General features: G+C 39.9%; 1 protein-coding gene and 4 long non-coding RNA genes across 5 annotated transcripts; all 5 read left to right on the forward strand.

Moving 5' to 3' along the window:
- The first annotated feature begins 4,638 nt into the window (after window positions 1–4,638).
- Window positions 4,639–7,327, forward strand: LOC133727900 (uncharacterized). The gene is made up of 3 exons (XR_009855420.1): window positions 4,639–5,321; window positions 6,049–6,123; window positions 7,101–7,327. It is a non-coding gene; the product is annotated as an uncharacterized LOC133727900 (long non-coding RNA).
- A 4,654-nt stretch (window positions 7,328–11,981) lies between these two features.
- Window positions 11,982–14,670, forward strand: LOC133727886 (uncharacterized). Its single transcript, XR_009855414.1, has 3 exons — window positions 11,982–12,664; window positions 13,392–13,466; window positions 14,444–14,670. It is a non-coding gene; the product is annotated as an uncharacterized LOC133727886 (long non-coding RNA).
- Window positions 14,671–19,674: 5,004 nt separating this feature from the next.
- On the forward strand, window positions 19,675–21,987 carry LOC133728036 (uncharacterized). The gene is made up of 3 exons (XR_009855562.1): window positions 19,675–19,981; window positions 20,709–20,783; window positions 21,761–21,987. It is a non-coding gene; the product is annotated as an uncharacterized LOC133728036 (long non-coding RNA).
- A 4,626-nt stretch (window positions 21,988–26,613) lies between these two features.
- Window positions 26,614–29,302, forward strand: LOC133734750 (uncharacterized). The gene is made up of 3 exons (XR_009858550.1): window positions 26,614–27,296; window positions 28,024–28,098; window positions 29,076–29,302. It is a non-coding gene; the product is annotated as an uncharacterized LOC133734750 (long non-coding RNA).
- Window positions 29,303–57,160: 27,858 nt separating this feature from the next.
- LOC133730680 (non-specific lipid-transfer protein AP10-like) lies at window positions 57,161–57,603 on the forward strand. Its single transcript, XM_062158229.1, has 2 exons — window positions 57,161–57,471; window positions 57,588–57,603. Exons 1-2 carry the CDS (start codon window positions 57,161–57,163, stop codon window positions 57,601–57,603), a joined length of 327 nt encoding a protein of 108 aa, XP_062014213.1.
- Window positions 57,604–72,089: the final 14,486 nt, after the last annotated feature.

Raw genomic sequence — 72,089 nt, forward strand, 5'->3', positions numbered from 1 at the left:
ATACACAAGTAGGACTTGGTTGTAACAATGGTGATGGGTTTAAGCTTAGCATGCTTCAGACAAGTATGATTCAAATCTCACAAGTATATCCCTCTTTCTTCTCTCAGATTATGGCAATGCTTAAAAGCTTATTCACTCATGTATATGTGAAAGATAAACAAAGTGTATCACATATAAAGAAACGAAAGCACATAAATATTCTTTTAAAGATCTCATGAAGGATATCAACTACTTGCACGAATGGACTGCCATAGGTTCAACTCTTGTAACTCATCTCCACATCAAGGGCTGTCCCATCTTAAGGATCAAGAAGGTCCTCTCTCTCAAGGGTTGTAATGGGGCTCAGGCTCAAGGTTTAAAGAAACGAAAGGTAAGGATTTATCAAAGTGTCCTAAAAACCTAGTAGAGCTCATATGAATGTAGAGATCTCGAAAATTCCACCAAGGCATTTCAAAAACGTCACTTCCCCATATAGGTCACATAAAAGGGCCAAATGTCTTCATGTTGGGCCCAATCTTCAATGTAAACTTCCCTTGACTCTAGTGAAATGGACAAAGGCCAAATTTTTCTGTAGTGGGCCTTCAATTTAAAGTAGAACTCCAAAATCACTAAGTATAGGGGACTTAATCCATAAACATTTCTTTCTTTTTATTTCTTTTTAGCCGTATATATTTTTTTCTTTCTTTTCATTTTTCACGGCTTTCTCATATTTTTTTCTTTTCATGGACAAGTCTACCCCCACCCATGTAATATGTCTCAAAAGTTAGCTCCACTAAGTTCTTAGAACAAAGGGTAGAGTTGTAACTATACTAAGCTTCATGGTTAAGGATTTTAAGGGTGATGAACGAAAAGGCTTAATGTAGGCTCAAAGGGGCTTATCTAGGGGGGTCCCACGACGGGCACAAATGGGGACACAAGTTTATTTGGCAATGGTGGTAATTCCTAGAGAACCTCTATCCCTTCCAGAATCAGGGCCATGTATTGATATTACGTCTTAACAAGCACAAGAGCGAATTCTAGCATTCTCTAGTCCATTAAACTTAATCTATGGCAAGCAGTCAATCAAGATGAAAGAATAATGAGATCATCAAAACATTGCCAAGAAATTAAGAATATATTTTCATTTCACTCCAAGAAAAAGGGACATGGCTCAAATATCTCACATGGGCTTTATGAATCACAACTCATCTTAACATGCTCATATTCTGTACCAAGGTCATGCAATCCATATCCACTACAAGGCACATATTTTTCACACATCTCAATTAACCAAAGAATACCATGTTAAAATCATCTCAATGTTGTGATCCTCTTTTAGCCATAATTTCAGAGATATAGAATCATCCTAGACAGTTGAAAGGCATCCTAAGACTCAAAACAAAAACAAAAGCAACGAATTTTTTTTTTATTTTTCTGACACTTTTCGATTTTTTTTTTGTATTTTTTTTCAATATATATGACTCAATTAAAAGACTCAAAAATGTAAATCCCTTCCCCCACACTTAAATATTACATTGTCCTCAATGTAATCAATTAAAAGCATGCAATGAAACACTTAAGCATATAGAGATGGAATTTACGAAAATAACTACTAAAACAAAGAGAAAATGGAGAAGTGAAAGGGGAAGAGAAAGCAAATCTACGTTGATGACTCCTCCACAGCTACTTCTGAATTGGGTTGCCTCCCAAGCAGCGCTTAATGTTTATAGTCTTTCAGCCTAGACTTGTACCTCCATTTAATCCTCTGGTTGTGGGGCGTTTTGGAGGGGTACATCCTCCACTTCATGCTCCACAAACGCCTCATAGTAAGTTAGTAAATTGCAAAGTACAAGAGATACAAGTTAATATACAAGAAAACGTCACTATTCACAAGCAACAAAAGAAACTTACAAATTTTGTACAAGTAAGAGAAGTAAGAAAACAAACCAATTTACAAGTGAAGGGTATGTACAAGTATTTTATTTTTACATGGAAATGCTATAAACAAAGTTAATAACTCAATTGATTCCGAATTGTAAGTCGAGCCCAATAGAAACCACTACTATTGGTGAGCTACGATATAGGGATAGTCGCTTAGACATAAGTCACTTTCCTTTGTTTCAGAAGGCCAGATAGCCAGATTAAGAGGTAAGTGAGAGGGAGGACTCATTTTGGTGATACTACGGAGGCTACTTCCTCATTGAGGTTTACGCCCCTATTGGCTACTTCCACATTGTGGTTTACGCACAGTCTATAGTATCTCTGAGATCCAATTGAACCCATCACCCAGGGTGTCAACCTAAGACACCATCTGTAATGCCCCTTACTCAGCTTGGAAATTACTCATGTGTTAAACTGTTCTCCAAGTGCTAATAAAGGCCGCCCTCAACCTCATAAGACCTTAGAAAGGTACGAATGAAGGGTTAAGGCCAATATTAACAAAAGGGCCCTTGTCTACTCAGACGATTTTACACACTCGCAACAATTAAGTATTTAACAAAATTTATAACTCCAATTTTTATTTTCTTTAATTCTAACTCTTTACAAGTATAATTAGACACAAAACTTTCACACAAAACACATAAACAAAACGTCACTATTCAAATTTTTTTATTTTATTTTTTTATTATTATTATTATTATTTTTTTTTTTTTATTTACAATTACTTTCAACACTTAGGTACGGGAACAGGGAATCTTGTTGTGCAATGGGACGGAAACAGCTACCCTTCCAAGCGTATGTTTAATCCAATATACCTTAAGTGTCACAACATTTTCTTTACATTTTCTTTTGTTATAAATACTATTGATATCAATTTTAATTCCAAGCGGTAAATCAAGTGGACATGCGGCCCAAGTATAATCGTCTAGACACAAAGTCCCTCCTACATCCGTTGGGCAACCTTACTGAAATGGCCAGGTAGGGGAGGGCGAACACAAGAGGTAGGATCCATTTTGGCATAGGCTACTCCCTCATTGAGGTTTACGCCCATTTGTAAGCACTTCTGAATCCAGAACCCGTCATGAACGTTGTCCCCTTCCTAGACACCATCTCACATAGGATATTCTTACTAGGATGTAAAAGGTCCTAAGTGTGTTAGACAGTTCAATGAATGTTAATAGAGGCCGCCCTCAACCTTAAGGGACCTGAACTAGGTACCAATAAGGGGTTTAGGTCAATATTAATAAACACGACTTCACCTATTCCTTCTTTAATTTACAACTAACAATTAAACTCGTGTTCAACAATAAAAATAACAACCTAAGTAATTAATCTACTAATTTTCGACAATTACAAAATAATTAACAAGTAAATTTTTTTTTTTTTTTTTTTTTTCGGTCACAATATTTACAACACAATATATTCACAAAGTGACAAATGATTTTTCAATCCCCGGCAACGGCGCCAAAAATTGATGCGCTTAAAGCAAGCGCATAATTTAACCCTGAAATGTCATTAGTAGTATAAAGTAAATAGGGATCGTTCTATTCCGGGGATTGAGGGTACACCTGTCATTATCAAACAATTAAACAATTAAAATTAAAAAAAAGTATAGAATTCACAAAGATATTCACAAGTATAAACATTATTTACGAAAAGGGGGGATTTTGTTTTTTTTGGTTTTTCTAAAATAAAACTAAGTTAACAAAACAATTAAAATGCAAAAACATAAAAATACGAATGGAATGAGAGAACAAAGATCAAAATCGAAACTTATGATTAAAATTGATTCAAACCCTAATATTGTTCATCTAAGTCATGAGAAAGGAGTTGATCATGTGAAACGTTAAAAGCAAACAATTTCCCATATTTTACTTTTCAATGCTAATTAATCTAAGTGAAAGCACAAAGACTAATCCTATCAAACATGCATTCAAGCCCTAGAAAGCTAGTCAATCATGACATGTTCAACGCAATAAGCACCTAGAAAGGCTATCAACTCAAGTGTACAACTTAGTATGGAAAAGTCCACCTAATTGCAATTCTCTTTAATTAAATTCGGTTTTTGTACAAAACCTTTACTACTTTTCGATTCAAGAACACAAAACCAAAAAGTTGATTCATGTTCTTAAATTGTAGCACCATTCATATCAAAACCCTAAGTGTTTGCAACCACATAAGATTAAAATACAAAAGTTATCTATAACGCAAATTTAATTAAACAAACCCACATAAGCAACTTTCGAAGAACAATATATGAATCTGAAAATTTCTCAATTAATCATAAAATTCCAGAAATTAATAATTGTTCAAACACATATGTCAACTATGTAATAACCTCGATTTTCAATCGAGCAATACTTGGCGGCAGTTTTATTCAATGAAGTATTCATTTCGATTTGGTAGAAAATAAAATTACGTCAAATCTCAATTGTTAATTTCGTAGCAAGGATTAATCAAATTACACTACATTAATCATTGCTGTACCTCATTTTTTCTGGTTTTATCACAAATTATAGTGGCAAATACTTTGTTTAAAAAAAGATTGAGGTGCTCTCCGTGTTTCAAGCAATAAGAGAGGTAGTGCGACACTAGTTGTTTTATACTCTACATGTTGATAGATGGTGGTGTACCAGCTCCAGAAGAAAAGAAAGAAAATTCGTTTTTTTTCTCTCTCTCTCGGCCGAACCCAGGGAGCTGAAGATTTTTCTCCAAGCTTGTTCTCTCTCCACAAGCCATCAATCGATTCCAAGTCACGTCCCACGCCTTCGTCTCTTCCTTGCGCAGCTGTCTGTGGCAATCTTACGCCCTGGAACGACAGGCAGCGGCGGCGGAGAGCCGGTTTGTTTAAAACCCCGTTTTAGTTCCAATCGAGATATCTCACGCTACCGGCCACCGATCCTTGCAAAACTTTATCCTCGTGCTTGCCTCAACCCCCTGAAGCCCACAGAAGCAGCGTTGCACGGCGACGCATCCCGTAGCAGCAACTACAAGTCAACCCCGCCAAGAACGAAACCGGAGCTATCGATCCAAATATCTCGAGCTACAGACCATATTTTTCTGTGATTCTTGAACCAGTGAGTTATTCTTGAGTTTCTTAACAACTCTTCAGAAGGAATCGAAGCCTTAAATTGAAGTTTTGACGTCGAAATCGAGCCTTGCCGGATTCTGCAAAATTCTGGAATTTTTCCGACCACCGAAGCTTTCGATCGGTATATCTCGAGCTACAGAATATATTTTTCTGTGATTCTTGAACCAGTGTGTTCTTCTTGAGTTTCTTAACAACTCTTCAGAAGGAATCGAAGCCTTAAATTGACGTTTTTACGTCGAATTGGAGCTCGCCGTTTTCTGCAGTTTCTCGCCGGATTCTGGAAATTTTCCGGTCACCTCGACTGTTCTAGGTAATTTCCGACCACTTCCTTTCGTTTTAAGACTTCATGCTAGTTATGAAAGTGGATCAGCTCGTCATTTGGAACAAGTTTGTAGTTGACGACTTTTGCATCGGAGGTGGTTGACCGGCGTTGGCCGCCGCGTTGACCGCCCACTGACCGCCCCTTGTGGCGGCGCATTCGACCATATTTTGAATTTTTATTATCTAGGCTATGTTCTACGCATCCATATGAGCGTTTTGATATATTACAAGGTTATGTTAGAAAAAGTTGATAAATAGTGGATTTACGTTTTTACGTTACTATTTAACGTTTTTACGTTTTATCTTAAGTTTACGATCTGCGAAGATCTGACCATCGGTTTTACTTCAAATTTAGATATGTTGATCGTATGACTGTCCCGATGACTTTGTGTGGTCACGGGCGAAGATCCGACCGTTGGATCTTCGTATAAATGTGAAATAGTGATTTGGAGGGCGATTCGTGAGAATCTGACCGTCGGATTATAGTATAAATTTGTGGAGATGTTTGTAAGGACGATTCAGGAAGATCCGACCGTTGGATCTTCGTGATAATTTTGGAGGATGTTCCTAAGGGCAATCCGTGAGGATCTGACCGTTAGATCATCGCGTAATTTCGATCCGACCGTTGGATCATCATTAATTTAGAATCCGACCGTTGGATTGTTGTATATGTGTGGTTTATGAATGATTGCTAAGTTAAGATCGTATCTGACTAGGTGATTGACGGTTTAAGTTGGTGGACGATTGTGGATCGAATTTTGAGCTGTTAAGAAGACGCAGCTGGATTAGAGGTGAGTAAACCTCACATGGTTCATATTACGAACCGAATATAATTAATTGATTTTTGTCGTAATTGTGTGGAAATTGTTTATGAAATAAAGATTTGTTTTGAAATAATATGAACTTGATCAACTACGGTTCATAGGGCTGCGGCTCACAGGTAAGAAAATGAATTTAAGTATAAAATGAATTTATATTTTTAATGCGTGTGAACTATAGTTGGTATTAATAGACATTCCTGTGCGAATGTCTATGTATATATATTATTTACGTGAAATAATATGTATTGTTGGAGTTGTGAAATATTATGTATTGTTGGAGTTGTGTTGAGTTTATTGTTAAGAAACAATATATTGTGAGGGGTATTGAGTTTATTGTTGAGAAACAATATATTGTGAGGGGTATTGAGTTTATTGTTGAGAAACAATATATTGTGAGGGGTATTGAGTTTATTGTTGAGAAACAATATATTGAGAGAGATGTTGAGTTTTATTGTTGAGGAACAATAAATTGTTGTGATCTGTGGAGATCAATAGGTCACGGGGTGACCATGGCATACTATCAGCGACCCACGCTCTCGCGCCGGGTAGGTGGAACTGATAGTATTAAATCGTGAACCACGCTCTCGCGCCGGGTAGGTGGAAACGATCAGTTAGAGCTCTAGTCTGTCTGCCAATTGTTGAGTGGTGTTGTGAGGGAAATGTTGAGGTTACTTGAGACTGTGAGTGGTCATGTATGAGTGATGTTGAGGTTACTTGAGACTGTGAGGGGTCTTATGTGAGAAGTGTTGAGGATACTTGAGTCTTTTAAGAATGAGTTCTTAAAAGAGAGCCTCAAGAGTATCCTTCCTTTTATGGTGATTGTGTTGAGTTATATTAATTGTAAAGAAATAAATCAACAATTCTTTCTTGTTTACTCATACTGGCTGTAAAAAGCTTACCGGGTTTTGTGTTGTTGCAACTCCCGGTACACTATTCAAATTGTGTAGCGGGTAATCCTACAGGACAGGAGAACCAGGACGGTGATCGTGCGGTTAGAGCAATTGTTAGAGTTTTACAGCAATTGTAAGTTGTGAGGTGTGTTATGCTCATTTGAGCTTTACAATATATTGTGAGAGTGAATTGTAATAATGAACTCGAAGTTTCGAGATTTGGATTTTGTAATTGTAATTATTCAGGTTTCGGATTTGAATTTTATTATTCAAAATTCGGGGTGTGACAGTTTGGTATCAGAGCGTAAGGTACATATTTGGTGATAATCAGTACCTCCCGAGTGATGGCCCGTCTGCAGCGGATCCCCATCATATACTCTTCGGTACTGGTATAATCATTGGGTATGTCTTAGTATGGGGTCTAGACAACGTGTAAGTCCGTAGGACGGTAGAGTTGTCTACTAAGTTCGTATTAGAATAAGTTTAGTTTCCGCGAGTTGTGATCTTCGAGGAATAGGAACCTCTGGATTTAACTCTGATGAGTCGGTGAGGTAGAGGTCGAGTCTGATGTAGGGACAGGATCTTTCTATGGAGACAGTTGAGGATGAGGTGGAGGCATTAGAGGTTGAGTTGCCTAGTCTACCTGTAGTTGATGTGATGGATGTTATTCTTGGGTTGAAATGGTGAAAGAGATTGAGACCCTAGGAATAGTTGAAAAGAGAATTGATCTCACCAACTCAAGATGATAGGAGTGTGAGAGATTATGAGACAGAATTCTCAAGACTATATTGGTGTACGAGTGTAGTGATGTAATTTGGGAGATACTTATGTTACCTTTAATAAGGGTAGTATGTTAAGTGATCATGGCATAGGTTGACTTTGTAAGTGAAGTGGTGGAGTTTGTGTAGCTTCTTTGAGTTATAACCTTTGAGGAATGGGAACCTTTGGATTAAACTCTGGTGGAGTTATTGAGGATGGTTTCCACGAAAAACAGTATCCTTATGTGCATTGTAGTCGTTGGTTGTTGGGGTCATGGTGTTTGACCAATGCTTGTATCTAAAGTCGTTACGAGTATTTGACTAGTAGTTGTGATACTTTCCATTAGTTGGATATACAGATGTTTTGAGTTGAAGAATACTTAGCAGTTATTGGTTGCTTAGTGATGGAATTGTGTTATAATGGAGCATTCATTCATGCACAGTTGTTTGGTGTTTAGGATAGCTACTATATATTAGCTAAATGTCGGGGTGTGGTTTGAGGTCTGCGGATGGTATTGGAAATTATTGTGGAGTGCTGCTTCACTGACTATTGTTGAGTAGTAATGCATAATTTGTTGTTACTATGATGGATTTTGTGTATGGTTGACTTATGGAAAGATTGATATGACCTCGTGATAGGATTGACTGTGAAGAGACATTGTGTTGATGTATGAGCTTAGGTAATAACGTTGTTTTCAACTCTAGGAGTGCTAGTGTTGTATAACTAATTTATGAGGCCAGATACTGTTGTGAGGACAGATTATGGATTATGACGTGGTTAGTGTGAAGTGCTATAATCACAGAATTTTGATCCACTAGATGTTGACTTACCACCAAATGAGCAGTGAGGTGATTCGTGGGTGAGATACTGAGTGTTGTACCATTATCGATTAGTAGATGCTAAGATGGTACATATTGCTTGTTGAAGCAATTGATAGATGGAATGATCGAGATTTTTTCTAGAGTTGTAAGTGTAACTCTAAAGATGTGGGTTTTTCCTAGCTAACTCAGGAAGTGTTTAGCTTTATTAATCCCTAATTCTAGCGACGAAATTATTGTGTTTGGTTTGACTCAGAGGATACTAGCTTGACCTCTGTGTGACTTAATTGATTGCTAGGTTTTGAGTGATTGTTTTTATTGCATCATTATGAAAGATGTGTGCAGTAGAGTTGTTTATGGTTTTGAAAATAGTATTGGGTGACCAAGGTTCGATCCTTGGTGTTGTTGTTGGTTAAACAAAAAGAAAAGAAAACATGCACACCATCTTATTGATTTTACTTTACAAAAAAAAAAAAAAAAAAAAAAAAAAAGGAAAACGAGGACTATGCTATACTAAGCCTAGTCAGCAGCTCCGGATGGATTGAGGCTGAGCTCAAGAGAAACGTTTGAGCCACTGTGGTAACCACCTGAGCCACCAGAATAGTAACCAAAAGCGCTACCTTCCTCGGAAGTAGCCTTCAGGTTACCAAAGACGTCCTCGCCGTGCACGGGGAACAGAGGAAGAGTTTGAACCTCCTGGTGATCTCCTCCTCGTTGTTGCAGGGATGTTTGTCCTCCTGTTGTGCCAAAAGAGTTGTACTGGTATTAGTGTTGAAGTGTGAGGAAGAATATGAAACAAAATTTAAATCAAGAAATCCTTCATTACCAGTAGAATAGGTGGAACCAAAGTTGAGATCAATGGATCTACCATCATCAGTAGAACTAGTGGACCCAAAATTGATGTCAATGGATCCACCAGCCGGCCCAAAATTGATGTCGATGGATCCACCAGCACCAGTAGAACCAGTGGACCCAAAATTGAGATCGATGGATCCACCAGTACCAAGAGAACTAGTTCCCATGGGCACTGGAGCAGCCTGATTACACCTATTCATCTGCTTCTCTCGAGCCCTGACGTTCTGGAACCAAAAGTAAATGTTCTTACCCTCAACATGTCCATACTGGTTCAGCTGGAGGCAGATCTCGTGAATGTGCTCTGTAGATGGGCACTTAAATCCCTTGACGTAGTAAAGATCCTTGAGGATTCTTATTTGTTCTGGAGTAGGAATCCATCTGGTACGGCTTCGCCAGAAATCCATGTTGGCACTACTTCCAGCTGCTTGGGTGTTTCCTCCCTCCTCTGTTGGTTGCTGTTGTTGTGGTTCCATTTGTTGCGGGGTTTGGAGCTCCATTAGTTGCAGAGTTCGTGGCTCTTGGGTCATGAGGTGAGAGGATGTGAATATCGAGGAATACATGGTTTAGTGTTTGAGGGAGATTTTGTTAGAAGGATTGGAGTTGTTGAACTGGTGATTGGAGATCTGAGATTCTCAGAGGAAAGATGAAATCGAATCTTCAAATGGGAGAGAATCAGAAGAGAAGGATTGAAATTGATGAAGAAAGGATTTGAGTTTCGAGAGGAAGGCTGCAGAGTTTGAGAGAGAATGGCTGGGGAAAATTTCTTTTCTTTGGTGTGAACAGTTTTTCTCCAGGATGCACCTATTTATAGAACGAGGTGAGCAGATCTCCACCGTTGGATGGACGATCTCTGAGATTCAATCTACGCGTTGGATTAAAGTCATCCGAAAACCCGGAAAAGTTGTTGGCGCGTGGAGAGCGTGTAAGGAGACAGGCCGAACCTCGAGACGCTGTGGCAGACAGCTTTAGCCGAAAGTGATTTGCTTTCCGTAAATCACGGAAGAGACGTGTCGTGGCACGTGGAGTGTACCGACAGTTTGTTGTTATTCTATCGCTTATGATAGAATAAATAAAAGAAGTTGCATGGATAGTAACGAGAGCAGCTGGTGCTCTAGTGGTTGAAGAGCAAGGCTCTTGTACAAGAGGTCAGAGGTTCGAACCTTGCCTTCCCCGTTATTTTATTTATGTCGCTTATGACATAATAAATATAACACGTGAGCATATATTAATGAAGGCAGCTCTTGCTTCAGTGGTTGGGAGCAAAACCTTCGTGTTCGAGGTCGGGAGTTCGAACCTTACCTCTTACAAATATTTTTGGATCTCGTATATGCTTGATATACGGACGTATATACGGTCTGTACGGTATGCATACGTATATACAGTTGTACGGTATGCATACGTATATACGGTCTGTACGGTATGCATACGTATATACGGTATGTACAATTTCATACCGTAGCCGAGCTGGAAGTTGGTGGGCCGATTGGTAGGCCCAAATAGTAAGCCCAAATAGTAAGCTCAAATAGTAAGCCCAAATAGTAAGCCCAATTGTTCGGCCCGATTTGTAGGCCCAATTGTTCGGCCCGAATGGTAGGCCCAAATAGTAAGCCCAAATGTTAAGCCCAATCGTTCGGCCCGAATAGTAGGCCCAAATGTTAAACCCAAATTGGTTTGGGCCGGTTCGAAATGTGGATGGTCCGATTTCTTCAGGCCCAAATGGCCAGCCCTAGTGCTTAGCCCAAGGATTGAGTAAGCCCAAGTCATCATCACTGGGTGACATAATTTATTGGCGTGCTTTTTGAAATGAATTGTTTTGAGTAATGCTAATTGAGTAGCGAAACGCTTTGTGGGAATGTTTACTGTGCTTGTATGCCAGTACAGGAAGATGATCTATGTGAAGATCTATGTGAGGATCCATGTGATGATTTTGTGTGAGCTTACTTTTGTGATGAAAGGATTTAGTGGCCATAGGAATGTATTTTTATACAAAGGGCTGTGGCTTTGTAGATTACTACAGCTTTCGAAAGGATGGAGATTCGATGGTTAGGTCAACCTTAATCGTGAGGAATTGACTTGCGCGTAAATTTCGGGACGAAATTCCTTTAAGGGGGGTAGATTGTAATAACCTCGATTTTCAATCGAGCAATACTTGGCGGCAGTTTTATTCAATGAAGTATTCATTTCGATTTGGTAGAAAATAAAATTACGTCAAATCTCAATTGTTAATTTCGTAGCAAGGATTAATCAAATTACACTACATTAATCATTGCTGTACCTCATTTTTTCTGGTTTTATCACAAATTATAGTGGCAAATACTTTGTTTAAAAAAAGATTGAGGTGCTCTCCGTGTTTCAAGCAATAAGAGAGGTAGTGCGACACTAGTTGTTTTATACTCTACATGTTGATAGATGGTGGTGTACCAGCTCCAGAAGAAAAGAAAGAAAATTCGTTTTTTTTCTCTCTCTCTCGGCCGAACCCAGGGAGCTGAAGATTTTTCTCCAAGCTTGTTCTCTCTCCACAAGCCATCAATCGATTCCAAGTCACGTCCCACGCCTTCGTCTCTTCCTTGCGCAGCTGTCTGTGGCAATCTTACGCCCTGGAACGACAGGCAGCGGCGGCGGAGAGCCGGTTTGTTTAAAACCCCGTTTTAGTTCCAATCGAGATATCTCACGCTACCGGCCACCGATCCTTGCAAAACTTTATCCTCGTGCTTGCCTCAACCCCCTGAAGCCCACAGAAGCAGCGTTGCACGGCGACGCATCCCGTAGCAGCAACTACAAGTCAACCCCGCCAAGAACGAAACCGGAGCTATCGATCCAAATATCTCGAGCTACAGACCATATTTTTCTGTGATTCTTGAACCAGTGAGTTATTCTTGAGTTTCTTAACAACTCTTCAGAAGGAATCGAAGCCTTAAATTGAAGTTTTGACGTCGAAATCGAGCCTTGCCGGATTCTGCAAAATTCTGGAATTTTTCCGACCACCGAAGCTTTCGATCGGTATATCTCGAGCTACAGAATATATTTTTCTGTGATTCTTGAACCAGTGTGTTCTTCTTGAGTTTCTTAACAACTCTTCAGAAGGAATCGAAGCCTTAAATTGACGTTTTTACGTCGAATTGGAGCTCGCCGTTTTCTGCAGTTTCTCGCCGGATTCTGGAAATTTTCCGGTCACCTCGACTGTTCTAGGTAATTTCCGACCACTTCCTTTCGTTTTAAGACTTCATGCTAGTTATGAAAGTGGATCAGCTCGTCATTTGGAACAAGTTTGTAGTTGACGACTTTTGCATCGGAGGTGGTTGACCGGCGTTGGCCGCCGCGTTGACCGCCCACTGACCGCCCCTTGTGGCGGCGCATTCGACCATATTTTGAATTTTTATTATCTAGGCTATGTTCTACGCATCCATATGAGCGTTTTGATATATTACAAGGTTATGTTAGAAAAAGTTGATAAATAGTGGATTTACGTTTTTACGTTACTATTTAACGTTTTTACGTTTTATCTTAAGTTTACGATCTGCGAAGATCTGACCATCGGTTTTACTTCAAATTTAGATATGTTGATCGTATGACTGTCCCGATGACTTTGTGTGGTCACGGGCGAAGATCCGACCGTTGGATCTTCGTATAAATGTGAAATAGTGATTTGGAGGGCGATTCGTGAGAATCTGACCGTCGGATTATAGTATAAATTTGTGGAGATGTTTGTAAGGACGATTCAGGAAGATCCGACCGTTGGATCTTCGTGATAATTTTGGAGGATGTTCCTAAGGGCAATCCGTGAGGATCTGACCGTTAGATCATCGCGTAATTTCGATCCGACCGTTGGATCATCATTAATTTAGAATCCGATCGTTGGATTGTTGTATATGTGTGGTTTATGAATGATTGCTAAGTTAAGATCGTATCTGACTAGGTGATTGACGGTTTAAGTTGGTGGACGATTGTGGATCGAATTTTGAGCTGTTAAGAAGACGCAGCTGGATTAGAGGTGAGTAAACCTCACATGGTTCATATTACGAACCGAATATAATTAATTGATTTTTGTCGTAATTGTGTGGAAATTGTTTATGAAATAAAGATTTGTTTTGAAATAATATGAACTTGATCAACTACGGTTCATAGGGCTGCGGCTCACAGGTAAGAAAATGAATTTAAGTATAAAATGAATTTATATTTTTAATGCGTGTGAACTATAGTTGGTATTAATAGACATTCCTGTGCGAATGTCTATGTATATATATTATTTACGTGAAATAATATGTATTGTTGGAGTTGTGAAATATTATGTATTGTTGGAGTTGTGTTGAGTTTATTGTTAAGAAACAATATATTGTGAGGGGTATTGAGTTTATTGTTGAGAAACAATATATTGTGAGGGGTATTGAGTTTATTGTTGAGAAACAATATATTGTGAGGGGTATTGAGTTTATTGTTGAGAAACAATATATTGAGAGAGATGTTGAGTTTTATTGTTGAGGAACAATAAATTGTTGTGATCTGTGGAGATCAATAGGTCACGGGGTGACCATGGCATACTATCAGCGACCCACGCTCTCGCGCCGGGTAGGTGGAACTGATAGTATTAAATCGTGAACCACGCTCTCGCGCCGGGTAGGTGGAAACGATCAGTTAGAGCTCTAGTCTGTCTGCCAATTGTTGAGTGGTGTTGTGAGGGAAATGTTGAGGTTACTTGAGACTGTGAGTGGTCATGTATGAGTGATGTTGAGGTTACTTGAGACTGTGAGGGGTCTTATGTGAGAAGTGTTGAGGATACTTGAGTCTTTTAAGAATGAGTTCTTAAAAGAGAGCCTCAAGAGTATCCTTCCTTTTATGGTGATTGTGTTGAGTTATATTAATTGTAAAGAAATAAATCAACAATTCTTTCTTGTTTACTCATACTGGCTGTAAAAAGCTTACCGGGTTTTGTGTTGTTGCAACTCCCGGTACACTATTCAAATTGTGTAGCGGGTAATCCTACAGGACAGGAGAACCAGGACGGTGATCGTGCGGTTAGAGCAATTGTTAGAGTTTTACAGCAATTGTAAGTTGTGAGGTGTGTTATGCTCATTTGAGCTTTACAATATATTGTGAGAGTGAATTGTAATAATGAACTCGAAGTTTCGAGATTTGGATTTTGTAATTGTAATTATTCAGGTTTCGGATTTGAATTTTATTATTCAAAATTCGGGGTGTGACAGTTTGGTATCAGAGCGTAAGGTACATATTTGGTGATAATCAGTACCTCCCGAGTGATGGCCCGTCTGCAGCGGATCCCCATCATATACTCTTCGGTACTGGTATAATCATTGGGTATGTCTTAGTATGGGGTCTAGACAACGTGTAAGTCCGTAGGACGGTAGAGTTGTCTACTAAGTTCGTATTAGAATAAGTTTAGTTTCCGCGAGTTGTGATCTTCGAGGAATAGGAACCTCTGGATTTAACTCTGATGAGTCGGTGAGGTAGAGGTCGAGTCTGATGTAGGGACAGGATCTTTCTATGGAGACAGTTGAGGATGAGGTGGAGGCATTAGAGGTTGAGTTGCCTAGTCTACCTGTAGTTGATGTGATGGATGTTATTCTTGGGTTGAAATGGTGAAAGAGATTGAGACCCTAGGAATAGTTGAAAAGAGAATTGATCTCACCAACTCAAGATGATAGGAGTGTGAGAGATTATGAGACAGAATTCTCAAGACTATATTGGTGTACGAGTGTAGTGATGTAATTTGGGAGATACTTATGTTACCTTTAATAAGGGTAGTATGTTAAGTGATCATGGCATAGGTTGACTTTGTAAGTGAAGTGGTGGAGTTTGTGTAGCTTCTTTGAGTTATAACCTTTGAGGAATGGGAACCTTTGGATTAAACTCTGGTGGAGTTATTGAGGATGGTTTCCACGAAAAACAGTATCCTTATGTGCATTGTAGTCGTTGGTTGTTGGGGTCATGGTGTTTGACCAATGCTTGTATCTAAAGTCGTTACGAGTATTTGACTAGTAGTTGTGATACTTTCCATTAGTTGGATATACAGATGTTTTGAGTTGAAGAATACTTAGCAGTTATTGGTTGCTTAGTGATGGAATTGTGTTATAATGGAGCATTCATTCATGCACAGTTGTTTGGTGTTTAGGATAGCTACTATATATTAGCTAAATGTCGGGGTGTGGTTTGAGGTCTGCGGATGGTATTGGAAATTATTGTGGAGTGCTGCTTCACTGACTATTGTTGAGTAGTAATGCATAATTTGTTGTTACTATGATGGATTTTGTGTATGGTTGACTTATGGAAAGATTGATATGACCTCGTGATAGGATTGACTGTGAAGAGACATTGTGTTGATGTATGAGCTTAGGTAATAACGTTGTTTTCAACTCTAGGAGTGCTAGTGTTGTATAACTAATTTATGAGGCCAGATACTGTTGTGAGGACAGATTATGGATTATGACGTGGTTAGTGTGAAGTGCTATAATCACAGAATTTTGATCCACTAGATGTTGACTTACCACCAAATGAGCAGTGAGGTGATTCGTGGGTGAGATACTGAGTGTTGTACCATTATCGATTAGTAGATGCTAAGATGGTACATATTGCTTGTTGAAGCAATTGATAGATGGAATGATCGAGATTTTTTCTAGAGTTGTAAGTGTAACTCTAAAGATGTGGGTTTTTCCTAGCTAACTCAGGAAGTGTTTAGCTTTATTAATCCCTAATTCTAGCGACGAAATTATTGTGTTTGGTTTGACTCAGAGGATACTAGCTTGACCTCTGTGTGACTTAATTGATTGCTAGGTTTTGAGTGATTGTTTTTATTGCATCATTATGAAAGATGTGTGCAGTAGAGTTGTTTATGGTTTTGAAAATAGTATTGGGTGACCAAGGTTCGATCCTTGGTGTTGTTGTTGGTTAAACAAAAAGAAAAGAAAACATGCACACCATCTTATTGATTTTACTTTACAAAAAAAAAAAAAAAAAAAAAAAAAAAGGAAAACGAGGACTATGCTATACTAAGCCTAGTCAGCAGCTCCGGATGGATTGAGGCTGTGCTCAAGAGAAACGTTTGAGCCACTGTGGTAACCACCTGAGCCACCAGAATAGTAACCAAAAGCGCTACCTTCCTCGGAAGTAGCCTTCAGGTTACCAAAGACGTCCTCGCCGTGCACGGGGAACAGAGGAAGAGTTTGAACCTCCTGGTGATCTCCTCCTCGTTGTTGCAGGGATGTTTGTCCTCCTGTTGTGCCAAAAGAGTTGTACTGGTATTAGTGTTGAAGTGTGAGGAAGAATATGAAACAAAATTTAAATCAAGAAATCCTTCATTACCAGTAGAATAGGTGGAACCAAAGTTGAGATCAATGGATCTACCATCATCAGTAGAACTAGTGGACCCAAAATTGATGTCAATGGATCCACCAGCCGGCCCAAAATTGATGTCGATGGATCCACCAGCACCAGTAGAACCAGTGGACCCAAAATTGAGATCGATGGATCCACCAGTACCAAGAGAACTAGTTCCCATGGGCACTAGAGCAGCCTGATTACACCTATTCATCTGCTTCTCTCGAGCCCTGACGTTCTGGAACCAAAAGTAAATGTTCTTACCCTCAACATGTCCATACTGGTTCAGCTGGAGGCAGATCTCGTGAATGTGCTCTGTAGATGGGCACTTAAATCCCTTGACGTAGTAAAGATCCTTGAGGATTCTTATTTGTTCTGGAGTAGGAATCCATCTGGTACGGCTTCGCCAGAAATCCATGTTGGCACTACTTCCAGCTGCTTGGGTGTTTCCTCCCTCCTCTGTTGGTTGCTGTTGTTGTGGTTCCATTTGTTGCGGGGTTTGGAGCTCCATTAGTTGCAGAGTTCGTGGCTCTTGGGTCATGAGGTGAGAGGATGTGAATATCGAGGAATACATGGTTTAGTGTTTGAGGGAGATTTTGTTAGAAGGATTGGAGTTGTTGAACTGGTGATTGGAGATCTGAGATTCTCAGAGGAAAGATGAAATCGAATCTTCAAATGGGAGAGAATCAGAAGAGAAGGATTGAAATTGATGAAGAAAGGATTTGAGTTTCGAGAGGAAGGCTGCAGAGTTTGAGAGAGAATGGCTGGGGAAAATTTCTTTTCTTTGGTGTGAACAGTTTTTCTCCAGGATGCACCTATTTATAGAACGAGGTGAGCAGATCTCCACCGTTGGATGGACGATCTCTGAGATTCAATCTACGCGTTGGATTAAAGTCATCCGAAAACCCGGAAAAGTTGTTGGCGCGTGGAGAGCGTGTAAGGAGACAGGCCGAACCTCGAGACGCTGTGGCAGACAGCTTTAGCCGAAAGTGATTTGCTTTCCGTAAATCACGGAAGAGACGTGTCGTGGCACGTGGAGTGTACCGACAGTTTGTTGTTATTCTATCGCTTATGATAGAATAAATAAAAGAAGTTGCATGGATAGTAACGAGAGCAGCTGGTGCTCTAGTGGTTGAAGAGCAAGGCTCTTGTACAAGAGGTCAGAGGTTCGAACCTTGCCTTCTCCGTTATTTTATTTATGTCGCTTATGACATAATAAATATAACACGTGAGCATATATTAATGAAGGCAGCTCTTGCTTCAGTGGTTGGGAGCAAAACCTTCGTGTTCGAGGTCGGGAGTTCGAACCTTACCTCTTACAAATATTTTTGGATCTCGTATATGCTTGATATACGGACGTATATACGGTCTGTACGGTATGCATACGTATATACAGTTGTACGGTATGCATACGTATATACGGTCTGTACGGTATGCATACGTATATACGGTATGTACAATTTCATACCGTAGCCGAGCTGGAAGTTGGTGGGCCGATTGGTAGGCCCAAATAGTAAGCCCAAATAGTAAGCCCAAATAGTAAGCCCAATTGTTCGGCCCGATTTGTAGGCCCAATTGTTCGGCCCGAATGGTAGGCCCAAATAGTAAGCCCAATCGTTCGGCCCGAATAGTAGGCCCAAATGTTAAACCCAAATTGGTTTGGGCCGGTTCGAAATGTGGATGGTCCGATTTCTTCAGGCCCAAATGGCCAGCCCTAGTGCTTAGCCCAAGGATTGAGTAAGCCCAAGTCATCATCACTGGGTGACATAATTTATTGGCGTGCTTTTTGAAATGAATTGTTTTGAGTAATGCTAATTGAGTAGCGAAACGCTTTGTGGGAATGTTTACTGTGCTTGTATGCCAGTACAGGAAGATGATCTATGTGAAGATCTATGTGAGGATCCATGTGATGATTTTGTGTGAGCTTACTTTTGTGATGAAAGGATTTAGTGGCCATAGGAATGTATTTTTATACAAAGGGCTGTGGCTTTGTAGATTACTACAGCTTTCGAAAGGATGGAGATTCGATGGTTAGGTCAACCTTAATCGTGAGGAATTGACTTGCGCGTAAATTTCGGGACGAAATTCCTTTAAGGGGGGTAGATTGTAATAACCTCGATTTTCAATCGAGCAATACTTGGCGGCAGTTTTATTCAATGAAGTATTCATTTCGATTTGGTAGAAAATAAAATTACGTCAAATCTCAATTGTTAATTTCGTAGCAAGGATTAATCAAATTACACTACATTAATCATTGCTGTACCTCATTTTTTCTGGTTTTATCACAAATTATAGTGGCAAATACTTTGTTTAAAAAAAGATTGAGGTGCTCTCCGTGTTTCAAGCAATAAGAGAGGTAGTGCGACACTAGTTGTTTTATACTCTACATGTTGATAGATGGTGGTGTACCAGCTCCAGAAGAAAAGAAAGAAAATTCGTTTTTTTTCTCTCTCTCTCGGCCGAACCCAGGGAGCTGAAGATTTTTCTCCAAGCTTGTTCTCTCTCCACAAGCCATCAATCGATTCCAAGTCACGTCCCACGCCTTCGTCTCTTCCTTGCGCAGCTGTCTGTGGCAATCTTACGCCCTGGAACGACAGGCAGCGGCGGCGGAGAGCCGGTTTGTTTAAAACCCCGTTTTAGTTCCAATCGAGATATCTCACGCTACCGGCCACCGATCCTTGCAAAACTTTATCCTCGTGCTTGCCTCAACCCCCTGAAGCCCACAGAAGCAGCGTTGCACGGCGACGCATCCCGTAGCAGCAACTACAAGTCAACCCCGCCAAGAACGAAACCGGAGCTATCGATCCAAATATCTCGAGCTACAGACCATATTTGTCTGTGATTCTTGAACCAGTGAGTTATTCTTGAGTTTCTTAACAACTCTTCAGAAGGAATCGAAGCCTTAAATTGAAGTTTTGACGTCGAAATCGAGCCTTGCCGGATTCTGCAAAATTCTGGAATTTTTCCGACCACCGAAGCTTTCGATCGGTATATCTCGAGCTACAGAATATATTTTTCTGTGATTCTTGAACCAGTGTGTTCTTCTTGAGTTTCTTAACAACTCTTCAGAAGGAATCGAAGCCTTAAATTGACGTTTTTACGTCGAATTGGAGCTCGCCGTTTTCTGCAGTTTCTCGCCGGATTCTGGAAATTTTCCGGTCACCTCGACTGTTCTAGGTAATTTCCGACCACTTCCTTTCGTTTTAAGACTTCATGCTAGTTATGAAAGTGGATCAGCTCGTCATTTGGAACAAGTTTGTAGTTGACGACTTTTGCATCGGAGGTGGTTGACCGGCGTTGGCCGCCGCGTTGACCGCCCACTGACCGCCCCTTGTGGCGGCGCATTCGACCATATTTTGAATTTTTATTATCTAGGCTATGTTCTACGCATCCATATGAGCGTTTTGATATATTACAAGGTTATGTTAGAAAAAGTTGATAAATAGTGGATTTACGTTTTTACGTTACTATTTAACGTTTTTACGTTTTATCTTAAGTTTACGATCTGCGAAGATCTGACCATCGGTTTTACTTCAAATTTAGATATGTTGATCGTATGACTGTCCCGATGACTTTGTGTGGTCACGGGCGAAGATCCGACCGTTGGATCTTCGTATAAATGTGAAATAGTGATTTGGAGGGCGATTCGTGAGAATCTGACCGTCGGATTATAGTATAAATTTGTGGAGATGTTTGTAAGGACGATTCAGGAAGATCCGACCGTTGGATCTTCGTGATAATTTTGGAGGATGTTCCTAAGGGCAATCCGTGAGGATCTGACCGTTAGATCATCGCGTAATTTCGATCCGACCGTTGGATCATCATTAATTTAGAATCCGACCGTTGGATTGTTGTATATGTGTGGTTTATGAATGATTGCTAAGTTAAGATCGTATCTGACTAGGTGATTGACGGTTTAAGTTGGTGGACGATTGTGGATCGAATTTTGAGCTGTTAAGAAGACGCAGCTGGATTAGAGGTGAGTAAACCTCACATGGTTCATATTACGAACCGAATATAATTAATTGATTTTTGTCGTAATTGTGTGGAAATTGTTTATGAAATAAAGATTTGTTTTGAAATAATATGAACTTGATCAACTACGGTTCATAGGGCTGCGGCTCACAGGTAAGAAAATGAATTTAAGTATAAAATGAATTTATATTTTTAATGCGTGTGAACTATAGTTGGTATTAATAGACATTCCTGTGCGAATGTCTATGTATATATATTATTTACGTGAAATAATATGTATTGTTGGAGTTGTGAAATATTATGTATTGTTGGAGTTGTGTTGAGTTTATTGTTAAGAAACAATATATTGTGAGGGGTATTGAGTTTATTGTTGAGAAACAATATATTGTGAGGGGTATTGAGTTTATTGTTGAGAAACAATATATTGTGAGGGGTATTGAGTTTATTGTTGAGAAACAATATATTGAGAGAGATGTTGAGTTTTATTGTTGAGGAACAATAAATTGTTGTGATCTGTGGAGATCAATAGGTCACGGGGTGACCATGGCATACTATCAGCGACCCACGCTCTCGCGCCGGGTAGGTGGAACTGATAGTATTAAATCGTGAACCACGCTCTCGCGCCGGGTAGGTGGAAACGATCAGTTAGAGCTCTAGTCTGTCTGCCAATTGTTGAGTGGTGTTGTGAGGGAAATGTTGAGGTTACTTGAGACTGTGAGTGGTCATGTATGAGTGATGTTGAGGTTACTTGAGACTGTGAGGGGTCTTATGTGAGAAGTGTTGAGGATACTTGAGTCTTTTAAGAATGAGTTCTTAAAAGAGAGCCTCAAGAGTATCCTTCCTTTTATGGTGATTGTGTTGAGTTATATTAATTGTAAAGAAATAAATCAACAATTCTTTCTTGTTTACTCATACTGGCTGTAAAAAGCTTACCGGGTTTTGTGTTGTTGCAACTCCCGGTACACTATTCAAATTGTGTAGCGGGTAATCCTACAGGACAGGAGAACCAGGACGGTGATCGTGCGGTTAGAGCAATTGTTAGAGTTTTACAGCAATTGTAAGTTGTGAGGTGTGTTATGCTCATTTGAGCTTTACAATATATTGTGAGAGTGAATTGTAATAATGAACTCGAAGTTTCGAGATTTGGATTTTGTAATTGTAATTATTCAGGTTTCGGATTTGAATTTTATTATTCAAAATTCGGGGTGTGACAGTTTGGTATCAGAGCGTAAGGTACATATTTGGTGATAATCAGTACCTCCCGAGTGATGGCCCGTCTGCAGCGGATCCCCATCATATACTCTTCGGTACTGGTATAATCATTGGGTATGTCTTAGTATGGGGTCTAGACAACGTGTAAGTCCGTAGGACGGTAGAGTTGTCTACTAAGTTCGTATTAGAATAAGTTTAGTTTCCGCGAGTTGTGATCTTCGAGGAATAGGAACCTCTGGATTTAACTCTGATGAGTCGGTGAGGTAGAGGTCGAGTCTGATGTAGGGACAGGATCTTTCTATGGAGACAGTTGAGGATGAGGTGGAGGCATTAGAGGTTGAGTTGCCTAGTCTACCTGTAGTTGATGTGATGGATGTTATTCTTGGGTTGAAATGGTGAAAGAGATTGAGACCCTAGGAATAGTTGAAAAGAGAATTGATCTCACCAACTCAAGATGATAGGAGTGTGAGAGATTATGAGACAGAATTCTCAAGACTATATTGGTGTACGAGTGTAGTGATGTAATTTGGGAGATACTTATGTTACCTTTAATAAGGGTAGTATGTTAAGTGATCATGGCATAGGTTGACTTTGTAAGTGAAGTGGTGGAGTTTGTGTAGCTTCTTTGAGTTATAACCTTTGAGGAATGGGAACCTTTGGATTAAACTCTGGTGGAGTTATTGAGGATGGTTTCCACGAAAAACAGTATCCTTATGTGCATTGTAGTCGTTGGTTGTTGGGGTCATGGTGTTTGACCAATGCTTGTATCTAAAGTCGTTACGAGTATTTGACTAGTAGTTGTGATACTTTCCATTAGTTGGATATACAGATGTTTTGAGTTGAAGAATACTTAGCAGTTATTGGTTGCTTAGTGATGGAATTGTGTTATAATGGAGCATTCATTCATGCACAGTTGTTTGGTGTTTAGGATAGCTACTATATATTAGCTAAATGTCGGGGTGTGGTTTGAGGTCTGCGGATGGTATTGGAAATTATTGTGGAGTGCTGCTTCACTGACTATTGTTGAGTAGTAATGCATAATTTGTTGTTACTATGATGGATTTTGTGTATGGTTGACTTATGGAAAGATTGATATGACCTCGTGATAGGATTGACTGTGAAGAGACATTGTGTTGATGTATGAGCTTAGGTAATAACGTTGTTTTCAACTCTAGGAGTGCTAGTGTTGTATAACTAATTTATGAGGCCAGATACTGTTGTGAGGACAGATTATGGATTATGACGTGGTTAGTGTGAAGTGCTATAATCACAGAATTTTGATCCACTAGATGTTGACTTACCACCAAATGAGCAGTGAGGTGATTCGTGGGTGAGATACTGAGTGTTGTACCATTATCGATTAGTAGATGCTAAGATGGTACATATTGCTTGTTGAAGCAATTGATAGATGGAATGATCGAGATTTTTTCTAGAGTTGTAAGTGTAACTCTAAAGATGTGGGTTTTTCCTAGCTAACTCAGGAAGTGTTTAGCTTTATTAATCCCTAATTCTAGCGACGAAATTATTGTGTTTGGTTTGACTCAGAGGATACTAGCTTGACCTCTGTGTGACTTAATTGATTGCTAGGTTTTGAGTGATTGTTTTTATTGCATCATTATGAAAGATGTGTGCAGTAGAGTTGTTTATGGTTTTGAAAATAGTATTGGGTGACCAAGGTTCGATCCTTGGTGTTGTTGTTGGTTAAACAAAAAGAAAAGAAAACATGCACACCATCTTATTGATTTTACTTTACAAAAAAAAAAAAAAAAAAAAAAAAAGGAAAACGAGGACTATGCTATACTAAGCCTAGTCAGCAGCTCCGGATGGATTGAGGCTGAGCTCAAGAGAAACGTTTGAGCCACTGTGGTAACCACCTGAGCCACCAGAATAGTAACCAAAAGCGCTACCTTCCTCGGAAGTAGCCTTCAGGTTACCAAAGACGTCCTCGCCGTGCACGGGGAACAGAGGAAGAGTTTGAACCTCCTGGTGATCTCCTCCTCGTTGTTGCAGGGATGTTTGTCCTCCTGTTGTGCCAAAAGAGTTGTACTGGTATTAGTGTTGAAGTGTGAGGAAGAATATGAAACAAAATTTAAATCAAGAAATCCTTCATTACCAGTAGAATAGGTGGAACCAAAGTTGAGATCAATGGATCTACCATCATCAGTAGAACTAGTGGACCCAAAATTGATGTCAATGGATCCACCAGCCGGCCCAAAATTGATGTCGATGGATCCACCAGCACCAGTAGAACCAGTGGACCCAAAATTGAGATCGATGGATCCACCAGTACCAAGAGAACTAGTTCCCATGGGCACTGGAGCAGCCTGATTACACCTATTCATCTGCTTCTCTCGAGCCCTGACGTTCTGGAACCAAAAGTAAATGTTCTTACCCTCAACATGTCCATACTGGTTCAGCTGGAGGCAGATCTCGTGAATGTGCTCTGTAGATGGGCACTTAAATCCCTTGACGTAGTAAAGATCCTTGAGGATTCTTATTTGTTCTGGAGTAGGAATCCATCTGGTACGGCTTCGCCAGAAATCCATGTTGGCACTACTTCCAGCTGCTTGGGTGTTTCCTCCCTCCTCTGTTGGTTGCTGTTGTTGTGGTTCCATTTGTTGCGGGGTTTGGAGCTCCATTAGTTGCAGAGTTCGTGGCTCTTGGGTCATGAGGTGAGAGGATGTGAATATCGAGGAATACATGGTTTAGTGTTTGAGGGAGATTTTGTTAGAAGGATTGGAGTTGTTGAACTGGTGATTGGAGATCTGAGATTCTCAGAGGAAAGATGAAATCGAATCTTCAAATGGGAGAGAATCAGAAGAGAAGGATTGAAATTGATGAAGAAAGGATTTGAGTTTCGAGAGGAAGGCTGCAGAGTTTGAGAGAGAATGGCTGGGGAAAATTTCTTTTCTTTGGTGTGAACAGTTTTTCTCCAGGATGCACCTATTTATAGAACGAGGTGAGCAGATCTCCACCGTTGGATGGACGATCTCTGAGATTCAATCTACGCGTTGGATTAAAGTCATCCGAAAACCCGGAAAAGTTGTTGGCGCGTGGAGAGCGTGTAAGGAGACAGGCCGAACCTCGAGACGCTGTGGCAGACAGCTTTAGCCGAAAGTGATTTGCTTTCCGTAAATCACGGAAGAGACGTGTCGTGGCACGTGGAGTGTACCGACAGTTTGTTGTTATTCTATCGCTTATGATAGAATAAATAAAAGAAGTTGCATGGATAGTAACGAGGGCAGCTGGTGCTCTAGTGGTTGAAGAGCAAGGCTCTTGTACAAGAGGTCAGAGGTTCGAACCTTGCCTTCCCCGTTATTTTATTTATGTCGCTTATGACATAATAAATATAACACGTGAGCATATATTAATGAAGGCAGCTCTTGCTTCAGTGGTTGGGAGCAAAACCTTCGTGTTCGAGGTCGGGAGTTCGAACCTTACCTCTTACAAATATTTTTGGATCTCGTATATGCTTGATATACGGACGTATATACGGTCTGTACGGTATGCATACGTATATACAGTTGTACGGTATGCATACGTATATACGGTCTGTACGGTATGCATACGTATATACGGTATGTACAATTTCATACCGTAGCCGAGCTGGAAGTTGGTGGGCCGATTGGTAGGCCCAAATAGTAAGCCCAAATAGTAAGCCCAAATAGTAAGCCCAATTGTTCGGCCCGATTTGTAGGCCCAATTGTTCGGCCCGAATGGTAGGCCCAAATAGTAAGCCCAATCGTTCGGCCCGAATAGTAGGCCCAAATGTTAAACCCAAATTGGTTTGGGCCGGTTCGAAATGTGGATGGTCCGATTTCTTCAGGCCCAAATGGCCAGCCCTAGTGCTTAGCCCAAGGATTGAGTAAGCCCAAGTCATCATCACTGGGTGACATAATTTATTGGCGTGCTTTTTGAAATGAATTGTTTTGAGTAATGCTAATTGAGTAGCGAAACGCTTTGTGGGAATGTTTACTGTGCTTGTATGCCAGTACAGGAAGATGATCTATGTGAAGATCTATGTGAGGATCCATGTGATGATTTTGTGTGAGCTTACTTTTGTGATGAAAGGATTTAGTGGCCATAGGAATGTATTTTTATACAAAGGGCTGTGGCTTTGTAGATTACTACAGCTTTCGAAAGGATGGAGATTCGATGGTTAGGTCAACCTTAATCGTGAGGAATTGACTTGCGCGTAAATTTCGGGACGAAATTCCTTTAAGGGGGGTAGATTGTAATAACCTCGATTTTCAATCGAGCAATACTTGGCGGCAGTTTTATTCAATGAAGTATTCATTTCGATTTGGTAGAAAATAAAATTACGTCAAATCTCAATTGTTAATTTCGTAGCAAGGATTAATCAAATTACACTACATTAATCATTGCTGTACCTCATTTTTTCTGGTTTTATCACAAATTATAGTGGCAAATACTTTGTTTAAAAAAAGATTGAGGTGCTCTCCGTGTTTCAAGCAATAAGAGAGGTAGTGCGACACTAGTTGTTTTATACTCTACATGTTGATAGATGGTGGTGTACCAGCTCCAGAAGAAAAGAAAGAAAATTCGTTTTTTTTCTCTCTCTCTCGGCCGAACCCAGGGAGCTGAAGATTTTTCTCCAAGCTTGTTCTCTCTCCACAAGCCATCAATCGATTCCAAGTCACGTCCCACGCCTTCGTCTCTTCCTTGCGCAGCTGTCTGTGGCAATCTTACGCCCTGGAACGACAGGCAGCGGCGGCGGAGAGCCGGTTTGTTTAAAACCCCGTTTTAGTTCCAATCGAGATATCTCACGCTACCGGCCACCGATCCTTGCAAAACTTTATCCTCGTGCTTGCCTCAACCCCCTGAAGCCCACAGAAGCAGCGTTGCACGGCGACGCATCCCGTAGCAGCAACTACAAGTCAACCCCGCCAAGAACGAAACCGGAGCTATCGATCCAAATATCTCGAGCTACAGACCATATTTTTCTGTGATTCTTGAACCAGTGAGTTATTCTTGAGTTTCTTAACAACTCTTCAGAAGGAATCGAAGCCTTAAATTGAAGTTTTGACGTCGAAATCGAGCCTTGCCGGATTCTGCAAAATTCTGGAATTTTTCCGACCACCGAAGCTTTCGATCGGTATATCTCGAGCTACAGAATATATTTTTCTGTGATTCTTGAACCAGTGTGTTCTTCTTGAGTTTCTTAACAACTCTTCAGAAGGAATCGAAGCCTTAAATTGACGTTTTTACGTCGAATTGGAGCTCGCCGTTTTCTGCAGTTTCTCGCCGGATTCTGGAAATTTTCCGGTCACCTCGACTGTTCTAGGTAATTTCCGACCACTTCCTTTCGTTTTAAGACTTCATGCTAGTTATGAAAGTGGATCAGCTCGTCATTTGGAACAAGTTTGTAGTTGACGACTTTTGCATCGGAGGTGGTTGACCGGCGTTGGCCGCCGCGTTGACCGCCCACTGACCGCCCCTTGTGGCGGCGCATTCGACCATATTTTGAATTTTTATTATCTAGGCTATGTTCTACGCATCCATATGAGCGTTTTGATATATTACAAGGTTATGTTAGAAAAAGTTGATAAATAGTGGATTTACGTTTTTACGTTACTATTTAACGTTTTTACGTTTTATCTTAAGTTTACGATCTGCGAAGATCTGACCATCGGTTTTACTTCAAATTTAGATATGTTGATCGTATGACTGTCCCGATGACTTTGTGTGGTCACGGGCGAAGATCCGACCGTTGGATCTTCGTATAAATGTGAAATAGTGATTTGGAGGGCGATTCGTGAGAATCTGACCGTCGGATTATAGTATAAATTTGTGGAGATGTTTGTAAGGACGATTCAGGAAGATCCGACCGTTGGATCTTCGTGATAATTTTGGAGGATGTTCCTAAGGGCAATCCGTGAGGATCTGACCGTTAGATCATCGCGTAATTTCGATCCGACCGTTGGATCATCATTAATTTAGAATCCGACCGTTGGATTGTTGTATATGTGTGGTTTATGAATGATTGCTAAGTTAAGATCGTATCTGACTAGGTGATTGACGGTTTAAGTTGGTGGACGATTGTGGATCGAATTTTGAGCTGTTAAGAAGACGCAGCTGGATTAGAGGTGAGTAAACCTCACATGGTTCATATTACGAACCGAATATAATTAATTGATTTTTGTCGTAATTGTGTGGAAATTGTTTATGAAATAAAGATTTGTTTTGAAATAATATGAACTTGATCAACTACGGTTCATAGGGCTGCGGCTCACAGGTAAGAAAATGAATTTAAGTATAAAATGAATTTATATTTTTAATGCGTGTGAACTATAGTTGGTATTAATAGACATTCCTGTGCGAATGTCTATGTATATATATTATTTACGTGAAATAATATGTATTGTTGGAGTTGTGAAATATTATGTATTGTTGGAGTTGTGTTGAGTTTATTGTTAAGAAACAATATATTGTGAGGGGTATTGAGTTTATTGTTGAGAAACAATATATTGTGAGGGGTATTGAGTTTATTGTTGAGAAACAATATATTGTGAGGGGTATTGAGTTTATTGTTGAGAAACAATATATTGAGAGAGATGTTGAGTTTTATTGTTGAGGAACAATAAATTGTTGTGATCTGTGGAGATCAATAGGTCACGGGGTGACCATGGCATACTATCAGCGACCCACGCTCTCGCGCCGGGTAGGTGGAACTGATAGTATTAAATCGTGAACCACGCTCTCGCGCCGGGTAGGTGGAAACGATCAGTTAGAGCTCTAGTCTGTCTGCCAATTGTTGAGTGGTGTTGTGAGGGAAATGTTGAGGTTACTTGAGACTGTGAGTGGTCATGTATGAGTGATGTTGAGGTTACTTGAGACTGTGAGGGGTCTTATGTGAGAAGTGTTGAGGATACTTGAGTCTTTTAAGAATGAGTTCTTAAAAGAGAGCCTCAAGAGTATCCTTCCTTTTATGGTGATTGTGTTGAGTTATATTAATTGTAAAGAAATAAATCAACAATTCTTTCTTGTTTACTCATACTGGCTGTAAAAAGCTTACCGGGTTTTGTGTTGTTGCAACTCCCGGTACACTATTCAAATTGTGTAGCGGGTAATCCTACAGGACAGGAGAACCAGGACGGTGATCGTGCGGTTAGAGCAATTGTTAGAGTTTTACAGCAATTGTAAGTTGTGAGGTGTGTTATGCTCATTTGAGCTTTACAATATATTGTGAGAGTGAATTGTAATAATGAACTCGAAGTTTCGAGATTTGGATTTTGTAATTGTAATTATTCAGGTTTCGGATTTGAATTTTATTATTCAAAATTCGGGGTGTGACAAACTAGTTCATAACCAACGAAATTCAAAGCAAAGGTTACAAAGAAGAGATCGAATTACAACGTGAGATGAAGATGGTGATGAACGAATGATGTGGTGGTCTCTTGAATCTCGAAAGCAAGCTTCAAGGATGGTGGTGGATGATGATGCTCACGGCAATTCTTCTTCTCCCTTGGCCTTGCTTGAATTCCGTGGAGATGACTAGAGGATGGAGAAACTCACGGCTATTCTAGAGAACTTTTCTGATTTTTTTCTAAAGTGTAAATTGTATGGAAGAGAGGAGGGAGCAAAACGTCACAATGGAGAGGGAATATATAGGGGACGGCAAACTTGGTCTCCAAGCCGTGTATTTCTTCTTTATTTTCCATGGAATTAATCTGAAAATGCCACATAGTTTCCTCCAATGATAGCTTGCCAAATAAGCCCTATGATGTGGTCCAACCAATCATATAGTTCCAATTTAATTCCCTAAATAATCTTGCCGAAATTCCATGGATATATTCTGATTTTATACTTTAAATTCGGCCAAAACTCCTTTAGGGAATATAGGGATGAACCTAGACACGTTTTGAACCTTTTCTTGATGTCCACACTTCTTCTTTCCTTAAAACTCTCCCTATTTCTTCTCCCAACGTTTTCTTCTTGATTTTTCTTGATTCTCACGTTGTTCTCTCTCTCTTTGCACGGCAAAGACTCTTAAGTCTCCCAAAAATATTTTCTTTCCATAAAAATTTGCCCTAGAAAATCTCAACCGAAATCTTCTGTTATTTTTCTGATTTTTCACGCCATTCCTTGTTTCTCTCTTGATATTCACGGCAAACTCTCCTAGGGTTTGTTCCATGCGTCACAAACCCTAATTGCATGGGCTTTGTGGGCCTTGTATCCATTTTGCCGAAAATCCAATAAGTCTTGAGGGTTTTTGGGCCTTGTTGCTTCAACTTCAAGCCTTTATACATTCCAACGCCATAACACTTCATTCTTCCATTTCTCTTTCATGGTAACGTTGGAAACTTCAGTGGTAAGCTTTCCTCCCTTTCGCAGGGTTTCCTGGTTGAAGCAGGAAAACTTCTTTTCTTCATTTCTGCTCATTTCTGTGGTCCATTGTTCCTCATTTTTGCTCCCCTTAACGTTTGCAAGCTCCTCTTTCCATTTGTGAGTTCATTTCCACTTTTTAGCTCGGAGGTCCTGAAAATAGAAACTAGTAAGAAAAATAGAAACTTTCCTAAAATGAAAAATGGCAACTTTCCTAAACTGAAAATGGGAAACTTTCTAAAAATGAAAAATAGAAACTACCAAAATAGAAACTTTCAAATAGGAACTTTCCCAATCAAAGAATGGAAACTTTCCTAAACAGAGTTTTATTAAGGAAATAACGCAGAAAATGTAGGGAAATACAGTTAAAACGTCGCATTAAAATGCTCCTATCATCTGTCAAAGGAAATTGAAAGTACACGTGCACAACTTGCAGTGTTTTTTGATAACTCACTTTCAGCGCCCCCAGATGATGAAAGGTTGATGCTTGAAACCAGGCTGAACGAGCTGCTACGTCGTGAAGAAAGTTTCTGGAGGCAGAGAGCGAAGATATTCTGGTTGTCTGACGGTGACTTAAACACAAAATTCTTTCACCAGAGAGCGAGTCATAGAAGGAAGAAAAACACCCTATCTGGATTATTCAATGCTGAAGGGGTTTGGTGTACAAAGGATCAGGATTTGGAGGAGATAGTCCTTGATTATTTCCAGGAGCTTTTTTCTTCGTCTCATCCAGCGGGATTCCAGAATGTTCTAGAAGCAATCCCACAATTTATTTCCCATGCAGACAATGTGGCACTTACCCAAGATTTTGACGCTGAGGAGATATACAGGGCAATTAAGGGCATGCATCCATCTAAGGCACCGGGCCCAGATGGTTTTGCTCCATGTTTTTATCAAGCCTTCTGGGATTTGGTTGGAAATGATGTTGTTAGGGCAGTTAGAGATTTTGTGGGTTCGGACGATAAACTGAAAGTGGTGAATGAAACCGTAGTCGCTTTAATTCCAAAGGTAGACACTCCTCAGCATATGCATCAGTTGAGGCCTATTAGCCTCTGCAACGTGCTCTACAAAATTGGGTCGAAGGTCCTAGCTAACCGTTTGAAGCCGCTTTTAAATGAGGTAATCTCGCCCTTCCAAAGTGCATTCGTACCTGGGAGATTAATTTCGGATAATTCTTTGTTGGCATTTGAGGTCTCTCATTGTCTAAAAAGGCGTAGAAGTGGAAAAAAAGCTTATTGTGCGTTGAAACTTGATATGAGTAAGGCATATGACAGAGTCGAGTGGGAGTTTCTGGAAGCAGTTATGTTGAAGATGGGGTTCTGTAATGTGTGGGTTAATTGGATTATGGCTTCTGTTCGTACAGTCTCCTACTCTTTCATTGTTAATGGTGACCCTAGGGGCCGAATTATTCCATCCAGGGGTCTACGACAAGGAGATGCTATTTCACCTTATCTTTTTCTTCTGGTTGCTGAGGCCTTATCGAGGTTAATTATGGTTGCAGAAAGGGATGACAGCTTTCACGGTGTGGAGGTGTGTAGGGGTGCACCAAGTATTAGCCATTTATTTTTTGCAGACGATTCCTTTATATTTTTCAAAGCTGAGGCAGCAGAATGTATGGTTCTGAAGGGGATTCTCCAGGACTATGAAAATGCATCTGGCCAGCAGGTTAACCTTCAAAAGAGCTGCATCTCATTTAGTAAGAATGTGGCGTTGGACTGTCAAGAGGAACTTGCATCATTATTGGGTGTTACAAGGGTAGAGAAGCATGATAAATACCTTGGATTGCCAACAGAGATCAGTTATTCAAAGGAGGAAGCGTTTGCATTTCTGAATGAAAAGATTAGAGCTCGTACACAAGGTTGGAGAGAAAAAACATTATCGGTCGCTGGAAGAGAAGTTTTGATTAAAGCAGTTGCACAAGCCATTCCCTCTTATGTGATGAGTTGCTTCGAATTACCCAAACATTTGTGTAATGAGATGCAACAATTAATGGCTCGGTTTTGGTGGGGAGGATCAGAGGATGAGAAGAAGATTCATTGGGTCTCTTGGGAGAAATTATGTCGCCCAAAAGTGGAGGGAGGTATGGGTTTTCGGAACATGCATTGCTTTAACCTAGCTCTCTTGGCTAAACAGGGGTGGAGGTTGATACAAAAGCCAAATTCATTAATTGCTCGTGTTTTGAAGGCCAAATATTTCCCCCATTGTTCTTTCATGGCAGCGGAGATGAAGCAGGGTTCGTCATATACATGGCGTAGTATTATGGCGGGACGGGAAGTGCTACGTCAAGGAGTCCGTTATCAAGTTGGAGATGGGAGTACTATTTCTTTGTGGCATGACCCCTGGATGCCCATGCCTAGTTCTTTTAGACCGTTCTCTCCTATAATGGAGGGTACTGAAAATTGGGTAGTTGCAGATGTCATAGATGCCGACGATAAGGAGTGGGTTGTTGATGTTCTGAGTGAGCTTTTTACGGAGATGGAGGTCACTAAGATAGCAGCTATTCCCTTGAGCATTAGACCGGCAGCAGACCGAATGGTATGGCATTATGATGGCAAGGGTGTGTACAATGTAAGAAGTGGGTATCATGTAATGGTTAATTCCTTGAGAAGTCATGCATGGGCGTCAACATCTAGCTTAATTGCTGGTGGTCAATTAAGGAGCTACTGGAACAAATTGTGGCAAGCTAATGTGCCACCAAAAGTCAAAGTCTTCACATGGCGCTTGTTGAATGGAGCCCTTCCCACCAGGTCTGCACTTGTTTCACGTAACATTCCTTTGCCTGATATTACATGTGTTTTCTGCTGCAATTCGGTGGAGACCGAGATGCACTTATTTAAAGATTGCATGGCACTCCAATGCTTTTGGAATTTCTGTCCATTAAAATTAAAGCCTAAGACTCATGTTGCTGCTGATGTGAAGGCCTGGGTCTTTGATATGATGGATCTATTGTGTTATGGGCAGTGTGATTTTTTTCTTTTGAGCCTATGGCTGATTTGGTGTGAGAGAAATAACTTAGTCTGGAAGGGTGTTAATTTCCAACCCATGCATATGATCCAGTGGTGTAAACAGCAGTTGGAGGACTTTCAGCTATACCATCCAAAGGCTTCAAGGAAAAAGAAAAAGCGTTTGACTAAATGGGAATGTCCTCCTTCAGGAAGACTGAAAATTAATGTTGATGGGGCGTTCAGAGCTGATTGTGGAAGTGGTGGTATTGGGGTGGTGGTCAGAGATGAATGGGGCATGGGTATCGCGGCAATTGCAAGGCCTTTTCTGCATGCGCACTCGGCTATTAATATGGAAGCCGAGGCGTGTAGAGCTGGTCTTCTTCTTGGTATACACCAAGGTTGGACGGAAATTGACATTGAAAGCGACTCTGCCATTCTGACTGCTGCTCTCAATAGCAAGGAGGTGAATTATTCGGAGGTAAGTCGAGTTTTGGATGATTGTAAAGATTACTTATCTGCTTTTCAATCAGTTCGAATTCGGCATATCTACCGTGAAGCAAATGGTGTTGCACATAGGCTTGCTCACCTTGCTAGTATTGATTGGTTAGATGATGTTTGGTTAGATGAGACTCCTGCTATTATTCAGGATGTACTCTACGAGGATTATAGTCATTGTTCTAATGTAGCACGGGGTTCAGGTTTTATGTCCCCCCCCGTTGCAAAATATTATTTCAATAAATGGAACCAGGCATGGGGCTGAGCCTCCCAGCTAGGCTGGGTTCCAAACCCCTTTTCAAAAAAAAAAAAAATAATAAGGTCGAAAAGAGTACTTGTGATAACAATTACCCTACCCAACAATTCCGAATACTATTCCGACAATCAAGGGTAATAATACTCAAAATTGAGTGATTGGAGGACCACAATCTAAGAAATCCAAATGGAAATAGAGATATGCAATGGGCAAATTCCACCATACTAATGCATAATCTAAATTGAAATATAAATTCCCCAATTTAATATTCCAATTCCAACACACCAAACATAGATTAAGGAGGGGAAAATCTAAACCATACATCTAGAGTGAAGAAATTAAAGCAAGAGTACACAAATCATATGAATAAACATCAATTTTATTAATTCCTCAACAAAACCATACAAAACTAAACTTGGGTTTCAAAACCCTAAAACCTTGAGAGGTCACACACAAGTACATATCAATACACATCAAACAACACCATAAGCAAGAAATAAGAGAGAGAAAGAAGAGGGAAAGAGAGGAGAAATCCATGAAAGTTAAGGCAAAGCTTGTCACTAGCTATTGCCATAACTTCATGGCTTCTCTTGCTACCCTTATAAAGCCATGATGTAGAGATGGTGGCCTAGATACCGGAAATGTGTGTGCCTCCTCCTTGTGCAAGCTTACATGTGAAGAATGGGGGATGAAGAAGAGAAGAAGAGGTGAGAAAGGAGAGAAGTCCCAAATTCGGCCAAAAGGCCTAGGGTGTAGAAAAATGGGTCTTAAGTTTGTGAAATGTGTGTGCAAAGGTGCTTAAATACCCCCTTGGATTCAAGGGTCAAGATTGGACTTGTACCCTAGATCCAAGGGCTCAAAAGTAAAAAACAAGTAGAAAATGGGTAAAATGAAAAGACTAAAACAACCTAATAAAAATGTAGAGAATTAGAAGATTAGAAAACATTTTGGAAAATATAAAGAAAACCGGAGGGTAAAAGTGTAAGTAGACACACTCAGTGTGAACACAACCACATGTGTGATGTGTGTGAGGTGTGGTCCACTATTATTATTGTCATTACATCTATTTTGAATTTGAAATTTGAATACAAAGATGTAATACAAATGGGCTTGGGTCTTCACTTGTGCTTCTTTGGTCTTGGGCCTTGAACTTCTTGCTATCGGGCCAAGTTGACTTGGTTGACCCGATGGTCAACCAATTGACTTTTCGTCCTTTAGTTGGAGTTGACTTTTTGCTCGAATTCGCTACTTTTTTCGTCTTTTTCCTCTCTTGACCATAATTTCCTACAAATGAAGAAAACAAAGTAATACTACGAAATAATGCTTGAGTATTCGCTAATTTCAAGGTAATTAGGGCAAGAAACACACGTAAATTGCGTGTGAATCAATCAAATAATCAACAACAATATGTATCAAATTAAAGAGAGAAAGGTGAAGAGAAGTGAGAAGTAACAAAAACAAGTTACAAATTGCTAGGGAGCAAGTATGACAAATCTTGATTTATGGCTCCTCACTTTTACCCAAACTCAAATCTTGATGCTCCTTCACAAATTGATGAAGATTTGTTGGTGAGAATATGAGAAAAGAAAAAGGAAATGGAAGAAATTGGGAAAGAGCAACCTAAAGGGCTGCCCTTTTTTAGGTGGTGCGGCGCTGTGTGTAGAGAGGAAGAGAGTCGTGATAAAAAAAAAAAAAAATTGGAATAGGGTTGGCTGCTATATATATATATGGGGTAGCGGTGGTCATGTGTGGGTTAATTAGATGATAACAGAAACTTGTTGGTTTGGGCTGCAACGAGAAGAAGAGAATGTGTCTGACAGTTCGGTGGGCCACACAGATTTGATGGGTTTGATTATTAACCATATTGGTTAACTAATATGTTTTGCTGCTGCGCTGCTGCGTTTTGTGTGTTGCTCAATTAAGCAATTAAGCTTAGTTGCATAATTAAGATATTACAATTTCGTCTTTTTGTCAAAACTCCGAATGACCCATTTTTGTATCATTTCTTCTCGTTTCGTAACTTCGCTTATTTCCTAAAAAATCAATAAAAATGAATTAATTACATTATAATTGGCTCAATGATTAACTTATTTCTAGTGCTTTAAATACAATTACATGCGTAGAAATGCGTGTAATCACCATACATCTCATTGTCATCCAATCTACTATAACTTTTCAATGGTCTAACCTGTCACTGGCTAGAAAATTGGGGTTGCCATCACTCAAACTTGCGCTACCAGGTGGCACCTCAGAAGTCTAAGCCCACAAGCCCTATACACCTTCTTTCATCTAATCTCTTACACGGTTACACCTCTCCGATGGTTTAGCCAGCCATCGGCCAAAAGATAAGAGTCGCCATCACTCAAAGTCCCACTGCCTTAATTCCTAGATCTCAAATATAGTGTGAACCTTGGTCGGAGGTCTAATTGCTACTTAGAAATCCTAACCCGCAAGCACCATTATCATCCTTAAACTGCCTACATATTTAGTCATTCCACTAAAAAAGTGGCATTAGATTGCTAACCATTCACAAGGACTAGATCCGCAAGGTAGCCTTCTGATCCCAAGAGATCCACCCAGACTTGAAGACAGAGTCACTGATTGAGCCTTTGAGAGAAAATGACCAAAACCTATAGGTACGACTATCGTTTCATTCGAGCCAAGCTTCCTCTACCAAGGCTAATGTCCTTGTCGAAGGAGGCTCTCATTGCCAGGAGATGTGGCTCTCAAGAGTAAGAATGGAGGCATGCCTCTATCGCCAACCTTAGTTGAATCCTATAACTCGGGCTATCATCTCTCCGAGTAGACTTTTAGTAAAATTACCCTCCAATGTTTATGGAATTATAGTTATTATTATTTTATATTTTTGAAAAGTAGATAAATTCATTCAACTAGTGATTGACATAGCTCAAAAGCATCCCTTATTAACTTGGGAGTATACAAAAACAAAGAATGGGAAAGATCCTAGTGATGAGCCATCAGAGCAAGATTATGAGCTACACTATTCACTCGACGGTTTACATGAGAAAGGAGATAGTGAGGATTTGAAATAGAAGTCTGACCTTCTCTATGACATTACCTATAACCATAACAGAGCCATCTTCATCTTGGGAGTTCATAGCTTGAACAAGCTGTAAAAATCGAACTCAAATTACACTTTCTCATGCTACAGGGAGATATCGAACTATACTGCTGCTTTGAGCACTAGCAGTTCTACTTTGAAGGCAAAGGATGCTACTGCAATAGGGGGAGATTGCTGCCTTGAACTCTCCAGCAAAATCTCAAATTACACATCTAATGCCATCTCTCAAAATGTTATAGTTATAGCTACCATTAACGTTGCATTTTAGAAAACAGACAACACCGATGTTAATGCTTAAGCTTCGATAGTAGTCAGGCCTTGCTAACGCAGACCAGAGTCCAGAATCTCAGAAGATGATGGATAGCGCTAGCATCACCTGTCAAGTAAAATACACTGGCGTCAAGAGGGAGACCACGGTTCGCAGTCTTCACTACTTTGATGCCTAAGTCAGTCAATATATTTATGTTGACAGAATAACATTAAACAAGTATCAATGCGTAATGAATGAAGAGAGAGGAATGAACCCTTTATAGATAGAGAAGAAAGTGAACTCCACTTGGTTTCCGATGTGGGACTGAAAGGAATCAGTTTTGCCTTTTAATGCTTCAGCGAGGCAATCTTGACATGACACGTCAAGGGAAGTCTTGGTCTGAGCCCGAGTTCAAGCTATAGCCTACATGCTGGTGTTTCCAGAAGTTATGCCTATGGCGGCATTACGGTGTGTGAGGTGGCCTGAAGCCGGCCACAACCTAGATAATTATACTTGGCAATGCTCATATATGTATAGCTAGCATCAACATTACACTTTACAAAACTTGTATCAGGGTAAGTCCATTTATGCACAAGTCTAGCCCTCTGTATTTCAGAGGCATGCCCTAACTTGTACTTTTCGAACTATCACATTCTTGCTATAGCAATATCAGCCGGTAGTCTTGGCTTGTCTTCCCACAAAGCAGCATTTCTATTGCTCCAAAGATCCCACAGAAACATCATAAAATTCTCAAGTTGTTGCAAAGAATTTTAGATGCACAATTCTAACATCCATTCTTTGAAAATAAAAACCAGTGTTAATGGGCAAGAGAATACAAGGAAACTGACCCCAATTTACTTAGAAGCTACTTGACAGTCAACAAGAACATGACCAATTGATTCAACAGGGCAATTAAACAATACACATGCTATCTCACCTTGATAACCTTTGGTCAATAATCATTCTCTAGTAGGAAGACTATCTTGGCAAGTTCGCCAAACGCTAATAGCAACCCTCTTTAGCATCTTTGCTTTCTATATAGTCTTCCACAATCTTTGAAAGTCATCAGTTTGGGAAGTGTGGATAACTTAATTACTAATAAATATCTCTAGCAACAAAATATGCACTATTCGTAGTAAAAATACCTTCCTTATGTGGATGCCATGCAAGTTTATCAGCAGGAAGTCGTTGGCTTAAGGGAATAGCTTTGATCAATACAGCTTCTTGTGGAGAGAATAATTGTCCAATTAACTGTTCATTCCATATAGCAGACGTAAGATTAATAAGTTTAGACACAAACCTTGGTCCATTGGCAGGAGGATTGGACCATGGTTTAACTGTATACCGTTCAGTAGGGAGCCATTGATGCTCCCAAATTTTGATATCAATACCGTTACATTCTCAAAACATTGCATGCTTCCAAAATAGTCCACCATGAAAAGGATGGTTATTGCCCTAATTCAACTTAATTGCCAAAAAGAATTTTTTGGAAAATGCAAAGCCTTGTACAAATGAGCAATAAGGGAGGATGGATATTTCAACGAATGCCAACTTGTTTAGTAAGCATTGCTAAATTAAATAAATGCAAATCTTTCAAACCCATACCTCCTTCATTATTAGGAATATATAAAACGCTCCCAAAATTGCCAATGAATTTTCTTTTTGAATAAGAATCTCCATGATTACACGCATTTCTATGCATGTAATTATATCTAAAAACACCAGAAATAAGTTAATCCTCAAGTCAATTATTATGTAATTAATCTATTTTTATTTATTGTGTAGGCAATAAGCGGAATTGCAGAAACCGAGAGAAATTGGTGCGAAATTGAGCGAAATGGAGTTTCTGAGAAAATGACGAAATTGTCAATGTGGGTCAATCGTGGTCAGCACCAACGAGAGAGCGAAACTCCACTAGTCATGATATTGTGTGCGGAAGTACTTTAATTTCGAGGAAGAAGAGAAGAATTTATATATATTATGAATAATAATAATAATAATAGACAAACAAATTTTTTTATTATTTAATCATGTTGCGTTGCATGTTAGCATGCTTTCATAATTAAGCTTTGGTTTAAGAGAGGGTCTTACGTACGGCACCCGCACCACGTGGCAGTGGGGCGGGCCAATCAGTGCCCAAGTAGGGGGTATTTTGGGTATTGCATATTAAAAATCAGGGGCAGTTTCGGAAAAGAGGGAAAATATTGAGATTTTTGATTGGAGGGCCGCACGGCCCCACCACGTGGCAGCCCCTACCTAAGACTTTTCCTTGGTTTAATTATGTAGCAGCTAGCTGACGTCACAGCACCAAACCATTTTCTTTTTTTCTTCCTTATCCAAAACCAACTCATGCACTGAGCATGTGCAGCCTTATCCTTTCTCTCCCTTCGAAGACCAACAACACACAGCCGCACCATTATATATCCCTTCCCTTCTTCCCAAAACGAGAGAACCCTACTAACATCGCCGCACCACCTCTCTCTCCCAATTTCTTCCTTTTCTTTTTTTCTTTTCTCATATCCTCACCAACAAATCTTCATCAATTTGTCAAGGAGCATCAAGATTTGAGTTTGGATAAAAGTGAGAAGTCATAAATCAAGACTTGTCATATTTGCTCTATTGCAATTTGTGACTTGTTCTTGTTAATTCTCACTTCTCTTCACCTTTGTCTCTTTAATTTGATGAATATTGTTGTTGATTAGTTGATGGGTAGAGAGTATTTTATTTAGGAAACTAGGGTTTGAGCCCTAGCATGGATTTTATGTAATAAATATGTTTTAATTTAATGGTTTTCAATTTCGTGTTTGGCATATGTTCTATTCTATAATACTTGGCTTAGATGCATGATTAGGAGCTTGATTAACTCTTGAATGTGTAGATGAGCATGTCTAGAAGAAATTTGGGAGCTTAATCACCTTTCTAATTGTAGAGGCACTTTTGATCAAGGTTGTACGGCGACGAAATCACCATGGTCGAACCAAAAATCTTGTCCCCTTTATCTGAGTTAGCGAAGACTAGGCCCAGCAAACTTCGAATGACACGAGAATCCTAGGAAGCTTGCTGTTGTATTACTCCCGACAGCTCCTTCCTCCTTCACAGCAGTGAACTGGTTGTGTGTTATTTACAATGAAGGGCTTGGCAAGATGTGCGTGGCGTGGGAGCTAGAAAAGCATGAGTTTCGGAAGAAGAGATTCCGGCAGTGATTGGTGGATTGGTTGAGGTATTTGGTATAAGGGATAGGAGTTGGGAAGGTAGAGGACTAAGGATGGATTTGGGAGAGAAGAAGCATGGCAGAGAAGATCTTTATACGATAAAGCATGACAAGTTTGAATCTACATGAAGGTAAAGGAGTTTCTGGGTTTGGGAATGGTTTATGTGATTCTAATGGGGGGAATTGCTTGGTTGTTTAATGGTTAGCTTGTGTTGCTCCTCCTCCACAGCAACTATAACTCTTAATTTATAGAGTGGCGGTGGCTTAAGTTTAGGGTTGTTGCTGTTTCTATGTTTCCATGAATCCTGCTGCTGCTGTAATTCCAGGAATCCTGCTGCTGTGATCCCAGGATTCCCGCTACTGTGATCCTAAGTATCGTGGTTCCAAGATTTGCTGCTTGAAAAAGGGAAGTCAAAGGTAGAGAATTGGCTTTGTGTGAAAGAATGTGATATAGTACTTGAGATGTCTAGTTTTAAGGAAAATAATTGAATATGTTGGGTAAAGAGAAGTGTTGTTGTAATTGAGTGGTTTTTGGGTTCTTTCTTCTTCACTTGCCCATAATCAGAATTGGGTTGTTGGGCTTGAATTTCGGTCCCTAAGTCCGAAATTACCAACAAGCCTAAAACTAATAATGGGCCTCATGCATTTCTGTTACCTTCCACGCCACACCCGTTCTTGCAAGCCCCAAATGCGTGAATGTGGTTGGGGTCCACATGCGTGGCATGATGATTGTAGGTATAATTTGCTTATTGGGCTCGAGAAATGAATTGGGCCTGGTAGCTGGATTTTTGGGCATCAACACTAATTTATGGCTAGGACACTTGTTTAGAACATGGTTAGTTACAAAACCAATTTTGATTGCCGTATTGGCTAGCTTGGGAACCTTGATTCTAGGACTCTTCGCCTTTTGGTGCAACTAAAGGCCCTAACAAGGCTTTAGATTGTCCCAATTGAGTTTCTACGACTCTTGATCCGGAGTAGGAATACCATATGAGGAATCTAATGACCCATGAGCCTTGAAAAGCCTTGGGTACGGTTCTTGATGCTATTATGAATTCAATGATCATTGTCAAAATATATTTGTGCATTAAATTTGGATAGGAGGATACCCTAGTGACCTAATTTCCATTTCTTACTTCTCTTTCCTTTATTTAATTTAGTTGTCAATTACAGTTTTCATTTAAATTCTTGCAATTTAGTTATTAGAAATTCAATTTACAATTTTCGGTGACAAATTCGACCCATTATAAATATCCATCACTAGGCTCGTAGCTTTGATTAGGCTTTGGTGAGAACCAAAGCCGAGCATTGCTAAGGCTTGGTGCCTTAGATTAGTATTTTTTTTTTCTCTTTTGTTTGCTTATGACTTTAGTTTCGACTACCCAAGGATTGTGGGTTAGCCACTAATCCCCGCGATACGATAATTTTGGGTTTAATACTTCCCTATCTTGACAATGATACGTACACTTGTGTAAATGTGTATCAAGTCAATGGCGCCGTTGCCGGGGATTAGGGTTTAATGGCCTTAATCCCTTGGTGAATCGGTTCTTTAGGTCATTTTAGCATATTTTTATTTCTTTGTTATAAAAAAAAAAAATTTGTTAGTTTAATTAATTTAGTTATGTTTTGTGTAGTTATTTTTCTATTTTTTTTTCTAACTTTTGGTTACTTATCTCATTCTTGGGAATCCATAGGTACTTATTTTCTTATCACATTGAGCTATGGATCGATGGAATTATAGATGTGAAGTCCCAATGGGATATGAGCAACCTCCTTAAGATCAAGCTTATGAACTTACAAATTCATCCATTGAAGAAGTCGTGAAGACGTGCCACCGCAGCTTGCTCCGACTTCTTCCCGTCGGCGCCACTGCAGGTCGCCTAGCCTTGGCCCTCCGCTTATCACCTGCCTCTACGATCAATCCTCGCCTGCCATGTCCCTAGCCTCACTCTCGCTCCTTCGTCGCCTCTAAATCACAGTGGATCAAACCTCTCCTTGGCCACTATTGTAAGGGCGTCCTCTACTCCAGTTTCTCAAATGTAGCGTTGAGCTCGAATAGGAAAGCAGCGTCGAGCTGTCGAGGAGGTAGTCGGATCCAGCGGTGATTTGGCTCATCATAAGAGGAAGTTGAGGTCCGATTCTTGTCACCGATGAAGCCGAGTCTGGTCTCATCGCCGATGAAGTGTAAATCGGCTCATCGGCGCCTCAACGCTTGCACCAACACTCCTGCAAATTTGAGAGAGAGAGTACGTTTCAGATCGGAGGAGAGAGAGATCGATGGCATATAGGTAGTTTATTAATTTGACTGAGGGTAAAATTGTCTTTTTATGTTAAATTGGGTAGCTGGGAAAAAAAACTGTTGCTAAAAACTGAACGATCGAGATGTGGATATGAGACCGAAAAGTGACTCTGAACTCCAACCTCACACGTTAGTTTCAGAATGAGGCCTGACTTTGAAATTAACGTGCGAGGTTGGAGTTTAGGGTCACTTTTTGGTCTCATATCCACATCTCGACTGTTCAGTTTTTAGGTACTAATGTATAGATCATCTCTGTAAAGTTTCAACCAAATTGATGATCTTTAAGGTATCTAACTCACTTAAACCAATGGAAGAACTAAATCTGTCACGCCCCTGATTTTTAACACAATTAAAAAACCGATGTATAACCCCATAATTATACATGCGTGAACGTTCAGCCATCAATACCAAATACCTGAAAAACTTTTTCCCTTTATACAATATACATATTGATGCCCTGAACCCACTGTGTCAATATTGACCCGCCTACAGAGTCATATATTACATAAGCTTACGAATTAAATTGTCAACAACAAGATAAAACGTAAAAGCTCCTCAGAGTTTACTACAAAGCAGAAGTCATAACAATGGCAAAGCCAATCAAATTGCTTCCTACCAGTTCTGCTGCCAACAAGATACATCAGCTTCAGCCACGATTTCCCTGACCTGCAAGATTAACCCCTACACCGTTTGAATAGTGCACCGGGTTGTCACACAACAAACCCTGTAAGCTTTTGCAAGCCCGTATGAGTAACTCAAAACAACTCACACCAAATTACGGGATAAAAGCCCGCACAACTCACGCACGCCAACACGAGGAAAACCTTTCAACTCGAGAATAAGGAAAACATACCATGCCCCCCAAAACAATACTCTTTTTCCGAAAGAAAACCACGAAAGTCACACCGTGAAAAAATCATATAAATCGTTAACCTAACAATTCAAGTATGATTAAACGATCCAACCTGGATAAAACACATACGCACATCAATCATACCTATCGTTAACCTAACAAATAGCATATGATTCTTAGTCCAACCTGGACAAAATACGTACCCAGGAGTCATAAGTAACCTACTTAGATCCATGAGGTACCATGGCAGACATACTAGCGCTCTAGCTTATCGTAACCACTCGCCCGGCTAACTGCGTGATTCCTTATTTCTTGCCTTGGTCGCTATCAGCGACCTGTCACCATCTGTGACATGTGATCTTCAGACCCCATCAAATCTCGGAATCAACCATTGGTCACCATCTGCGACTTGTCACCATCTGTGACATATAGAATATGATTCACAAGTCCTCCCAGGACATTTAAAAGAAAGAATCCCCGAAACTCTCTTTTAAAAACACGTACTCATGAGCATCAGATAGCTCCCCGCTAATCCCATGATGTACCAACAACAAATCAGTCTAACCTAGACACACAACACAACAACACAGATTCACCACGAAGCAACTAATACATGAATACGTATGTGTATATATATATATATATATCCCATAATATATATATGTACACACATAGTCATTCACTCAAAAATGCCACCAATACAATATGGTAACTAAACTCATAACACAGATAAATCATTAGTCACCATCTGCAACCTATCACCTTCTGTGACTCTTGGTCTTCATACCCCGTCTGGTCTTAGAACCAACCGTTGGTCACCATCTACGACCCATGCTTTTCAGACCCCATCTGGTCTCAAGTCAACGTTAAGTAAGTCATACCTGACCTAAAAACGTTACGACCATCTAGTTCCGGCTTTCCCCATCCCTGCTCACCATCTGTGACTCTTGGTACAAGGACCAATACATTTAAAATGAGTCACGCTTGACTCCAAAATGTAACATCAAACTCAATACTTTTCAAACAATAGAAAACATCATTTTCCACAAAATTGTTTCAATGAAAAGTCGCATTCAACAATAATATGAACCCATCATGCATATTATTCATCACACATCATCCACAAGAATATATATATTTCACGTAAATATATATATACGTAGTCATTCGCTCAGGAATGCCTACTAATACCAACTATAGTTTGCAGTTAAATAATTAACGCCAAAACAATAATGGTAATTCCGTTCATAATGAACCTTGTGAGATTACTCACCTTGAAACTCCCGCTGCGTCTTCTATACAGAACCGAACCAAAACTATCACCAACAACTCGTCCAATTCACCTTTAGAAGCACCTCACAAGCCGTGAACAGTAATCCCAACTGAGTTGATCGAAGTTTCACGTGAATCGATCCAAACAAACACCAAGGATCGATCGGCAAGGCTGCTCTGAGCTCAACCAAGAAAACTCGAAGCCTTGCCGACGTCGGAATAGGGATTTCCGGTCGGGTCCGATTTCTTCAACCTGTGCCGCCTTGAACTGCCACCGAAAAGGAGAATCGTCGTAAGAGACCACCACAGAGACGACCGGAGCAAGGAGGCGAGTCGTTCTGGGCTGGTTTCACCGGAAGAGGTCGCCGGAGCTGTGAGTTCCGACCGGGTCGGAATGCCGGGTCCGGGTCGGGTCAGTCGAAAATCTTCGACTCTGAAGACGCGGACGAGAGAGAAGATGGTTTCCGGAAAAGGAAATGAGGAAAATCAATTAAAAAATCTGATTTTCCCTTTATATACTAAAATGGAAACTTTTTCCAATAGCCATAACTTCCTCATACGAACTCCGATTCTCGCGTTCCGCATGTCCACGAACTCGTATCGACGCGCTCTACAACTTTCGTGAAGGAAGTTTTCGGAGAATCCCAACGTATCAAAAGTCAACCTTAGCAACCCCCCTAAAGTCATACTTTTCGAATAATTATTCACCCGAAACACTTCCGCTCTATCCACGAGCCACGAAACCGTCCAATAACCACAATCTAAATTCCGGAAAATCCTCGGAAAATAAATACGAATTTCCGGGGCGTCACAAAATCTGTGTACCCTGAACTGTACTAGTTTTAAGGTAGTTTTCAATGCCTTAACGCCCATCAATTTGGCTGAAATTTTGCAGAGATGATCTATACATTAGTACCTAAAAATTGAACGGTCGAGATGTGGATATGAGACCGAAAAGTGACCCTAAACTCCAACCTCACACATTAGTTTCAGAGTGAGGCCTCACTCTGGATAGGATCTGGATATATATATATATATATATATATATATATATATATATATATATATATATATATATCATCTTCAATGGCCCAGATCTTCTGCCATTTGAAATCGACACTCCAGATTACGCCAACTCAAAAATATATTTTAAAATAATTATTGTTTAATTTCAAATTCTCAAAATCATTAAAAATAGCTCGGGTGTCTGAAAATTCCTACAAACTCATAACGACGTCTAGTTTAATCATATGGACTTGAAAGATAAAACTTAACAAAACGAAAATATGAAATTTTTTTGAAATAGTTTAAAACTAATAGAATTTCAACTAAAATAGCTCGAAATTATTTTTCCTTTCAAAAAATAGGAAACAGAAATTCCGAGATCTCACAATCGTTTTGGGAGTTGCTTATTTAACTGCAAACTGTAGCTGGTATTAGTGATATTCCTGAGTGAATGACTATGTGTGTGTGTACTTACGTGAAATATATATGTATTTGTGAATTTGTTGGTTGATGAAAGCAATATACATGATTGGGCTAATTTATTGTTTTGAGATGTGCCTTTTTGGAGAAAAAAAATGTTGTGAAAATGAATGATTTCTATTGTTTGAAAAACATTGAGATTTGTATAACATTTTTATTCTTATGCGAGTTCTTTACATGTTTTATTCCGAGGGACAGAGAGGGTCAAGGATTCAAGGTCGCAGGGTGACTTTAGGCAGTAAATCGAGTGACTATGCCTTTGGCTGGGTTATGGTTACGATTCAGTTAGAGCTCTAGTGGGTCTGTTAGGATAACTTATGGGGTAACAGAATGAGGTTACTCTCAACTTATGAGTATGTGTGTGAAATGAATCAAAGTGTGACTTGCTTTCGTTTATTACGTGTTGTCACGAATCAAAGTGTGAGTTGTTTTCCTTATTTTTCAGTGTAAATTGTTTGGTTGTTACATTTGAGTTTAGTCATACAAGCTTTAAAAAGCTTACCAGGTTTGTTGTGTGGCAACCTGGTGTATTATTCGATGGTGTAGGGGTTAATCCTACAAGTCAGGAAAATCATGACTGAAGCTGAGTTATTGTGTTCGCAGCTATACGGTAGGAAACCAATTTTGTGACTACCGTTCATAAGATTTCCTGATTTGGTGCATATATTAGCGCCTCACGCGTAATACAATACGGTCATCAAGTTTAGGGCAAATAAATTAAGCTCCAAATATCGTACCCAAGGGAATAGGAAACCCCACTTAGTTACGGACAACTAAGCACAAATACAAATTATCCTAGCAACAAATATCCGAAATTGTGATTTTTAATTGTGAAGACTTAAACTAAATTTGAGAACCGAAAATAGAAAATTGCTAAAAATGAAAAATGCAATGCTAAAGTAGTTTGCGAAAAAATTCAAGACAAGAGAGTGTTGGGTGCTAGGGAAGTTCCTTTACCCAAATCTTATGTGTCGGAAGCTATCTAATGTAGATGCAAAATTCTTGATTAGACGGTAGTCGTATCCAAGGCGGATCAAGGGTCAAGGACCATATATTCTCAATTACGGTATTAATGTGTCATTTCAAGGGTCACACAAACTCAACTAGAGAGAGTTAGAGCCGGTTCAAGGGTCTCTAAGTCGCTCTAATTGGCATAAATCTCAAGAATTAGACCACTAAGCGATTCACCCTCGTAATCACGCGGCGGGTGCAAATCACCATGATTATAACCCCTACAATACCAAATTGAGGGTTTTAGCTTAGGAATTAGAGGGGGTCAATCCTCTAACTCCGTCCTAGACATGCTCAAAATACATATCCTAGAATTGACTAGGCTCCTAGACATGCATTTCAACCCAACAAAAATTGATATAAACATCCAATAAAATAAATTGCATCAATCCATTAAAATAGGCATCCTTTACATAAAATTTGAGCTAGGGCACACAACCCTAGCCCCCAACAAAATTTCTACTCACTACCCATAATCAAAACAACATCAATTTCAATATATATCAATTGAAGAGGGAAAATGTGAAGAGAAGTGGAAAGTCACAAGAACAAGTCACAATTGCTATAGAGCAAAAATGACAAGTCTTGATTTATAACCTCCCACTTTTACCCAAGTCTAAATCTTGATAGAGATGAAACCTTTGATGCTTATAGTAGTTCCCCCTTTGAATCTTGTGAAATTGATGAGAAGATGGAATTTTGGTGAGATGGATTTTGGTAAGGTGGTGTGGTTCTTGGTGAGGAGAGAAAAAATGGATAAGGAATTGTGGTAAGGAGGTGTGGATCTTGGTGAGGAGAATAAAAGATGAGAAGAAAGAATTTTAGTGAGGTGGTGTGGTTCTTGGCAAGAAGGAAAAAAATGGAGAATGATGGAATTGTGGTGTGGTGGTTTGTTGCGGCTGTGTGGCTAGAGAGGACCAGAAAGGAATTAAGGGTGAGGTAGTCTTGTGTGTAGAGAGGAAGAGGAGGATTTAATTGGAATGGGATTTTGTGTGGCTACCCGTGAGAAGGGAAGAAGAGAGAGATAAGGGTCACGTGGCCACATGTGAGAGGAAGAGGAAGAGGAAAAGAAAAAGAAAAGGAAAAGAAAAGAAAGGAAGAGGGCTGCACGTGCGGAAGGAAGAAAGAGCTGATGATGCCATTGCTGACGTCATGATAACGTCAGCAAATTCAGATTTTCTGTTTTCTTTTCTTTTCTTCTTTCCTTTTCTTTTCTTCACCTTTCTTCTTTCTTTCTTTTCCCCATTTTCTTTCTTCTCTCTTCTCAATGCACTTCCACACACCTTCGATAAGGTGACTGGATTCCGCTCCCTAGATGGTGTTGACCATGGTTGACCCGCATTGAATATAAACTCCAATTTGCTCCAATTTCGCATCATTTTCTCTCGTTTCCACAATTCCGCTTATTTTCTACAAAATAAATAAAAAGATATTAATTAAATATTAATTGACATGAGAATTTGCTTATTTCTAGTGTTTTAGATATAATTACACGCATATAAATGCGTATAATCACTTCCGCTACGTAGTAAGCTCTAAGGAGCATTTACGTTAATTTTTTTGTGGTAATTTAATTCGTAAACTTGTGTAATATATGACTCTGTGGAGCGAGTCTGTATTGACATAGTTGGTTCAGGGCATCAGTATGTACTTGATTTAAAAGAAAAAAGTTTTTCAGGTATTTTGTATTGATGGCTGAACCATCACGCCTGTATAATTTTGGAATTTATATTTATTTTTAATTATGTTTAATAATCGGAGCATGACATACATCTTTTGGTTGACAAATAATTCATGAATGTATATAATAAATGTTGGTACATGTAATTAGATTCGCTGATATTTTGTTTTTAACTAAATAAATGATACTAGAATTTCTCTATTGGCTAGTGTTGGTGAAGGATTAAAGATCAAGGAATGGTGGACTGCAAAAGTTAGTTGCTTACTGAGGAACCCAGCAACTAAACATCAAACTATTGAAGGTTTTGTACCGTTGTAATCTAGGTTTACAAGCTTCTTTTGTCTCAAATAATGATACAAAAAAATACCTATGAGAAATGATGCGTTGGCTGTTTAGATTGGCAGAGGCCAAAAGTATACTTTACTTTTGTACTTCTATATTGCTGTAAAAATAAGATATTAGGTTCTCTTTTGATATAAATGTGAAGGTTTGAGTTGTGGTTTCTGATAAATTAAGTAGGTAGGTTTGAGTTGTGGTTTCTGATAAATTAAGTAAGTTCTTTATTTTTATTTTTTGCAATTGACTGATCCATGCTCAGGCGCGTGAACGAGCACGTTCTCTGTATTTTTCTGATCCATGCTTTTTATGCTTTGATTGATCCATGCTTCCAAGAAAGAGTTCAGGTTTTGCTGAGCAGGTGTACGTATCATCAACATCTTCATTATTTAATAAGGTGCGAGAGATGGTTCACTGACTAATGGTGCCAAGCCTACTTATACTCACCATTTGTGATGAATGGTATTATACTGTTTCTAACATACCACTTTCAAATAGTGTCCCCAATTAGTGTCCGAAGGCCCAATTTGTAGTACTGAGGAGATTAGAGACGACTTGTCTAGCACTTGAAACCATTACCTTTAGAATTGTGGAAATTGTTCTATGCACTTGCAGTGCAAGTGACCCAACACTGGTTAGGTAATATCAACACTTGATATTTATAGTCAACATTTTTTTAATAACCAAATAGTGTATTAAATATTATTCAATCTTTCATTCGTGTTGGTGGAAGTACACATGGTGCTCTGAATCCTCCCCTCAAAATTGCCTACATGCATTTAGCAGCCTATTTTCTTGAGCAAATCACAACTTCATTAATTACTTGACCTGCAATTGAACTAAAGTGAAGTACAAGATAAATGTAACAATTTGACTCAAAATTATACAAGAAATGTATGTACAATACCATCCTAATTAAGTCAAACATATCATCACAAACTTCACAAAAGTTATACAAAGATACTTCAGTCTAATATTTGGCCCTCCTAGTTTAACTCTTATAAGGCTTCTAACCATTAGAGGCAGGGAAGAAACTGTGGTTCGAGTTGCTGATAAATCACAATCTTGTTTTAAGAGGCAATAATGTTCTGGGAGCCCTTGTAATGAGGACCACTAAAATGAAGACTAGTTGAGGATTTTCTAATCAACAGTTCGGGAGACCCACTTTTCAATTACATTACAGTAAATTAACCGTTAGATCTTTATGTATGCGTGAGTAGATCACTTTTGTATTGACATTGTGGATTCAAGACATATCGTATGCTTCTTTTAAAGAAAAAAGTTCATAGTATTTTTTGTTGATGTCTAAACCATCACACCCAGAGTATTTGTGATTGTTTAACTTGTGCATTTTTATGCTTGAAAATCGGGGCCTGACAGCTATTTATTGGCAAGGATGTGGATGATTGCTATTTGATGTGCAACTTTGATAATGGGATCCGGTCAAAATTTAGGATCTAGGTACGTGATGGCAGATCTTGATCATAATATGTTGGAAGAGGTTGCAGCAAGGATTAAGGGGATTAGGTTTATCTAAGACCATGGTTTCCTGGTCATTGATCACAGTGTGTTGATTGTTGGTAGCAGTAGGCAGTGGACCTCAATCTCGATCATCTAATGTTTAAAGTCGTGTGTGGCGTGGTTGAGTGAGTAGCAATGTTGCACGCGGTTGGTGGAGTATTTGGTTTGAGACCCAGGTATTGAAGATATGAGCGTACGCAATTCTAAGTTTTGGTGGTGTATCAACCAACGAGAGTTTAATCTCTAATCATATTCAAGGATAAGGAATAGAAGAATGGGTTTGGGTTGTTCGGCCATGATTTTGATATTATGGCCTACCCAATCCCAGCTGCAAGGCTATAGTTTGTTGGCTTGGGTTTGAGTTTGGTTAATGGCATTTTGCGACTCTTTTTTGGCTATGTTTATGGCAAATTCATTGTAATTTACTTGTATTTTTGTACACCAATTGAGGTCTCTAGCTAGGTGAACTTATAGTTCAATTGTTTTGAATCACGTATCATTTAAGTAGTTACGATATTCTTTTGTAAGACGCTTGATTCAATGCGAGCTATCATGTCTGAATAAGTGGTATTTGTGAGTTTGTGTAGTTGCTTCTCCCTCATAAATATGGGTATGAGTCTCGAAATTGATATATATGTCATTATGGCTTTGATAATCAATAAACATGATCTGTTTTTTATAAATAAAAAAAAATTAAAAATTAAGTAATACCCGGGAATTCATTATTAATTTATGATGATTTTTCGGGAATTATTAATGGGTTGTTAGCATGATTAAGAGGTTCAGGGATGTAGTGAAAGTGTTTCGGACGAATAAATTTTCGAAACGTTTTATTTTCGAGGGTCAAAGGGTTGACTTTTTATTCATTGAGTTTCTCTAAAGCTTTCTTCACGGAAGTTGTAAAGCGCGTCGATACGAGTTCGTGGACATGCGGCACGGGTAAACCAGAGTTCGTACGAGAATGTTATGGTCAATGGAAAACTTTCTATTTTCGGAAATTTCCCTGTAAATAGAAAAATTCCAGATATTTTCTCTTAATTACCTAACTTGTTATTTTTGGAAACTCTCTCTCAGCTTTATTCCCGACCTGACCCCGTTTCAGTTTCACTTTCCGGCCGTCTCCAGCAGCGCCACTGGCCTAAAACCACTCACAGTTGCCTCTCTGTCCTCCCCTAGTAGTTCACTTTCCCCATAAACCACCATAGAAGACCGATTGAAGAGGAAAAAAATAGCAATGGCAGACCCGATTGGATTCTTCGATTCAGACGACGGCTGGGTTTGGAAGTTACCAAATTTTGAGGCTTTTCTCCTCCAGATCACATCCATACAAGCCTTGAAGCTCGATTCAAAGTACTGTGGTTAGAATCACGATTTGAAGTTCAACGGTGAGTATTTTCGAGCTCGATTTAGGTCGATTTAGGCCGAGTTAGCCTTAGTCCCAGGTACGAAAGCTGGTCTATATGATGTACTCTACAGGTTCGTGGGAGTTGATCCTCCAGATTCTGGTGTCGGTCAGGCGGCGCGTGTAGCTCATGCACAGCCACTTGTTGCAGGGCGTGGCGACGCGTCTGGCCACCTTTAGGACAATTTCTTACTTCATTATCATTTACTCATCGATACGAGCATTTTGATATATGATTTATAATTTTTGGAGATCGTTTGATTATGTTAGGGTTTTCCATAGTTTCGGTTCATTCGGTTTCAATTCGTGAGGATCCGACCATTGGATCGACTTGTTGTTTTAACATATTGATGCTAGAAGTGTTACAGTGACCTTAGATGGTCTCGGATGAAGTTTTTTTTGCCTCGATTAGCATAATCTTCAGTTTTGCTCTAAGTTCGTGTTCAAACTTTAAATTGCTTTGTGATTCGATGTGCTGAGTTGTGACCTTATTTTCCTTAGGTGCTTGACAAAGAGTGTTATGTAAATCTTACTGTTTCGTTGAAGACATAGCTGGATTTTTAGGTGAATAAATCTCACGATATTTTTGAGTGATAAATTAGTTATGTTCTTGTTATTAGAATTAATTGATTAGCTGTAAAATCATATTTGTCACAAGTAATATTTGTTTTGAAATATATGAACTTGATCGTCAACAGTTAATGAGTAAGTTAAAAGGATGTTTGTTATAAAATAATTTTCAATTAGGGTAATTTGTGAAAATTAAAGTTGGTATTAGTGGCATCCCTGAGTGGATGACTCGTGTGTGTGTGTGTGTATTTACGTGATATACATAGTTCTGGGAATGTTTAGTTGGGTGTGAAATTTGTATGGTTATGATTGTGATTTCTTTTAAATGTGTGCGATTTCGTGTAGTATAACCAAGGTGGTGATAAACAAAGTGGTGATTATGATTAAAATTTCTGATTTTGTTAAGAGGTGATTGATGATTATCATGAGCGTTTTAGTGATTCGTTTTTCTTTAAGTGTAAATTATATTGTTGAGTGATGTTATTATACGTGTTATTTATGCATTTTCATTTGCATATAGTCTCCTAAACTAAATCATACGCAAGGATTATCTTTTTCTGTTTTGCTTTATTTCATATAGTCGCCTGAACTAAATTATACGCAGGGATTGTCTTTCTTTGTTTTGTCTTCATGTAATCACCTGAACTAAATCTTATGTAGAGGTTACTATTTTGTTTGATTTGTTTAATTTTACTATTTTGGTATACTATTTTGTTTGCTGGAGCTTACTCATACGAGCTGTCAAAGGCTTACCAGGTTTGTTGTTGCAACCCAGTGCACTATTCAATAGTGTAGGGGTTGATCCTGCAGGTCAGGATAATCGTGGCTGAAGTAGGGTTCGTGCAATCGTTACAGTAGGTGTTCGGAAGCTAATTTTGTTGCTTGACTTTATTTAGACTTCCGTTTTGTAGTAAGCTCTGAGGGAGCATTTACTTATTAATTTGTTAACACAACTTAATTCATAAACTATGGTAATGTTATATATGACTCTAAAGAACGAGTCTGTATTGACATTTTGGGTTCTAGACAATATCTTGTACTTCTTTTAAGAAGAAAAATGTTACAGACATTTAGTGTTGATGTCTGAACTATCACACCCTGTATATTTTGTATTTATTTAAGGATTAAATTCAGTTTACCCCCCTAAGGTTTGGGGGTAATTTCATGTTAGTCCCTGTCCTTTCAATTTAATCAGTTTACCCCCCAATCTTTCCAATTTCAATCAGCCGTGTCCAATTTCTACTATTCCATTCAATTTGGACCGTTAAGTTTGACTTTTGAGGGCTAAAATGGTCATTTCAAGACAAAAAAAAAACTATAAAAAAAAAAAGGAATATTTTTTTTTTTTTCATTTAAAATTTTTTTTTTCCATTTTTTTTTTATATAAATTTTGTCTTCAACCTATACACCACAAGTTATAATAGGTTTATAAAAACAAAAAAATACTCTAGGTGGTTGAAAGTCGCTCGCTGATCTACGATATTTATGATATATTTCCGATAAAGAGAAGAATTTTAGGATATATCCCCAATAAAGTGAATAAATGTCTGTGTAAAATTATTTTTTACAGATATTTACAGATAAAGTGTAAAATCATGAAGAAATATCTGTGTAAAATCATTTTTTACAGATATTTATAGACAAAGTGTAAAATCATTTTTTACAGATATTTCTTCACTTTATTGGGGTATCTCCTAAAATTCTTCACTTTATCGGAGATATATCACAAATATCGTAGATCAGTGAGCGGCTTTGAACCACCTAGAGTATCTTTTTGTTCTTATAAACCTATTATAACTTGTGGTGTATAGGTTGAAGACAAAATAAAAAAAAATAAATAATGAAAAAACAGAAAAAAAAAATAAAAAAACAGAAAAAACAGAAAAAATAAAAATAAAAAAATTCCTTTTTTTTTTTAGTTTTTTTTTTTTGTCTTGAAATGACCATTTTAGCTCTCAAAAGTCAGACTTAACGTCCAAATTGGATGGAATGGACACAGTTGAGGAGAATTGACAAGCTTGATGGGTAAACTGATTAAATTGAAAGGACAGGGACTAACATGAAATTACCCCCAAACCTCAGGGGGGTAAACTGAATTTCATCCTTTATTTAAATTGTTTATTAATTGTGCTTGAAAATCAGGGCCTGACAAAATAAAAATTGTTCTGTGTCAAGGTTTCATCAAAGGCAATAACACCAAGCATATATGGCCTAATTTTTTTTTTTTTTTTTTTAATTAGCAACAACAAACTCTCCTCAAGATCAAAGTGAATCAAGTTAGATCTGAGGACAATGTGGCAGATTTATTTACTAAGTCATTGCCTAAGTACACATTTGAGCAGCATGTGAAAAGCATTGGTTTGCTTAAATTATCCGAAGTTCCATGATTGTATTAATCAGGGGGGATGTATACATGTTTGATCTCGTGTATCTTTTTTGTTTTAAGAAAATTACAATAAAATATAAAATAGTTTCTTCTTGATTAAGTAAATTATAAACACAATAATTAGGAGTTTATTGTCGTATTCTCTCTCACCTCGGGAAACCCTAAGGCCTACGCCGTTCGAATTCTCATTCTCGTCCGGCGGCGCCCGGACATGGGGTGGGCCTCCGGCCTTGCCTCAGTCATGGGGTTTGCTGCCGGACGGGAGATCTAATGCCCATAGGACTCAGTCGGAGGATTTGCTCCGGTTTTGTCATAAGGTTTCGGCTGGGAGGTTGGCGACGGCGGAGTTCATGCGTTACTGTTCGGTGGCGATTTGTGTTGGGTTCTTGGATCGGCGTTGCCATGGATATTGATCGATGGCGGTGGAAATTCGAGGCCTTGATCCAGATTGTTTTTCTGTGCTGGTGTACGTCACGGCAGCGTAGCTCGGGAAGGCTTGGATCGCCGGGATGATGGCGTGGTAGGGCGATCGAGACGACGCAGGCCGGGTGATGTGTGTCAACAGGAACTTGGCCGGACGGTGATGCACGTACGTCGGGGGAGGGGAGGCAAAGGTGGACTGGACCGTACCGAATTGATGGGCCTGGTGCAATTTCCTTGCTGGACTACCCTATTGGGCCACAAAATATTGGGCTGGGTTCTGCTCTCGTCCATTACTACTTTGGGCTAGGGTTTTGGCTCTTGCCCCAAACCTATGTTTTTAGCTTTTATCTAATTACAATTAGTTCCCTTGTATTAGGAACCTAACGAGTGTTTTGTTTTAACTTGTCTATGTGCTATGTTTTTTCATAGCTTATAGGCTCGCTGTTATGTGAGCGATAAGTTCAAATATAGTTGGTCTATCCTATGTATCACTGTGGCTCCTCCACGAAGTCTTGCCTGACCATTGTTATGTGTCAGCGGATGGGTATGTAATGACCTTCTTGGCATGCGCTATTATCAATGGAATTACCATTATTTCAAAAAAAAAAAAAAGTAAATTATAAACACCATATGACACTATGTTTCATTTTTTTTTTGAGAATGGACACTATGTTTCATTTTAATTTATCATTTAATATAAAAACAACATAATAAGATTAAGATTAGCTAACCTTAGATAGGATAAAAATTCCCTCAGGCAGAATCAAAACTCTAAACTGCAAAACTAATTTTTAAAGAGTTAAACCACCCAAGGATTCTAATAGCGCCCATAGTGTTATGTGTATTTTTCTCAAATTTCAATATAACAGTCAGTTTTTAAACTGCACAAAATTACAATTTATTGAGTTCTCATAAGAGCACTAGTGACCCGCTATAAAAGAGGCACAAATCATGTCCTCAGATAGAATCAAAATTTCAAACTGCACAAAATTACAATTTAATGAGTTCCCATAAGAACACCAGTGGCCACTATATATAAAAAAAATAAAAACACACCTCTATGCTCTTTTTAGGTAAGAGTAATTTTAAAATGAGAGCCAAATCACATCCTCAGGTAGAATCAAATTTTCAAATTGCACAAAATTACAATTTAATCATTTTCAATAAGAACATCAGTGACCCCCTATAAAAGAAGCATACCTCTATGCTCCTAAACCACACTTCAGGTTCCCATCCAAAGCTAGATAACTCATTCATATTCTATATCTCCATTTCTATCTAGCTATCTTCATTTGTTGTGGGTATGGAGAACAAAGTGGCTTCCCTCTTCGCTTTCGCGTTGGCGATGACTGCCATTGTCCTTAATGCTTCTCCTCCAAATGGGGATATCACATGCCAAACTGCCTTGCTTGTTTTGATGCCATGTAAGCCTTACTTGGAGAGCTCTGGCCCGCCAACCCCTAGCGTTTTCTGTTGTAAGGGTGTTCAAAATGTTACCGCTCAGGCTACCACCACCGAGATTCGCAGGAGCCTCTGCGAATGCTTTAAGCAAGCTGCTGCTAGCATGTCAATTGATCCTAAAAAACTTAAGCAGCTTCCTCAGTTCTGCCAAGTCTCCGTTCCTGTTCCGCTTGACCCCAGCATCGACTGTAGCAAGTAATCACCCTCTTATCTCTCCAATATGATATCTTTGTTATTTGTACGCACACAGACATATATGTTGTGAAGCTAGCCCAATTAATGTATATCTGTTTTACTATTGCGATATGCAGGATTTCTTTGTTTTAAAGAGATCTAATCAAAGGCGGGAATGATGGAAAAATAAAATTTGGAGAAGAAAGATTATCTACATCACACAACCTAGTGCCCGCCCACAGCCACAGACAATTTGTGATGCAAGAAACTAGTGCTTTGTATTGCGCCTCTAAAATTTGTGTGATGTACTGGCATTTATTATGGATTAATATAAATTAATTACTTCTCCAAACATGGTTTCTTTTTGGTGATTTTGCTTTAATTTAATGATGGCCATCTTTTAAGGCTATCAGCTGGCTATATCTTGGCAAATATCTGACCAAGAGGAGCAGTTCCTAGTCAATAAGATGAATCCTAACAAAAAAGAAATTGTAGATACCTTTTCTATGCAAGTATCATTTGGTCTAGTAGCACAAGTGTCCCTGCATAAGTGCAAGGTTATGAGTTTGGCTCACAGAAGACTAATCGCAATTGTTGATTTAACCAATAAAAAAAAGGGCTAAATACTGGTTACTACCCTGTGATTCGGGTTCAACATCAATTCAGTCCCTGAACTTCTAATTTCATCAAATACACCCCTGCACTATCAATTCTTGTCCAATAAGTCATGCCGTCAATCGACCGTTAAATGGAGCCGTTAACCCACTGATGTGGCATGCCAACTCAGCTCCGGTGGGCTCCACATGAAAGGTAAAATTCCTAAATTAACCCTGACTCTTTTCTAACCCAAATTTCATCCAAAATCTCTTTAGGCTTCTCAGCCTCCTTTGATTTCTCTTTAGGCTTCTCGGCCTTCTTGGATTTCTCGGCACATCATTTGCAGATCTCTCTCTCTCTCTCTCTCTCTCTCTCTCTCTCTCTCTCTCTCTCTCTCTCTCTCTCTCTCTCTCTCTCTCTCTCTCTCTCTCTCTCTCTCTCTATATATATATATATATATATATATATATATATTGACTAAATACTCGTTACTCCTCATACTTTTCCCTGAAAAACAGTTTGGTCCTTCGCCTTTTAAATTAAACTGAATAGTCCTTATTCTCTCTAATTCTCATATAACAGGTCCAAAATGATCTGAAATGACTATTATGCCCCTCATTTTCTCTTTTTATTATTATTTTTATTTTTGTCTCTATTTTTATACTCTCTCTCTACCCCAAGCGGAGGCAATCCAATCCCTCTCTGCCATCCTCCTCTCCCTCATCTACGGCTTCTGCTGCCGCTCGATCGACGCCGCCGTCTGCATCCCTGAGATCTTCCGATCCGAGCAGGCGCTCGCCCAGACGGAATTGGCTCCGGTGCTGTTCGAGGAGCTCTTCCTCGTCCACCTGGTCCTGGTTCTCCAGTGGTACAATCGCCGGCGATCGCAGATTCTGCCGTCGCTGTCCCCAAATGTCAACTACGAAAACGACGACGTTCCGATCAACGACATGTCAGTGGCTTTTCCGCGCGGGGTCGAATTCGTTGTCGAAGATGAGTGGGAACCAGACGGCGGGGCTGAAGGAGATGGAGAGTAGCTACGAGAGGGTTTTGGATGAGAATTGTAGGGTTTTCAGTGAGTATTTCAGGGAGGTTTTGGAGAATAAAGATGGAGGAAGAGTGATTGATCCACCGGCCGTGGTGTTGGAATTGAGTGAAGGAAGTGATGAGTTCTGGTATGATGATCGGAGCACTGGAGAAGATGAAGGGTGAGGAGCAGTGGCGCTGGAGCTTGCGGTGTGCGTGTGGGGACCGGGATCGACGTATGGTCGTGATTGGCTCTGGTTTCGGTCTGGATTCGACTGGTGATGGTGGTGCTGTGAGATGGTAGCCGGAAGTGGTGGACTTCGATGATGGCAGAGGAAGAGAAGAAGAAGAGAGGTTGGGGGAGAGAGAGAGAGACCGTGCGGCCAGGAGAGAGGGAGAGAAATCACGGGTTGCCAGTCGAGTTGGGGAGGTTGGGGTGGAGCCGATTTCAGGAGCAGCTTGTCGAGATTGGAGAGAGAGAGAGAGAGAGAGGGAGAGGGGGAGAGAGAGAGAGTATTAAAAAAAAAGGGAGAAAAATTTTAAAAAATAGAGAAAAAAATAAAAATAATAATAAAAAAAGAAAATGAGGGGCATAATAGTCATTTCAGATCATTTTGGACTTGTTATATGAGAATTAGAGAGAATAAGGACTATTCAGTTTAATTTAAAAGGCGAGGGACCAAACTGTTTTTCAGGGAATAGTATGAGGAGTAACGAGTATTTAGTCCTATATATATATATACATATCATATCCAGAGCGGAGCTCCGCTTTGAAATTAACGTGTGAAGTTCGAGTTTTGGGTCACTTTTCGGTCATATATCCACATCTCGACAGTTCAGTTTTTAGGTGCTAACGTATAGGCAAATTGATGATCGTTAAGGTATCTAACTCGCTTAAACCAATGGACGGACTGAATCTGTCAACCTGAACCGTACTAGCTTTAAGGCAGTTATCAATGCCTTAACGATAATCAATTTGGCTGAAAATTTGCAGAGATAATCTATACGTTAGTACCTAAAACCTGAACGGTCGAGATGTGGATATGTGACCGAAAAGTGACCCAAAACTCGAACTTCACACGTTAATGTCAAAGCGGAGCTCCGCTCTGGATAGGATCTATATATATATATATATATATATATATATATATATATCTCTATCTAATATTCAACCGATCCCACCCCAAAAGCAAAAGCTCTCTCTCTCTTTATCTCCTTCTCATTTTTTTCTATATATTTTTCTTAGTTTCTTTCTTTCTCTCTAGAATGGGCTAGAGGGTTTCCTTCTCCTCCATCCTTATCTCCTTGATGAGTTCTCACTCTCCCCAAACCCAATGAAACCCACTTCCACCGCTTCTCTATGAGGAGCGTTTTTTTTTTCTGTTATATTTTTGTTTTATTCAACAATTAGAGTTCGATCTGGGTTCTTTTTAAACTGTGCTTAGGGTTTCCCATGAGGATTCTGCTGCAAGAGCATCTGACAATCAGAAGGCACCTTCTTTTGTTACCCAGGATGATGTTGTTGCCATGCTGGAAAAAGAATTGCGCCGTGGCTCCGAAGACTGGAAGTATGCTCCTCAACCCCCTTATCCTTCAAGCATAATGTATTTGTCTTATCCCAAAAATTATGAAACACCCACTTTTACTCTTTTTTATGGGAGAAAGGGCAGCCCAAAAGAGCATATTAGTCGATTTATCGACGCTCTCGGCCCTCATGCTAGCAATCATAATCTCAGGCTGAGGGAATTTTCCAAAACCCTCACTGATCGTGCATATACTTGGTACACCACCCTAGCTCCTGGTTCCATTCGAAGCTGGGAAGAAATGGCAGGCAAGTTTTGTAGAAAATATTTCCAATATGAGGAAAGGGTGACCATTGCACGACTGAACAACACTCGTCAAAAAACGGGAGAAAACCTGGTGGATTTTGTTCGTCACTTTCGTGATTTAGCTTTGGATTGCTATGATGAGAAGGATGAAGAGTCCTTGGTGGAAATCTGCATCAGCAATATCCTACCCGAATACAGAGTTTATTTGGAGAACATCGGCATTACTCAATTTTCCAGATTAATTGAAGCTGTGAAGAAAACAAGCATGTCTGTTAAGACCACCACAAGTCAGAGGAGTTGGAGAGACAAAAAAGACACAACTCAGAGGGATGCACATCAAGCTCTAATGGTGGATGAAAGATATTTGAAGAGGAAGGAAAGGTCTGGAACTGTCCCGGCAGTCCCTTGTACTGATGAAGAACTTCATGTATTCTTGATACATTGTTTGCTGATGGAGTGATCGAGCCTGTGCAACGGGAAAAGCCCCCCACCAGGGAAGATAAGAAAAATCCACGCTACTGCCGTTATCACCAGATAGTGAGACATCCTGCCCCTGCTTGTCAAACCTTGCGAACGATCCTTCATGCAAAGATTGATGAAGGTACTCTCGAGCTCCCATCAAAGAAGCAAGCTATAGATGATGATCCATTGCCGAAACGGCATGGAAAAGGGGTGTACTGTCATCACTAGCGTAGGAGATGACACCATGGATTAGGATAATGGATCTTGGGCATTAAGCAAATATCAAGGCCCCATTGACCAGGCTTCTTGGCAACAATACTTCAGGGCATATGGTTATGATAATCCATGGTTCTCCCATGATGAGTGCAGCTCAACTATGGAGGGCCGAATGAGAACTAATGGTGGTCAAAGTTTTGTGAACACGATGGATCAGGTCTATCATGTGACTGAGGTAGAAGAAGACATTGTGGAAACTGATGTGATGCAGCGTAATAAGCCTACTGCTGCACAAGTTCTTCAGCAAAATCCCAAGTTCAAGTCACTCTTTGATCAACTAGAGTACGGGCCTCAAGCTAGGAAAGCTGCTGCTGAAGCCCTGATGAACGTATCTGAAGCATTTGGCCCACAATGTTTTGCTGCCGGGACTGAGACACAAAGGGGCAGGAGCTTACTCGAAGGTGACAATGCTATTGTGTTTACCGACAAAGATATGGAAGTTTCTTACCCAGATCACCAGAGACCACTCTATTTGGAAGCACAAGTCAATGGTGTAATTGTGAGAAGAGCCTTGGTAGACACAGGGTCTTCCTTGAACATTATATCTCTCCAAGTGCTTAATGCCGCTGGATTTCCTCTGACTGAAATTGTGAAGGCAAACATGGTAATTACCGAATTTGCAAATGGAAGTGAGCAGGCTGTAGGGTACATACTACTAAACCTCAAGGTCGGACCAATTCAGTCTCTTACCAAATTCTATGTTGTTGATGCTGACACGAGTTACCATGCTCTGCTGGGACGCCCATGGTTGAACAAGCATAAGCTCGTACCTTCGACTTACCACCAGTGTGTTAAGGGGAGGATTGGACTCAAACCTGTTAGGCTGCCAGGAAATCAAGTACCGTTCCACCTGTCAGAAAGTCATCATGCTGAGGCACAATTTTATGATGAATTCACTGACGGAGAAGGAGGCAATCCGTCCAAAGCAGCAGGCACTCCTTTACCTTCATGGCTTGACATTCAAGATTTCAGCAACAAAGAGCTTGCAATGTTGGTGAGGCAACAAAGCACCTATGCTCAAGAACAGCACCCTCAATGCTCTCGAGTGGTGCTGCCAGATGGCTGCACCATATATCGCTTATAACGGGTTGCGGGGCCTAACCATTCATTATGGGAGGGCCCCAAATCAGCAGGTGACATGGAGTGTGATCAAGTTCAAGAGGCAGAAGGGGCTTCCATGGTACCTGAGAAATTTCCCCTTCAAAAGGCGATGCCAGCACCAAAATGTATGCAGGACGGAAGTGCTGCTATGGCAGAGGAAATGGAAGAAGTCAACTTGAGCGATGATCCCGCAGTACAGAAAAATGTTTCCATTTCCACCCATTTGTCACCCGAAGAAAGAAGTTGCCTCATTTCTTTATTGAAGGAGCATAAAGACATTTTTGCTTGGAGTTATGAGGACATGCCAGGATTAGACCCAAATCTGGTGTGTCACACTCTGAATGTGCAGTTAGGAGCAAAACCGGTGGTGCAGTCGAGAAGAAACTATCATCCTAACGATGAGTAGCAAATCAAGCACGAAGTCGAGAAACTCTTGGCTTCTGGTTTCATCAAGCCAATCAAGCACCCTACTTGGCTGGCAAATATTGTCCCTGTGAAGAAAAAGAATGGTCAGATACGAGTTTGTGTTGACTTCAGGGATTTGAATAAAGCGTGTCCCAAAGATGAATTCCCATTGCCAAACATGGATGTTCTCATAGATTCGACCTCAGGCCATGGTATGCTTTCATTCATGGATGGCTTCAGCTGCTACAACCAAATTAAAATGGCCACCAGAGACGCCGAAAAGACAGCTTTTCTCACACCATATGGAAATTTCTACTATACGGTCATGCCATTTGGCTTGAAAAACGCTGGCGCCACTTACCAAAGGGCAATGACAGCAGTGTTTCATGACATGATGGGAAAAGAAGTGAGCATTATGTCGATGATCTGGTGGTAAAATCTAAGACTAGAAGTGAGCATTGGGGTACCTTGAGGAAAGTACTACAAAGATGCAGAGAATATAAACTGAAGATGAATCCAAAAAAATGTGGATTTGGGGTGTCTTCAGCGAAGTTTCTTGGTTTTGTGGTGCATAGTTGAGGCATTGATGTTGATCCCAGCAAGATCTGGGCCATTGCATCTCTTCCACCACCCTCAAGTCAGAAAGAATTGAAGAGTTTCTTAGGGAGGTTGTCTTACTTCATACCTAGTTTAGCTGCTGTGATCAAGGCCTTCACGCCTCTGTTGAAGAAAGGTAACAAATTTACATGGAACGATGAATGCAAGGAGGCTTATTTAAAAGTACAGCAACTCATCACCAAGCTCCCAACCATGAAAGCACCAACTCTAGGCATCCCTTTGAAGGTCTATCTGGCCTCTACCAATGCAGCCGTGGGAGCATTGTTAGCACAAGATAGTGAAGCTGGGGAAGAATTTCCTATTTACAATGTGAGCAAGCTTTTGAGGGGAGCTGAAACACGCTACCCCAAGGCAGAAAGGCTTTGTTTAGCACTTATCTATGCAGCATAAAGGATGCGCCACTATTTTTTGGCTCACAAGCTTCAACTTATGGTGAAGACTGATTTGGTCAAATATTTGCTGACGAGACCAATGCTGTCAGGGCGGCTAGCAAGATGGCTGCTCCAGTTGTCTGAGTTCGACATTGTATGTGCGACACCAAGGGCTATTAAGGGACAAGCCGTGATCGACATGATCATTCTCTTCCCAGAAGAAGAAGGATTTGATGTTTCTCATGACATACTCGGAGAGTTACCTGGAATGACAGCAGTGGTTGAAGAAGAAGAACCTTGGACCCTTCACTTCGATGGGTCAGCCACGGTTAGTGGAGGAGGAGCTGGAGTTGTACTCGTGGACCCTAAGGGGCATGCCAAACCTCTTTCATTCAAGCCATAGTTAGTAAAAAACAGGATGTGTATAGTACGCGAAAAATATGTACGTGTATTATTCGGACATTTTACCAAATAGTTCGTTGAAAAGTTCGGCAAAATATTTTTAATTAATTAAATAATTAAAATTTTTAATTTATATTCATTTTTGTTCAATAATATGTGTAAAATACGGAAAAAAAAAACGTAAAAATTGTGTATAGTACATGTATAATACTTTTGGCTTCAAAAATATGGGAAATTTAACGAGTCCCTTTCAAAAATACGAAGTACAGAAGTATTTTTGAATAAAACGTAAGTACGTGTTTTATTCGCGTATAATACGAAAAATTACTAAGTAGGATTCAAGCTAAACTTCTCATGCACAAATAATGTGGCAGAGTATGAAGCTTTTATTGCTGGGCTCACGACTGCACATGAATTGGGAGTCAAGAAAATCAGAGTGATCGGGGATTCAAACCTAGTCATTAGTCAATTAAAGGGAGATTTTGCAGTGAAAGAAGCAACCTTGGCACCCTATAGGACTTTGGCAAAAAAGCTAATCAAGGGGTTTGAGCAGATAACTCTTGAGCACATTTCCGGCAGCACTAACAGATATGCAGATGCTTTAGCTACCCTTGGTTCTAAGCTTTCATTCACAAAGGAGCAACCCAACATCACTGTAATCCAAAACAACAAGCCATGTGTAGAAGCTATGATTCTCTCAAGTCCACCAAGCGAGAAAGATTGGCGAGAATCTGTCAAGAATGAGATGACTCAGTTAGACAAGGAAGACAGGCTCAGAACATTAGGAGACTATAGTTTGATATTTGGAGAGTTATACAAGCGTCTTCCAGGAGGAGTACTGGCCCGCTGTGTAGATGAAAAAGAAGCTCAGAGGAGATTTCAAGAAGTACATGAGGCCACCTGTGGGGTTGAGCAAGTGGTAAGCTTATACCGGAGGTTGCAACGTAGAGGTTATTATTGGCCGGACAAGAAGAAACAAGCAGCGGAGACGCAACTCTCATGTCCCAAGTGCTCCTTGACCCCGTCAGAGCAGGAAGGGTTTACAGCAGCAATTACTGAAGATTGGAGATCACCATACTTGGAATACCTCATAAGTAAAACATTGCCGGAAGATCGTAAGCATGCATACAAGGTTAAGAAGACGGTAAAAAGGTATTTTGTGGATGGGAGCACACTGTATAGAAAGGGATTCAATGGTGAGCCATTAAGATGCCTTGGGACTACTGAATGTCAACAAGTTCTACAAGAAGTGCATGCTGGAGAATGTGGAGAGCATCAAGGAAGAAAGAAGCTTTACCGGCAGTTGTTAGACTTAGGATACTACTGGCCTAACATGCGTGAAGATGCCTATAACACAGTCAAGAAGTGTCATACATGCCAAGCACACGGAAACTTAAGTCACAAGCCACCGACGTTGTTACAAGACATGAAAACACCTTGGCCATTCCACACTTAGTGGTTGGACTTGGTAGGAACCATTCACCCACCTTCTGGGGGCTTCATATGGATTCTCACAGCAACTGAGTCTTTCACCAAGTGGGTGGAGGCAGTTCCACTTAGTAAGGCAACGGGAGCTGCAATTTCAAATTTTATAAGGGAGAATATCGTTTGCAGATTTGGTATTCCTTACAAGATTGTGTCTGACAATGGAACACCATTTTTCAATCAAGAAGTAAGCAAAACACTCAAGGGATATGGAATCAAGCATAGGAGATCAACACCTTATTATCCTCAAGGGAACGGCCAAGCTGAAGCTACAAACAAGACTCTCATCCGGATCTTGAGCAAGATGGTACATGAATACAAGGGAGGATGGAGCACTCATCTACCGGATGCCTTGTGGGCTTATCGCACCTCACCTAGGAGTGCCACCGGGTTCTCTCCATATTCCTTGGTTTATGGATCTGAAGCAGTTTTACTAGTAGAACTTATGATCCTGACGGCTAGAGTGCTAGCTGTTAATGATCTGGAATGGGATGGCGAATCTTGTGCAAAGTGGAGGATGATGGACCTTGAAGCAGCAGATGAGAGACGAAGACAAGCAGAGGCAAGGGCAGAAGCATATCGGCAAAGAGTGACCAAAGTTTACAATAGAACAGTCAAAGAGAGAAGCTTCAAAGAAGGGGATTTAGTTCTTAGAACCGTCGACTGGGTAAGAAGACAGATGCCTGGCGCTTCTAAGTTCGCAGCTCAGTGGGAAGGACCATTTGTCGTTAAGGGTTAAGGAGTCTCACAGCAGTGGTTATTACCGTCTTGTTTACGCTAACAGCGGTGAGCTGACTGATCCCATCAATGGCAAATGGCTCAAGTCTTACTACTACTAGACCTTAATACATGAAGGTCCCAATCTTATCATTTATTTTCCTTTCCAAGAAAAATACCTCTATCAATCTCTGTAGTCACTTGCAAAGACACATCTTCTGTTTTATCATTCAGAAGCTTTTGTAAGGTACGTCACCATGATGATACCTAAATCTGTACTAAGAAGTTTGCAATGTGAAATGAAGAGGTGTTTCTGAATATATTGCCTTACCTCATTTGCTAAAACCGAGATGCTCTAAGACTTCTTGAATCTATACAAGGGGGCTAGCGTGAGCCTAAAAAAAGAAAAAAGAAAAAAAAAAGGGGTCAACGCTAGTTTGAAATCCCAGCAGTAAGATTCAAGGCAATAATACAATTCCGGCAGTAAACAAAATGCTATTCGAGATTCAACTCCAACCTTTCCAAAAAAAAAAAAAGGGATGACAAGCAAGACAAGCAATATCACCAGAACAATCTTCAACAATAGATAAAGATAGGCATTCATACATGTTGCATTATTCAAAGTTTAGTTTACTGAACAAGCTTCCATATATAGGCGTACAGGCTGCATTGCAAAGCAGTATAAACCCAAATCCTAGCATAAATAATGAAAGAAGCGACTGTCATCCTTCCAAGAAGATTCCAGTACACACTCCATAGCAAGCATAGGAACATCACGCAAACTGAAATTCAAATCATCTTGAGCCTTGCGCAACTCTTCCTCAAGACGTGCAAGCTCCTTCTTGGTTTGTGAAACCATCTCCTGCAGACCACGAATTTTAACACACTGGTTCTCTGATCCTTCAGGCCTTATCATATAACCAAATAAGTGTTGTGCACCTTGTTTTAAGGAATCCAACAGGAAGCCAACATTAAGACCCGCCCCCATGAAATCACGGCAAGCATCTCTCCAAATAAGGAACACTTCTCCATCTTTTATCTGACAAACTTCCATGCTGTACAACATCATGCCAAGTTCCTTAACCAACTTGCACTTCTTTCTTGAAGTATAGTCTCAATCAATTAAGTTAAAGATATCTCCCCTACTATATCTCTCAGCAAATCTAGCCAAAGGACCCGCTAACTCTGAAGGAATTTTCATGCCCGCAAAATCAGCAGTGTCTCCATTCAATGCTGGCGCAACGTCAGCCATGCTTAGAGCGGACTCCTCTTTAGAAGCAAATCGAATCATGAAGTTGTTCATACGAGTCGCCCACTCACTAGTCAACCCTTTAGCAGGCAAGCTTGGGTCAAGGCCTTGAGTCTCAATGATAGTCATCTTATCAACCTCTGGAGCATGCTTATCAGACTCAACCAATAAACAATGTACTGCTGTGTGATGACCAACCCCGTCATTACTCTCATCGACATCCAAAGGATGATTCTGCTCCTAAAAAAAAAAAAGAGAGAGAGAGGAAATCGTAAGGAAAGGAGAATATGTGATCCTGTGAAATATTACATGCTTTTCACATTTCGCATTATCAAATGGGCAAAACTCACTATCATATAACAGCAGCAGTACCAAGTGCAGTATTACCACAAACTATGGTGATTGGGAAAGCATAAAGTCAGTACACATAAATACTTCAATGTCATGTTGCATTATCGTAAAAAAAAAAATCTGTCCGCAATGCTCGAACACATTTTGCAAGCAAGACCAAGAAATCAAAACAGACGCATGAGTAATGCAACATACCTCAAGAGAAGAAAGCGATTCCCTAATCTACTACTCTAAGCAAATAACCAGAATCATAGCAAAAGGTGCATCTCATTCCAATTTTGCTCTTTTTCATCTCTATTTCGTTACGCTTGCATTATTTTACCTGAGAACTTGCTTCATTATAACTCATCTTACTTGCAAATTTATTTGTTCACACTATTTAGTACTCATAGTTTTTCAAAACACATTTTATTTCATTCTTTTTTCTCACGTGTATTACTTCTATTGCTGTTCCCAGCAGCAAATCATCTCTCTCATCTTTCAATTATCAAGTCATACGTTTTCTTCTATTCTTTTCATCACTCTTGTTTCATTTTTTCATCATTTTTTCACATAATGATGCAGGCATCTTATCATCACCATTCTTAACACAAAAGTTATGCTTGCTGCACTATATGACATACACTTCATATAATAATTAGTGCACACGTTATCAGTTTACATGTCACACTTCATTTAGTTTTGCTTCTGCTAATTATTTGATTACATAATCTCCTTACTTTGTTTCACGATTTAGCAAACAAACACGATACTTTCACTTTTCAGCTATAGGAATTAAACATTGATTTCAAACCACTGTGCATCTTGTTCTCTCAAATACTCATTTGTTATTTAGCAAATATAATTATGCATGCTACAACCACCTGATGCCTATATGCATTAAACCAATACAGATACACACACATGTCTTTTAATATCAACACAGCAACCTATTTAACTATTCGATCTCCATGTCATTACTCATTTAACTTCTCTTTCATAAACTAAGGATCTGATGAACATGCATGAAAGTATTTTAAACACATGGCAGTAAGCAAAAAAAAACAGGCTAAAAGCTCCGATTCAAAAACACATCAGCACGCCAATGCAAAAAAAAAAAAAAAAAAAAAAAAAAAATCCAAGCTTTCAGTTTCAAATAAACAAGCTACCTGATCATTATTTTCATTCTCACTTGGACTATGCTGCAAAGGCTCGAACTCCGCGTCAACCTAAGAAGAATATACTTTGTGAGCCAAAGAATCTCCATGCATGTGACACATACAATAAAGAGGAAAAGGAATAGCTGGGACATACCTGATTGTCATTGCTCACACCGCCGTTTTCAATAGCCTGCGAAGAAGTAACATCATCAGATTTACAAAAAAAAAAAAAGAGGAAGAAGTCGTTGCAAAAAAAAAAAAAAAAAGGAAACAGAAGAAAAAAAAACTTGATCGTCACCATCTCGATTAATTGCATCCATGGGAGGCATTTCAAGCACATGATCAGATGCCTCTTTTGAAAAATTAGTATGGTCCTCTTTAGAAGAATCAGTTGGACCCCTTTGAGAATCTTCTCCGTGATCAGACTCAGGCAACTCAAGATAAACTGGAGGACCACGAGGAGAAGGAGAACTCATAGACTTTACATGATTGCTTCGACTAAGAGGGACATCAAAATCTACATTAGCCTTCCACTTCGCCCCTTTTTTCACTTCAAAACTTGTAGCATTCGCTTGCTTTGCATGAGAAGTACCACTTGCTCGGGAAGTTGAAGATGTTTTCTTCTTCACCTCCTTGTTCTTTTGAAGCAACGTGCTTGGAGGAATCATCAACTTGACTCCATGACAGGTCGTATGCATGAATTTATCAAAATCCACTTTGGGCTTGAAGCGCCGAATAGGTTTTTGGGTGTTTTGTTCCTTCACATTACCCTTGTCACCTGCCTTCTTATCATGCTTTCTTCCTTCGTTCTTCTCACCCTTAGCTTCAAAACCTTTAAATAACCGACAATCTTTCTAGTACCATCGCTGTATACTTCAGTATAGGTGAGGTTATGCTTTTCAGCATAAGTCAGTACAGTCTTGGGACTAGCCAACCTACTGCTGGTAATAGGTCCCAATTCTAACTGAGGGCTGCTGGCTTCCACAAAGAGCTTGAACCTGCACAACACCCCCCTCCAATAGCAACTATAAGCATGGGAAACGTTAGCATTTGCAGCATTCCCTGGCAACTGAGATGGGAGGTCCGCAATTCTGCCAGAGAAATCAAGTACACATCTAAGTTCCATAGGAGAGCAATGCCTAATCTTCGAGTTGAGAGAGCGAGGATGAGGCGAGGGAACATCTTGAAGGTAACCAAGTTGCCGCATCACTCTATCAGGAGAATAAACATCAGTGAAAAGATCCAGGTCCTCCTTATCCTCACTGATGGATGGGATAAAATTTGGGCAAATAGTCACGTAGAGCTCAACACGACCTAGAGCAGTAGCACACTGCTCTTCTCTACCAGAAAATGAAAAGGTCTCGAACTCAGAAGGCTGGAGATAGGGCTGCCAAATGAAATTACTTACATCATCCAACATACTCGGGGAAAACACTGTCTTATCTTGCTTCCTTTTGAACCAGCGACACAGCAGAGGAAGTATCGGTGGAAAATATTCAGTCTGTGCCTGCTTGCTGCCTTCCTTGTTATTGTTGTACAATTCCAAGGATAGACTCATGGTCAGGGGTTCCACCTTTAGTCCTTTAAACCGTTCCCAGATGAATACTTGCAGAAAGGTGGTAGAAACTAAAGTAGTAACTCCACACCGACCAACGCTCTCCAACTCATCAACAACGATATAGTCAAGCAGACGATAGACATGACCAAGAAACATTGGTCCTAGAGGAAACCTATTGCCAGCTGTTATTGCAATTGCCAAAGGAAACACGCGCTCTTCAACATACTCATAAGAGAACTCAATGAAGACTAATTTTGTTAACCACAGAGATAACATTGCTTCCAAACGGCAACCAGAATTGAAGCCTTTACCGGGGACAAACACTCCATTTTCAGTAACGCCCCAAAAATGCTTCACCCAATTTGAAAAACGGCGTTTACATCCTTTGACACTGGAGGCCCCTTCTACAAGAACCTGCAACTTCTCTGAGTCAAACTCGAAACCAAAGGGGTTGACTGAACCAGTAATTGGAAGCCTCATAATGTTGAATACGTCCTCCAAAGTAGGGGTAAACTCTCCCCACTCACAAACAAAGGTATGCATATAAGGATTCCACCTCCAAACTGCATGACGAAGAGACTCCACATCCCTGTTAATGTCACAACGAGCAGAGATGAATACAGAAGATAGGACAGCAGCCTCTGAAAGTCTAATTCTCGTGGCCTCGTCTTTTAGCTCGTTGTCCACCCATTGTGGCCACCCCGTAACCAAACCACAAGGATACTCAAAGTTTATGGGGGCCGCCGAATAGTCCCCCCTCTCAATCAGTAACCTGGAAATTTGCTCAAGACTGACATCTCTGGAGGTTTCGAAATTGCCTCTAAACTGACCCCTTTTAAGACGATCCTCAAGCACAAAATGATGATCGACTAGACTAGATACCTAGGGAGCCATGGTGTGCTAGGAAGATACAGGGACTTGCACATAAGTTGAGATATTTCTTAAAAAAAAAAAAAAAAAAAAAAAAAAGGGAAGGCCAAGCCATTGAATCACAGCACGCTATTCACAAGCAATCAAGTTGAACCAGTTAACTATTACATGCCAAGCAAGAAA

The sequence above is a fragment of the Rosa rugosa genome, chromosome 2 (genome assembly GCF_958449725.1).
Source record: "Rosa rugosa chromosome 2, drRosRugo1.1, whole genome shotgun sequence".
In the NCBI taxonomy this organism is placed as follows: Eukaryota; Viridiplantae; Streptophyta; class Magnoliopsida; order Rosales; family Rosaceae; genus Rosa; species Rosa rugosa.

Excerpts from the sequence above, each read along its gene's own strand:
- LOC133730680 (XM_062158229.1), top strand. The coding sequence starts at position 57,161 with ATGACTGCCATTGTCCTTAATGCTTCTCCTCCAAATGGGGATATCACA.